The sequence below is a fragment of the Amblyomma maculatum genome, chromosome 6 (genome assembly GCF_055883805.1).
Source record: "Amblyomma maculatum isolate TAMU_Amacu chromosome 6, ASM5588380v1, whole genome shotgun sequence".
Lineage (NCBI taxonomy): Eukaryota > Metazoa > Arthropoda > Arachnida > Ixodida > Ixodidae > Amblyomma > Amblyomma maculatum.
In genome coordinates, this window is record NC_139349.1 from 30,590,718 (window position 1) to 30,651,665 (window position 60,948).

Genomic DNA, 60,948 nt, shown 5'->3' on the forward strand with positions numbered 1-60,948 from the left:
GCGCCGGTGGTTGTTTTGGTCAGCGGTACATTATAGCACAAAACTATTTCGGGGGGCGGAGGGGGGAGGAGGGGGGCTGAAGCCTCATAAGCCTCCCCCCCCCTTCCCAGCTACACCCTGTTGGTCACTCTGTTAGACCACTGCTCCATGTAGGGTAAGCGGTTTCTCACGTGCTCAGCACTCAGTGTTTCGCACCACGTTACTGAATATTTTTAAGACGTCTTGAAAAGGATTTTAAGCCGTATTGCAGAATGCTTGCAAGAAATTTTTAGACATCTTAAAACGTCTTGTAGTCATCTCGTTCAGTTCATGCTGTAGCTTTTTAAGCAACAATATGTTTTGCAAGCCTTAATGAATATCGCAAAGACAATTTTATATCCCTAAAACGGGCCTTTGCCAGGAAGCATCCATGACAATCAGAATTCTCGTTAGGGCTGGAACCGAATGTGCCGCCTGCTCGGTGAGCAAAGTGCGTCTGAGAGACCCGAAAATCTGAAGAAACCTCAAATATTTAAAGCTGTACGAAACATCGAAAAGCACGGTCGACAAAATACAATACACAGCCCACATAGTGGCGCTGACTCTAACGAGCTTGGGCGAATTTTCGCTCGCAGACAGTGGCCTCCAGTGAGAGACAGAGAACTACAGCGAGAGAGAGGTCGTCCCTGGTTTTTTGCGGCGTTCTCAACGCGGCGCTACCTGTTCGCGGCTAGTCAGCCGAAACAACTGACAGCGCCACCTGGCGGTCTAGTCAGTAATGTTTCCTCTGCAATGCTGGAAAGGGGCAAAGGGAAGACACTCGCAAAAGCTCGCAAGAGAGAAGAAACAGGAGCGGAGAAGGTATCTGGGGAGAAGAGAAAATTTGGGACGGCCAAGCGCAACGTTTGCCACATCAAGCTCGTCAGTATGGCGCGAACTTTCGATTCCCGCGGTTGACAGCGAGGGCGGAGTGAAGGAGGTCCGAGTGATGGAGCAGCAGGAAATGGGTGACCAGGTCAGCGGCTGCCAGTATGGGTACAGGGCGCACATCACTCGGCATTGGAGTACGGAAGCGTTGGCCGACGCTGCTGGCGACTTTGCGTGGGTCACTCAGCTTCGGCCGAGTCGTCGCCGCTGCGCCGGCGAAGTAGGAGGGCGCGTTCCAAAGGTGGTCCCACCTTCCTTTTTATAGCCGCTCGCTGCCGGCTTGCCGCGCGCATCAGGGCACGCACAGACAAAGTGCGGCGCTGTTTGTGTCTGATCAAGACCTCCGGCGCCCGCAGGCCGTCTTGAAATAGAAAATCGGGACGACCGAACGTACGGGCAGTGGGACGACCACCGAAACCGGCGCGCTGGGGAGAAGGGAGCGCTCGGATGCGAAACGCGAAAGTGTCAGTCAATAATACCCGACGCGCCGGGCGGGCACGGCCGACTTTGACCGAGTTACGTGCGGCGACCCCTTTCTGAAAGCATGGGGTAGTCTGTGCCGCGGAAGTGAGCGGGGAAGGGTGGCGCGGCTGGGAAGGAAAGGCCGCACCAACGCCCGTGGCTGGCCCCAGGGCGTCCACAAAAATGATGTGACGTGCATGCTGAGGTCTGCGCGTGCGTGATGCTGACGGATTCTCTGACCGCACCTAATTGAATGCCGCAAAACAAAATGCACCTCGATGCCACTACTACTACGTCGTTCCGACCCCCTTACGCAGCAGCTGGCTGTCTCCCCTCTCGCTCTCAGGGTTGTTGTTTTTTCAACAGAGGAGAAATGCAACGCACGAACGCGCCATTTCCGCGTACTATTTTGTGACCACGACCTATAGTCGCTGCAGCTGCTGCTGCAAACTTGGTTTCCTTTCCGGCTGCGCGGCGACCCGTGAAGGCACTCGGTTCGATCGATTCCGAGGATGCCGCACTGTGTTCCTTGTCGTATGTACGTAGTCGCCTGCATTGAACTGACGTTTAAACGCGGCCACACTAACCTCTGGTGGTGCTACCAGCGTGCAACTCATTAAGGCGTTTTGTCGTTGCTTCCTTGACCGCAAGATGGGTGCACTCTTTCCAAACTGCTTCAAGTCCCATCACAGCAGTTGACCTAGAAACGTATAGAGTTGAAAATGGTTTTATCAACAGCTATACGTGACAGAATTTCAGTAAGAAAAAAACACGAAGCATTCACAACCAGGCTCGCTCGCATAGTGTGATCAGTTATACAAAGCATTAATACATAAGCGCATTGTGTAAGTGTAAAACCAGGACTGAGCGAATCATTCAAGCTCGCTTACTGGAGCAAGACTGTTTTCTTTGAAACAGCTGCTTTGAATAATTTGTCGCAAAATTACGCCAGTCTAACAAACACGTGTGCTCAATACAGCTGCTTTGAATAATTTGTCGCAAAACTACGCCAGTCTAACAAACATGTGTGCTCAATATAGTCCGCGATGAGGAGCATCTAGCCGCTATTCACTGATCCTAACGTGTTCTGTTATTACGTAAAAAGAAAACGAAACGAGTAGCGAACATGACGGTCTCAGCATAAAGGCCAGATGTGCCGTTACAAGTATGGATGTTGAACTTCCTTACATGACTTAGGATGAATGCACAAAGGGACAGCGAAAAAAAAGGCCTATGCAAAGGTGCTGGGAAAAATAGATATGGGCTTCACACCGACTGTTGTAACTCACAGCGAAAAGGATAAATTCCCAATAAAGAAAGATGTAAGGAAGGGAAAGATAATCTCTCCGCTACTGGCCTCTTGTTCAGAAGATATATTCAGAATAAGCTTGATTTGGATGACTTCCGGGGAAAAATTGAAAAAAGAAAAAGAGGTGCCTTAAGAATCTTACAATACTGATTATGTACTGCCCTCGCGAACTGGAACCAGCAAAAGCGGATTGCTGCTCAGCTGTACTGGCGAGCCCTGAAGCCATTTCTTAAGTCAAAAAGGTGTCGGAGGGCGAAGACAAGCGCTCTTGTTACCTTACAAAGGTTCAGAGCTTAATTAAGACCTTCGCTGCACGGTCGAGAGTAAACTACGCAGCAGGTACTTTTGGCAAAGACGGGGATCTATTATCGAGTACCTATACCTGTACATCAGAATGGAGGTCGTAAAATTAATATAAATAAACTTGAGATAATGTTCAAGATGGTCAATTCGCGCTTCTGATGTTCAAGGGTCTGAAGGGAACACCACTTTACAATAACAATAGCCAACGAAGAGTTGAAATGGTACCGGTTTGCATCTATTTAAGGCAGGTTGACAGCGCAGATCCGGACATGCTCTCGCGTCACGGATGACCATTTGTATACTGCCGCTATCACTTATGGGCAGAAACGTGGAATCTTACGAAATGATCAGAAAATGTTTTGAAGACTTCGCAGCGAGCCGTGCAAAAAAAGTCAATCGGCTAACGTTAATAGTCAGGAAGAGAGCAGAATAGCTTAGCAAACCAGACAGGGGCAATGATATCTTACCTGAAAGATATAGAGTTGGGTAAGGCATGTGATGCTGAACACGAGTAATTGATATGGTGCCTTAGGGTATTGGACTGTATTCCAAGAGGAAATGAATACACAAGCCGGCGGTGGTCGATTAAGACGGGAAGATGCGACTTGTAGGGCGTTTGCGGTGATATATGATGAACCCATATGACACAGAACAGGATTAAATAAGGATTAATGGAGAAAGCCTCTGCTGAGTAGAGAACGCGTATATGCTTACATAATGATGGTAGAGGAATGACAACGTCATCAAATTTAAGGCTGCTACTGCTGGTAACGTTGGATTCACACGTTCCGTGGAAACTATATGGCCTCACAACGAGACCGATAAAACAAAGAAGTAAGAAAAATGGGCGCATACTTAAGATCCGAATTTAAGGGCACGACACGACAGCGCTATTGGCTTCCATTGCGGATCCTCGTTCTTGTACGTGCCTGTTGCAACTCACTTAATCAATAATATTTTATAATGTGCCTTTGTTATCCTACGCATATTCATTAGCATACAGTCATAAGCTACCACAAATGCGAAAGACCAGCTGATACGTGTGTTAAGCTCCCACCATTCACGAAGCTGTACAAACGTGCTGCGAGGCCTAAGGGTCGCGTGTCTGACCAGGGATCCTAAGATCCCGGAGGATTCGATCCCTATCTCATCCTCCCGACTCAAAGGAGAAGCCCTAGTTAACAGGAGCTGCCAACTCGCCTATCTCACGTTCTCTCGTGACGTCATTCAACTCGCCGAACAATCACTACCAGGACAGGTCACCTGCCAACTTACATCTGCCAAGGTATGTTCGCGATTCTATTGCGAAAGCAATACTACTCTAGGTTTCGAGCCTTCAGCGTAGTCACGTCATACCCACGTGACGCTGTGACGTCGCACCCCACGTGACACAAGGGTAAGAGCTGGGCTACCAACTGAAGCGGCCGGTTGGCCTAGCGCGGCGGTAGCCACGTCTTACCCACGTGACGCTGTGACGTCACACCCCACGTGACACAAAAGCGAGAGATGGGCTCCCAACTCAAGCGGTCGGCGTGGCGCGGTCAGAGCCGCGACTCAGTTGGCAGGAGCTGCCAACTTGGGTCTCTCGTTTCGCATGGGATGGTTATGTCAGGTTATGTCAGAATCAGCCTGCTAGGACCCTGGCATTCACATTACCTCTATAGGCCACTAAGGCACGTTCATACGCGTCTTGGTAAAATCGGGGCTTTATATGTGGGCTGAGAAAGAAGAAAAAGAGAAGGAGAAGAACGCTCGGTCACCCGCAGCTAATTAGTTCGCTAAATATTTGGTTCAGCAGCGTTGAACTATTGTAATTTTATTTCGTTCGCAACGTCAATGCCAACGAGAGTGCCGGATTTTCTGGAGAAGAATGCTTTTAAAAAGCGTTAAATGTCGCAGGAGATTACCTCTGTATCGCTCGAGGTATAGATACAGCTTTTGCACTATATAAACTGTATAATAGAGAGGTGTACACTATATATACTCTTACGACGTTGCTACAATACAGCAGTTATTAAAGGCGATAGCCTTTAATGGCTCATGCTCGCGGATGGTGCCCGTCCGTCCGTAACGCTTTCGTTACTAGAGAGGCGGTAGTTGGCAACTGACATGACCGACCCTATACTGGACGTAGGGCTTCCTGACATTACGTTTGACAGGCGCTGCCAACTCGGGCCTCTCCTATCATATGGGAGGCATGATATCGCAATTAGCCTGCCAAGACCCTTGCATTCATGCTATCCCTAGGCCACGCAGGCACGTTCATACGGCTCGGCTAAAGCGGGGCTTATATATTTTGGCTGGTAGCTTACGCTATCGCTTCATAACGAAGGTTTGTGTGAAAACAGAAAAAGAGGTGCCGTAATGGATGCTTTCGGATCACCGCGCGATAGAGGTTTTCGCCCCATCACACTCTAGTGGTCAAAAGTACCCCCTAGAATGTTTTCGACATGCTGATGCATATTTCACGACATATTGATGCGTGGCGCACTCTGCTCAGCCGGCGATTTTTGCAGCAGCAGCCGCAGTCAGGCCGTGCTACACTCCTCCGCTCTCGCCACACTCTTCCTCCTGCATCCATGGAAGCCATTATCGGGATGGTTCTTGTGAAGATAAAGCCTTCTTACGCTCTCGCCTAACCACTCTACTTTTTCGGTAAAACGCCTCTAGAAGATTGTTTGAGAGGTAACCACTCATCGGTTGCGCATTCTTCTACACTCTCGTCATACGCTCCTTCTTCCACAACAATCATCCTGCAAATGCATCTACGGAAACCACACTTTGGTTACTTAGACTACTGTTATTACCACTACACCGACGTGAAATCCAAGAACAGGCGCTCAACAGCTGTCGCTTATAAAGAGACGGAAAATATGTTTGCATTATAGTACCTATATATGCTACCGACGCCCCTCTCCCCTTCCTTCGTGATAAAAAAAAAAGAGGTAAGGAAAACAGCAGAACTCTTTGCAGTGACGGTACGCTACAAAATCACTAGCATGAACCACAATGTGATGTAGCATTCCTTGTTAGCGTCTGTCCAGAAACAATTGCAGAGGAATAACGCTTATAACAAGTGATACGGATATTTTACTCAAACTGTTGCGAAACTCTGCGACATATGTACGAGCGTTGTGACTCATTCACACTGCATTCTGCTTTCTTGCGGCGGGTTACTACTTTTCCCAGCTATGGCTTGTAGTCAAGAAATAAGCGCTGTCAGTTATGCATTAAGGGAAAAAATACGTTATCCCATTGCACCACATGAAATTGTACCATATCAAAATCAAAAGGCCGATCCGGCTCTGTGGTGTGGCCTATAATGCGAGCTCGAATCAATGCACGGCAAAGCGCATTGCCCGGATTTTCTGCGTTGGCGAGATACTGCATCGAGTATTTTGCCCTTAAGGCGACGCAACACAAAGTCGAAAAGCCGCAGCCATGGTCGCCGCCACAACATATTCAACGTTTCATCACCGACAATCTATATTACGCAAGGCACATGTTTTAGGCACCGATTCTTTCAGGTGGCCTTCGAATGAGGCTTCGGCTTAAGACTATGCGGAGACTCGGTACGGCAATTTCGAAATAACTCCTCCTTCTTCGCTGAACGTAAAGTACAGTGTTAATTTAAACTCGCTTTCTTCCTATTTCCCCTCTCCCAGCATGAGTTCACATGAACAGAAACCACTGGCCATGCAGCAAACATACGCCAAGAGGACATGGCGAAGGCCGGGCAAAGTGGCAACACGAAGCTGGGCAACGAAGCTGGGCTGCCTTTCGTATTCTGTAGATTCGAACACGAGATTATACGAGAATGCTCTGGATAAGAAAAAGAGAGTTGTTCTTGCTTTGTTCTTTCTGGTGAGCAGCCCTGGAGGCACTCCCCGTCGGAAACTGGAACGTGTCGAGGTTTCGAAGTCGAACGAACGAGAGATCTCCAGCACGGCTTTACGCAGGCGCTCCGACATTCCAGTGCGCTTTGATATCGACATCTTCGCGACCGGGTCGGAAGGCCGGGGGGACGCGTAATTCGCGCACAGCGGGACTGCTGCGCGCCCAGTGAGGTGCCCTGCTTTAAATGCGCATTGGAGGCGAGTTTCAATACAGATAGGCAGGGATTGGTAGCAGTGATAGTTGCGATGATATTGCATTGCTAGGCACTAGGAGAGGGGTCTATGCTGTTGAATGAGATGACTGAAATGAAGAAATTTAAATCCTAAATGCACAGAAGGAGTTCCATATATCTCGCCAGGAGAGTGTGTTATCAGTTATGCGAATCAATATTATATAAACGTAATCTGCAACCAAAACATTTCGAAGTGACATTACAGAGAATTATACATGAGGTAAAGTCTTAAAGGTAAAGGCCAGAGGATTTTTATATAAGCTGCAAAATGTAGCCGTCACACGTCACATCATCACTAAAGGTCAAAGGGCATTTCATATGCAACGAAATGATTTCTTATCACAGCAAGAAACTTTCTTATATCATTTCGCGGCCCTTAGTCTTTCATGGCGCCGTGATGGCTACATTTTGCGGCTAAGACAAAAACCTTTTGGAACCAGGACTTTTGACCAAGGCTGTACATCTTTGTTAGACAGCATTCAGAATGTAAATGTCTGTAAAATATGAAGTAACTGCCGTTTTCATGTCCAGAAGTGAGCCCTTTGAGGATTGATAATATAGATTATGCTTCGTTAACAGCGATCCCATCATAAACAGGTTTATATCACGAGGCTACTGTCATATTCATATTTAAAAGTTGCTATAACGTTATGCATATAGCACAAAACACTTTTTCCTCAACCGCATTCACATTTTATTATTTACTATCATGTCTTGGCGTGACAAAAAAAAAAACGATGTAACTAAAATTTACATTTTTAGAAGTGACCGCTCAAAGGTGAAAATTTCCAGTTGGAAATCAGCTGGTTCGTGCTGGTTTTAGTTAGTCCCAGCAGAAACCTGGCTAATCTCAACATCAACGAATGCTGTTTTTGTTTATCCTAGAATGGATTACGCATGTGGTGTAAAGCATCTCTGCTCAACTACCTTCCTCTGCAACAAGGTGTTTTTACAGGCTTCATAATCTAGACGTAAATTCTTATAGAATTACACGTGCTGTTCAAAACATAACATTTACGTTACAAACGGCTGTGTTACACAAAGCTGACTGTGCATTTAAAAAGCCAAAGTTTTCTGTCCATGGTAACCCATTTCTTTATTCATTTCTCGTACGCACGACCTGAAAATTCCGAGAGCGCTGTTGAATCTAAACTGCAGAAATGCAAAAGCCTGAGCATTGCTGCTACACAGAGTGCATCACATTTATTCACATTATCATTATCAACTAGATTCACCATCATTATCATCGCTACTGTCATCGTTGTCATTGTCACTGATTGCAGCGTCATTGTCATAGCTACTTCATCCTCACGGTAGACGAGCAGACGTATTTCATTTCATTTATTCTACCCTCAGGGCTTCCGCATTACAAAGGGGGTAGGAGTAGTAAAACAAAACAAAATCAAGAACAAGAGGAAGCGTGATACAAAACGATTCTTTTGAAAAGAGGTCAAAACGAAATTCAACAAAAAGGAATATAGTATACATAGGTCAACGAAAAACAACGAAACAAAAACATCCAAAATAAATTCGTGCAACAACTTGGGATTAATCAGATTCCAACAGTGCGATTAATGCGGCTCTGAAACGCGCAGGGTCGCTGATGCAAGTAACTTCCTGTGGAAGATGGTTTCAGCCATTGCATGTTTTAGGAAGGAATTAAAGCAGGTCATTGTCCTACAGTGGTGAACAGCAACTTTTTGAATGTGGTGGATGCGAGGCGAGATGAAAGATGGCTCTTTTATACAGGTAGCCTTCAATGGTATGCTTTTCACGATCCCAGGCTTCGGTTAAAGCACTTAGCTGGGGATCCGAAAGATGGAAGTTCGATTCCCGGTGGAGACAGAATTTTCATTTTATTTTCGAGCCTTCAGCGTAGCGTGGCGGTAGCCACGTACGTCTTACCCACGTGACGCTGCGACGTCACATCCCATGTGACACTAGGGTGAGAGCTGGGCTACCAACTCAAGCGGTAGGCTTAGCGCGGTAGTAGCCACGTCTTACCCACATGACACAAAAGCGAGAGATGGGCTCCCAACTCAAGCGGTCGGCGCGGCGCGGTCGGAGCCGCGGCTCAGTTTGCAGGAGTTGCCAACTTGGCTCTCTCGTTTCACATGGAACGGTTATGTCAGAATCGGCCTGCTATGGCCCTGGCATTCACGTTACCCCTATAGGCCACTAAGGCACGTTCATACGGCTTGGTAAAATCGGGGCTTTATATGTGGGCTGATGAAGAAGGAAAAGAGAAGAACGCTCGGTAACCCCCAGCTCAGGCTTTCGCTCAAAATTTGGTTCAGCAGCGTTGAACTCTTTTTTCGGATGAAGTCATGATGACGTCATTTGATTGACAGCCATAGTGTGACCGGACAGATACCGACAGTATGAGCCATTGAAGGCATTCGCCTTAATATTACTGCCGCGCCAGTATCTTTCACGTGCAGGCAGGCAAATTGAAACGTGACCAGCACCCTCCTCCCCCCCCCCCCCCCCAAAAAAAAAAAAAAAAAAACAACGACAGCAAAAACAACAGCAAACAAACAAGACTTCAACCTGTGCACTTTCAGTCGCAGTACAAAATAATTAGCTTGAGTCACGTTTCGGAGCAAAAGTGTTCTTAAATGAGCTCTAAAGGAACACCTCTCTGCAAATGAGAAATGTACGGCATATACCTGATTGCATGTTATTCCGGGCCCCGCAGCGGTGGTGCAGTGGTTAAGATGCACCGACTACTGTGCCGGAGTATCCGGGTTCGATCCCGACCGCCGGCGGCTGCGTTTAGGTGGAGGCGAAACGGAGAGACGTCCGTGTGCTGCGCGATGTGTTGTTGTTGCTGTGGCTTTAGGAAGAAGGAAAAGAAAATGCACGGGCCTGCTACTGGCTCTGTAGCTGAGCCACCTCCGCTGCCTCGTGTGGACAGAAGAGAGAAAAAAAAAGCCGGAAGAAAAAGAAGAGGGAGAGAAGGACGCGCGCTGCCACAACAGCCGTCGTCCACCACCGAAGCAGTGGCGGGTGCGCCACCCGCCGCAAGCGGTGGTGACCTACCTGTCCCAGCCTCATCAGGGCCAGGATCAGCCACCCTTCACCACCCCCTCGCTGTGCGATGTGAGTTCACGTTAAAGACCGCCAGGTGGTCAAAATTACTCCGTAGACCTCCACTACCACCTCCTCTTTCTCTCTTTCTACCTTCACTCCCGCTTTCCTCCCTTCCCTTACGGCACGGTTCAGGTGTCCACGCAGCAAGTGTTGCAGAAACCGCACCTTTTCTTTTCCGTGACCCGACCGCGGCGGCTGCGTTTCGATGGAGGCGAAACGAAGTGGCGTCTGTGTGCTGTGCGATGTCAGCGCACGTTAAAGATCCCCAGGTGGTCGAAATTACTCCGTAGCCCTCCACTACGGCTCCTCTTTCTCTCTTTCCACTTTCATTCCCACCTTCCTCCCTTCCCTTACGGCGCGGTTCGAGTGTCCACAGAGCAAGTGTGACAGTTACCGCGCCTTTCCCTTCCTGTGAACCAATTTATTTATTATTATTATTATTCTTTTCCGTGACCTCTGTTTCGGTTTGGTTTGGTTTGTAGGGTTTAACGTCCCAAAGCGACTCGGACTATGAGAGACGCCGTAGTGGAGGACTCCGGAAATTTCGACCACCTGGGGTTCTTTAACGTGCACTGACATTGCACAGCACACGGGCTCCTTGCTTTTCGCCTCCATCGAAAAGCTGCCGCCGAGGTCTGTTTCACTATACTCGGTGTGAAACGAGTGCACCAATGCACAGAGTAAGCACAGTTGTGCAGCAGGGGCAAATTAACGTTTTAGTTCTACCCCATTTCACCTCGTGCCTCCCTAATCAAGCTCCACGACCGCACCCGCAACGATGCTGTAAATCCGCAGCGGCTCACAAATCGATCGTGCGATGTACTGTAAGCGTGCCGAAAAAAAACCGAGTAGCACTTTGTTACAATACGAGTGAACCGAAGCGAGCCTCGAGCGCTGAAACTGCCAGCATCTTCGATGGTGGTGTAGTCATTTTTTGTGTGATCGGTATTCGTTTAAATGAATTAGTACAGCCAAATTTAGTGTCGTTATAGCCGAACCATCATCGTACAATAGTGTTCTGGATTGACTGAGGCAGTTGCCGCAATACTCGTCTTTGATCAACTTTTCCAAAAAGCATGCTGTCACCGGTATGCTTGCGGTACCGATGGTGTAATATACACTGTGTTAAAGCTGCTAATTACTTTTGTGGAATAAAATAAAACGCGGTATTTTAATATTTTTATCGCTCTCAAGAAGATTTATTCCCCTCTGTCCGTGCCTAGAATTGGCATTAAAAACATCCTGCCCTGACCGCTGCATATATACAACAGTACATACGACCATAGTATCGGTCATTTACGCTATGTCGTAAGATGAGGAACCAGCGACATCATTGGTCGCGACCAGAAGCGACTGATGAAACGACTTTGTCGCGCCATGCTCCTGATAAAATGCTAGTGGCAGAGTAATGACGAGAGGTAAAAAATTTCTAGAGGGCACTTAACTATGAGCCGTCCAGTAGGCCCGTGAGGCGACGACCAGGCAACACCTCGACGTCCCCACGTGGGCGACCTAAGACCCCGTTGGCGAAAGCTCTGCAGGACTATCAATCAAATTGTTACCAACCAACCACCTCTGGACCACGAAAATGCGATGAGGCGAAAGCCATTATAGAGCGGTGGATCGCAGCCCTCCACTACGGCACCTCTATTTCCCTCTCTTCTTTCACTCACACCTTGCTCCCTTCCTTTACGGCGTGGTACATGTGTCCGCGGAGAATTTAGGACATATACTGCGGCTTTTCTGACTTGTAAATCAATTTCAAACCGCCGCTGATGCCTACATCTGGGTCTCTTCTGTGTGGTGCGGCGTTCGAGAGAGCGGCATATGAAAGGCGCCGCACGGACGCCTGGATGGGACACAAGGCGGGGTCAGCTTCGTCTATGCATGAATCGCCTGGTGACGTTATGACCAGTCGTGACGGTACATGGCGCACCCCTTGTCGAACACAACCAGCATTCCATTTAATGCATCAAAGTTCACCGGCGTTCTATAATTCGTTTACAGGAAATTAAAAGCGCAGTATCTGTCACTCGCGGAATCCCTCTATCCTCACGATAGACAAAGGGAATTACGATGAACGTTTCACAATCAGGGGCTTGGCACAGTTGATAAAGCGCTCGGCTGGGGATCCAAGGAATGGAGGTTCGATTTCCGGCGGAGTCAAGGTTTATTTGTTTAATTTTAGCTATCTCCCTCGAAAGTGGGACAGCCTCTGCCGACAGCTCCTGCTTACAACAATGAGGCAGTGAAGGTTCACGCATTAATATTTGGCTTGGTGGGCAAGCACAGTTGGAATGTTTGGGTGAGACCGGGTTGTATTGGCAAGAGACTGCGGAGCTAAAGAAAGACAAGTGGTAGACAGACACCTTTGATACACTTACGGACTTGCGTTGAATCGAAAGGTGATTTTACTGTTTTCGCCCGCGAAGAACACATGCCTGTAGATTTGGACAGACGTTCAATCCTGCAGTTCCTTCCTGCAGTCATAAACGCGGTTTGTTTTCCAAGGCGCCACTGGAGCCGACTGCCACTGCCGAGAAGACAAAATTAGAATGCACAGGACTCAATGCCACAACTGCTATTGGACTTGCGTCGCCATATATTTACGTCTCTCAGACAACACATTTGTCTCGCATTTTTTTCGCATTCAGCTAAATCCGAAGTTGTCAGACACAGGGAAAACACACCATCCATGGATGCGAGGCGTCCGCGGGTGGACGAAGATATTTACGCAGTCACGGCGTGTGCAAAGTGTGGGATACCAGTAGAGATTTTCATGAAGCCAATAAGATATGCATTTGTGCAGCAGAGCAATTCTTTGTTTTTATTCGGCGAGAAAGATAGAGGCCCAGATGAAGAAAGCGATCGCATCGAGGTCATCGGACGTGTGCCGCTGTTGTCACGATAAAGTTTCGCGCGCTGTACTGCAAGCCCCATAGCCACGTGGCCCTGTGCTCCGCTGTGACTGCACTGCTGCCACTGGCCTCGTCTCTGAGTTTTACATTTCAGGATCTCATTAAGAATGATGAAAAAGGAACAAATACTTTTCGGCGTGCCCGCAATTGCACATTCTGAGCAACTTCTCTGTAGTCCGTGTTCCTTTTACAGCAGCACCAGAAGCCTTGAGTTCGACGACACAAGCGTATATATGACCCCCCCCCCCCCCCCCCCCCCCTATCCCCCGGGCTTTCTCCGTACTCTTGCATTCAGGGGCACTATCTGTAAATTTGACTCTAGAACGTTGGTGAAGGAAGTAAAGGGCACAGTGAAAGAGGAGGGAGGAAACAACTTTATTCAACGCATTACTAAGTGTCAAGAATGTCCTGGGCCAGGGTCACCAAGGCCAACTGATCACTGAGCTGGTCAGATGCTAACCAAGCCGGCCACGTTGGGGGAGGAGGGTGTGTAAAGTGGGGTGATTGAATTGCGACAGGGCATGAAAACATGCAATGTTCCAAGTTTGCATAGTGTTCGGAACAATTTGGACATGCGGAATAATGTCTGAATCGGTATAGAAACGATCTGGCAGGAATAATCACTGTATTTAGTTGTATGCGTCCAAGAATGCGTATTTGCGTGGTAGTGAGTGATTTATCAGGAAGAGGAAGAGTACGAAGAGTTTCTCTATGTTGTCATAGTGAATGTTGATTTTATTTTGTAGTGAAGAGTAGTGTCCCACGTGAATGAATAAGGCCTGGGAATCCCAGGCGCCCGGTGTTGAAATTCGCGGGCGAGGCGATGCACTACCTCATTGCCTGGGATTCCACAGTGTTGGGACGTAGTTTGGTGAGAGCTCTGTGCAGATTATCCCGCAGTTCTTCAGAAATGCGACCCGTATGAACAGCGCGTATAGCCTGTATTGAATCAGTGTATGTCAGGCACAGTGAATGTCGCACTTCTCGGTGGGCACCTCAACCATGCTGGGAGTGAAAGAAGGATAGGAAACAGGCGCTCTAGCAAAGCGCGCTCAGAATAATTTCGACTAACGTGCGGCATACGGGCGCCTTTTGAATTTCACCTTCCACACAGGCACGCTAAATATTTGAGATAACGTTGCGCAGCCACGCACGTCCCATATCATATATGTGATACGCACCCTACCGGTATTGTTTCCACAGGTACAGGTGTCAATTGAAGCTGATAACTTACCGCGTCCTTGCCTTTTCTACAGCTTAAGTCAGTGAACCTCTTCATATTGGTAACGTCACGATTTCCTCCCAGTTTGTTTTCAGTCGTATAGAGTTCAACTCGGAGCATTTGTCCTTGCTAATTATTGTGCCTTAATACGAGTGCAACAGCCTGTTCTTAACTGGAGCATTGTACTATGTTAGTCAAGGAACGCCAAGAATGAGGCGAGGTAGACTAAGTTCGTAGAGAATCTCCGCAACACGTGTGGAAACTGGAACGCACCTTAAAGTATTACAGCGTTGTAGTGACATTTTGTTTTTTGTGTGAGCTTCGACGGGCTGATTGCACGTCAATATCATGACAACTGCATTGCATTTCTGCGGAAAATATTTTATTATTTTATTGTGCTTTTGTGCGTTGGTGAAACCTCGAGCAGCACTATTTTTCACTTGTAGAGCAGGTTACTGTAAAGACAAATAATCTCTTTGTGACATTTTCCTCCCCATCCATTACCACGCTAATGTTCTCTGCAAAACCTCCTTGGATTTTTTTTTTTTTGTCCAGTCTTCCCTGCTCTCTTTGTTTGTAGTTTGTCCATTCCGAAAACGCCCATCCAGCATCACAGCGATCATTCGAAACATACAAAAGCCTTGGAGGAGACTGTTCATGGCCTGAGTAGAGTTTAATAGGACACTAAAATGTTTGGCTGGTACCTGTGTTTCGTTCTTTCACTCCTGAAAAGTAATTTTTCAGCTCATTCTCAATTTAGACTAAAAAATGACGATAAGCATTAAAAAAATACATTGCTTGAGATAACTTACAACGCGGGAAAAGAAGCTTTCTCTAGAAAATGCACTTTCGAGCAGAAATCGGTTTGAACACGATTTTTATGAAATATTTTCAAGAGGTATGAACCGCATAAAATGGAGTTTTACCAGTTAACGCACGACTCTGTAAATGCGTAGCACCGAAAGCCTCGAGGGCAGGAGAAAGAGCGTTCAGAAGACTGCACGCGACGCCCGCGTGTGTTGTGAGTTAACCAACGCCGGCGGCACGGTTGGTTACCACGGTAACCCTTTCGAGGCTAATAACTGTGAGGCTGGATGCTTCTAAATCACAAAGTATTCCGATGTCTTCGCTTAATGGTGAATGGTGGGTCTTACACTTCATTCATACTCGCCTGCCTCGAACTCTGTCTTCACGCTGACAGTTTTCTTTTTTTTCGCAACCACCGGAAGCTTCGCAGTCGCCAATGCGCGCTAAATAGGACGTTAAATAATTCAGCCTTTTTACGCTGAAGCGGCGATCCACAGCCGATAATCTGGAGTGAAATTTTACGCCGTCTCTCTCTCGCATTTGACAAAAAGGCCAGTAGCGGCATCCGGTGACCCCGAGCTGTCCCTGCGCCGTCAGAATGGGGACATTATCCGCACTCGCTTTAATCTTGCCTCATGCAGATCTCGTGCATGCTGTAGCTGCTCACGCGGTGTTATTAGCACATGGAGGTTTAGCGTGAGCGACGAAAGTGACAAGTAAGCATGCAAAGTGGTTGAGTTGCCAGGGTTCGTTTCCTTTTCTCATTTATTCTAGCTTCACACTCATCGAGGCCGCGATTATCGGATCTGTACTGCAAGAACAGGGCCGCGCTCTGTATTCCTCGCCCTTCTTTGGTTTCCCAGGTCAGAAGAATCTTAGACGTGCTACAGTGCCGAGATAGTGATGGTGTATAGCCTCTCTTCCTTACTGTTTCATCGCTGCTTGAAAGAAAAGGCTGGCTTAGATGGTACGCGATTTTATCGCTGTTGTGGCATAGGTGTTCGCAAACTTGAACCTTAGTGAAGTGACATTTGAAGCCCTCTCTTGCATGCTCATCAGTATCATTCTGCATAATGATTTTGATTTTCTTTGTCTCCTCCTTTCATTCACAATGATACTTTCTTTTTGTAGCAAGTACGCAAGCGTCATTTGGTCTCAACTATTCTCCTTCATAAGTGAAAACGTGTGGAAATAAAGGGTAAAAGTAGTTTAACCCACCCACGCAATGGAAAGCCCTTGAGACAGCTGAAGCTATAACTGATATTTGAAACACTAACGCTAACTTGACGTGGCAGTAATAAGTCGCGAGACGAGCATCAACAGAATTCAAGAAGTTTGCAAACACGAACGATAGCTACGTAACAAAGATCGCTGGATGCAGAGTATAGTGTACCGCGCATTAAATAATCTGGTTTATCTTGGGCGGTGAAAATGAGAATTGCCGATCAGCAGGATAACAGTCAAGTGCGCGCTCGGAAAATCGGGCAGTCGCATTTTTACCACAGCGGTCTCTTCCATGCGTAATGAACGGGCCGCACGAGTGTCCTTTGTGCTGGCCGAAACGTGACTTGCGGCTTCACGTTGCCGAGGTCGGACTTGCACAACGCGTCGTATGCAGACTCTAGCCGAGCTCGAAAAACAGTCCGGAGAAAATGAATTTCCGGCTCCGTGGCGGAGAACGGCCTCTCGGTGTTAAGTACATACGGGCGTACGCGCAGCTCTGCATTTCGGACTCGCGGTGGGAATTTACATTCTTGAAATGTGCCCAGGCACGCCCGCAAGTGTAGCCCGCTTCGTTTCCAAGGGCGTCGGTACACTGAGTTACGGAAAAAAAGCAAAGGCAGGAGTTAAGCGACGCCTAAATCGTGATGCATGTATTGGCGGTCACTGTGTATACAGTAAGGCGAGATAGAGTGCGTACTTAGCTTTCTTTTGACCAAGCTCATTCATAAATATTAATCGAGTGTTTTAACAAGAACAGTCAGATGACAAGGACAAGAACGAAGCGGGAGCTAAGACTTGGCATTGAAATTACTCCTAGGTGCCGGAGTTGTCAAATATATAGCTAGAAGAAGCAACGTCCGCCGTTCCCGTGCGATAATAATAACCGATTCGAGTGCGTAAATTCAGATAGGGTGGGTAGCAGTCACTTCGTTTTAATCCCGTTAGCAACGGAATTGAAATCTCTTACATATTATAGCAGATGTCTCCGTGATTATAGTCGTAAAAATCTGTTCAAAAATAGGGTTGTCCAAGAAGAAGGCATATACCTGTCCGGGAGCGAACTGTCAGCAAAGGCAGACGTCAGCAATTTTGAAACAAAACTTAATTATGATTATGACTATGGCTTGTCTGTATTCACGGAGACAGTTTGTCGAACCACGTTTTTCGAGAGACAAAAATATGTAAACGTCGCAAAAACAATCTGGAAAGAGCTGCTTCACGATAAAATAGAAAATGTTTTTATAAAAAAAAAAAATGAAACTAAATACGCGGGATAAACAGTAAGTTGAGTGCAAATGCAACATCCCTTGTTGATGAGCTGGAGCCACATTCAAACAGTATATAGGCTGTTCTACAGCGGAATGCACTTTCTTTTGTTTCTTCGTTTGCGCTGCAAGAAAAAAAAAAGAAGAAGATAGTCCTCGTCAACTATGTCACCATCAGTCAATGTGCTAGTTAAAAAGCTAGCGCGTAAGGCATAACTTTAGTTATGTAGCAGGGAATTAGCATGTTTTTTTTTATTACTGATGTTTAACAATTTATTGCCTAAAGAGTTGCTTTCTTTTTCAACCCCATCTCCAGAAATGTATGAAACCGTTTTAGCTGAAGCACTATAGGTACAGTATGCATGAAGCATACACAGAATGAAGCTTCCATGAGTCACGGATTTGAGACAGCCGACTATTGTACGGGTAGTTAGCTAGCTAAGATGAAAATAGGATTTCTATTAACATATGAGCGCAATATTTCCTAACTGCGAGTTCTGAGCGCTCTGCGGCACGATCTTCTCATATGTATGCATGCACCTTTTAATGCGGTAGTAATAAAACTCTAATTGAAGAAAAACCAAGCGGTATCCGGCGTTGTATGTTATAAACGTCGCTGATTGGTCGACGGAATGCGTGACATCATGAGATCGCGTAAGATGGGTCAGCACTGATTCGTCAGTGAGGTGTGTGACATCACAGGACTACGTAACATGAGCGAGCTGGCAGTTGGCAGGTGCATTGATCCTGTAACATGGTCGAGCGCGGTGGCGGGGCGAAAATTGAAGAAGACGATGATATCCCACGCTCTCTTTGCCTTTGCCATTAAATTATTTCAGGATCTGTGGTCGACGGAATGTGTGTAAAGAGAACACACGATAAGGTAGAACGCGTTGCAGGCTAGGCATCAGTTGGCAGCTGCGTGTGGTTGTGTACCGATGTGTCTATCGAGTCAGTTCGAACGGAGCCGAAATCAGCGCCGTGTGTATCTATCATTGTGAAATCCCTACTAATTATATAGGGCCACCACTGAAGAAGGATGTCACAGAATATAGAGTATAGGCCGCTGCACAGAGCTCAGCCTACGGTTCTACCTATGCGGAGTAGGTAGAGATTGATTCACATTTTAATGCTTTTGCATTCTCAATTACACGTACTGTAACTAAGTGCTTCCTCTATTTATTTTTTAAAGCGTTACTCGAACATTTTGCGTCCACCATATGTCGTGCAAAAGGCCAGCATCCTACAACACTTCTTGAAGTATACCTGCTCTAATGAAGAGCGGATATCAAGCACGACTGAAAAATCATGGCTTCATGGCACAACTCACTGGCTTAGCTAAAAAGTCAATGAGCGGCATGAGTCAAACCGTTAAAATTTACTGACCACCGATCCATGTTGCAGAAAAGCAAACAATAAGTGCTTATCTTAAGTTCTCGCTTTCCTCAGCGATTTACCAAAGAACTGTTATTTCACTGTATATTTTATTCAGAAGGCCAGAAGTGTCAATATTTACGAAGTTTAACTAGTACTCATGCATAAAGTGACCAATCAACCATTTTCATTTTAGGCGGCTAACCGGCAAGAAAGCCTGTACTAGGCGCAATGTGAGGGCCTGTGGAAGCGAATAACTGAAGTCACGCAGTATCAGAGAAACTGCCTTGCAAAGGACAACGCTAACTCACCAAAATGAAATGCGTACCACCTCGATGGTGCACACGCAGCTCGACAGACTATGCCGCCCTGAAATGACGCGAAAATTTCACTTCCTGAAGCTTTGGCTAGCGGAGTGAGGCTCCGCCTCAGCCCTTGTTCGGTTTCCTTTTACTTTGTGCACCCATCGTCTACATCTAGTTCGACCCACAACATCAGCCAGCTATTCAAACGCAGAGGTGCAAGCGGTCTGTATAGAGCATAACAGTAAAGTAAATTGAAGGGTTACTGGGCACAGCAATTTTGTTGCGGTAGCATATATCTGCGAAACGTGCAGCACTTTAGTGCATGACGTTGAATGTGACACTTCCTACACCCTCAAAAAGTGATTGCAAGAAGTATTGCGACCTGAAAATGCAGCAAACTCTTGTGTGGTTCCTAATCCAACCAAAACTTCACTAATGTGCTTGCTTTAACGTGCATTTCCATTAAGACTGGAGAGTAAACGAAAGCCGATTTCAGACAAGCACCTCGCTATACGTCCTTCTTGGCTGTTTATAGCGTTTTGTTTCCCTGTGGGGCTTAATTAACAATCAAGGTGAGACGGCGGAATGCACATGCAGTCATTAAATCTTCGAAATCGCCGACGAATCTTCGTTGGGGGGACAAAGCGAGCCGATTTCGCGTCCTTGCCGCGAGAGCACTGGCGGTGTGCCGCTCGAGGCAGGGGGGATCCCATCACACCCATATCTGCGCACTTCGAAGGTCTTCAGCCGGAGACGTGCCTCCCGGCGACTGTGGGGGCGAGGACCGAACAGATGCGAGCCCGCTCGTGCCCACGCGTTCCTCGACGAACAGTTCATACGCGAGCTATAGGGCCTTTGTCCTCCCCGCTCCTTATTACTATCGTACTTCTTTCGTGCCGTTCGCCATCCGCCGCAAACGGAAGAAAGTGGGCAATCCTTGGCACGATCGCTGCCGGCGATACGCTTGTGCTCGCCGCTCTTATTGACTTTGCTGTTCTTTTTTGTGTGTCCGTGTATGTTCACTGCTGTAGTCGATGGCGCTCAGTGGAGCGATGAGGGGGCTGTTTCGTTCTGCTACCTTTGCTACAGCCGGATGGCATTGACCCCAATAAGAGAAATTCGACAGAAACGGCGGGGGCAACCTGTGGCACTCTATTGCCTCTCTCGAGAACCGAGGTGGTCTTGCCTGTGTGTATGTGTGTGACACTGTTGTGCGCGCTTTGCGAACCGTATCAGCAGACTTAGAAAAAAAAAGCAATTCAAAGCATAAAGAATAAATGTTACTGCTTTCTCTTTCCAATCCTTCTCGTCTATTTCGCTCCTGCACAAGCTTTCGCACTGCGAAACGCTTTTATTGATTTTTTTCGTCCTTATATCTATATCATTATATGCTAAGCAGCAAGTGGCTTAGCAGGGCTCTAGTTAAGCCAACCAGCTGAAGAGATTCAAGGCAAGACCTCAATGCATGCAGCGCCAGACTCGCATTAGTGGGAGCGAAGTGATCTATTAAGGGAAGGTTGCTACTTTATCAACTAGGTTTGGCAGTAATAGGTAAGAAAAACAAAACAGTGTTTCCACTCAACTCCCGAACACTCACTGGACGTATAGAGCACCCACTACCGAACCTCTCGGATAGTTCGGTTATCTCAGCACCCAAAAGCAATCCGTAATCTTACACGAGGCTTTCGAATTATTCAGAACCGGGCTCACTGAGGAGGTTCAGCCGAGTCAGTTAATCATTGAAGGAAGGGAGCATACTTTCCGACTGGAACAAAAAATAACACCCTTACTACGCGTGCGCACCATGCTAATCGCGTATGCAGTGCACGTACGTCATAGATTCGTTAGTATGGAAGAGCATGTCGCCCTGGCTGTAAAGAAGCCTAATAAGATATAGTCTTTATATTCAGAACAGCTGACATCTTTAGCGCGACCTTCGTCAAAACATAAACAACATCCGCAAACGCAAACGCGATTAAGCTCGCAAGTGGAACATTCCCTAAATGAAGACAAGCGTATCATACGCATTGCTTTCTTCAACAGTCATGGAACGTCCAAATCACGCCTGAATTAAACTACAACAGGTAGCCCGGGATGCTGTCAACTGCGTATATACTAATTGCCAGAGCTATGTGAATGATTTCTACGATACACGAACTCGCATGAAAGCTGGTTCTGGGCGGGTTTAGACACAACTGATCACAAAATACCGGGACTTCTTCTTTAAAAGCTGGATTATAGAGCCGCTTCCTACCCAATAAAGTGTCAACGAGGCCTGTCTGCTACATATGGCGCAGGAAGCGATACAACAAATGGGTTATCCTTTCTAGGGAACAACCGCAGGAAAATTAAGACGCCCATCAAGTGCTCTGATAGCATTTGAAAAACACACTATATACGTTCTCCGCTCAACACAGGGCCCTCTTACCTCTTATATAAAACCACACTCAATGAAGAAAGAAAAGAAGCTGTGCCCATCGAAATTCGATTTTTTTTTTTTCCTTTTTACACCGTCTGCACAAAGACTGCACATCACGCAAACAATTCAGGCCATCACGTATTTCCATGCTATGAACCCTATGCCAGTGTTCTGAACATGCGTGTCACAGACATACGCGTAAGAGCACCGGTTGTTTCGGGCCGCTCTCGCATGCTATAGGACAATCGAATGTTTTCCGGTCCTTTAGACTGGCATAATATGATAGAGAAACGGTAAGGGCCGCTCAGGACTTTCTATACAAAGATCTTGTGGACTCGTGACTCTGAGAAGGGCCTCCTTCTTGTATGCTATGTTCATTATCTTTGCATTCAGTGTCATCTCTGTAAGGTTCTTTTTACCTTCATTTCTTCATTCTCCTCTTACCGGTCCACGATAACCAGCAAACAGAAGATTTCCTTTTTCTAGCCCAATTTTAGCGGTGTTTTTGCATAAGGATATAAAGAAGAAACGGTGATGCGAATGAAACAATGCAGGTGGTGCGATTAATAACATAAAAAAGGATGATAATCAGATGATGTCTAGGGTAGACCGACGGTGCGGTTTCTGCATCCAAGCATCATCAGTTCAGTTCAGTCGCTCAGTCGTGTCCGACTCTTCGTGACCCTATGGACCATGTCACGCCACGCTTTCCGGTCTCTCACTATCTTCCTAACATCACATAACTTCATCTGCAGTGCCTCGAGGATGCCATCTAACCATCGCGTTCGCTGCCTACCCCTTCCCCGGCGACCCTCAACCTTTCCCAACATCAAATCTTTCTCCAGCGACTCCTCTCTTCTCATCAGATGACCAAAGTAGCTGAGCTTTAACTTTAGAATTTGACCCTCCAATGAGCAGTCAGGGTTTATGGTCGACAATATCGACTGATTTGATCTTCTGGCAGTCCAAGGAACTCTCAAGAGTCTTCGCCAGCACCACAATTCAAACGCGTCAATTCTTCGGCGGTCAGCCTTTTTCACAGTCCAACTCTCACATCCATACTTCACAACTGGAAATACCATAGCACTAGTTATAGGGATCTTGGTTGGCAGACTAATGTCTCTGCTCTTTACCAAGCATCATACACAGGATGCAAAATTGTCCAGCGGAGGATCATTTGTATCTAGAGGTCGGACGCTCGTCGGTTTTAAAATTAAACAGACTCACAGTAGATGATGAAAGTAGGATCCCACTTCCTGGGATTGCTATATAACGAATAACCGTGGAGTGGGAAGCAGTCCCTCGAAGTGGAACTAGCTCTGAGTGACGGCGGAATGGGGCGGAATGAGGGATACGCCGAATCGGGTCCTCCTCGGTGCGGGTGAGATATCGGTAAATGGCTACCGCACAGGGAGAGAGGGTGCAGGTGCGGCGCCGGAGGTAGTCCTTCCTCGTCAAAAGTATAGGATGGCGGCATCCAGAATGAGGCTTTGAGGCGGTTTCGAGAAGGGGGTGAGGGGCGGGGGAGGAAAGTGAGTCGCAGAATCGGCATGACTGTGAATCCGGAAGATCATGTGGAAAGCATTCAATACGCATTGCCTCAGAAATGACAGTTGCCAAAGGATTGATATTTTGTTAGGTAAATCACTGAGCAGCGACTGAGGCATCATAATACTCATAATGTCTGAATGGCATCGGGGTAGGCGACAATAATGGTAGTAGGACGCAAGGAAAAGACGGCTACAGACGAAAACACCTCCTGGACCAGCTCTGCACGAAAGAAGGTAGGCGTTTCCTCAAGTGAGACCTTGACGCCGCATAAGGACAGGCCTCCAATGGCAGGGGATTCATGTTGTTATTTTGGGGGGCTCTGAATGCTGTCATCCACATGGACAACCACAGAGCAAGGTGGACGGTGCGAATCTCGCTCTAAAGTGCAGTCACGTAGAGACGCCGCGGAATGATTTGGCGCTGGGCGACGAATATTGGTTGGCTTTTTGCCGCATAGTAGTTTTAAATTGCAGGGATGCCTACCGTGGCAATGAGGGTTGCGATGAAGCGCAAGTCCTGAGTGCTAAAAACTGGCCTTGAGACTAACATCCTTAATATACTGGAGTGAAAGTTTGTCTCGTATGTTGAACTGTACACGCTCCTGCAAAGTCACGATAAGGGTGACGAACGTGATAAAGCTTGATAAGTAGCTTGAGTTAGAGAACGGTGTGTCTGAAGATAGTTGTTGAAATTAATTTCAACAAGAAAGAGGCCTCGTTCTTTCCAACAGATGAGCGGCTGATCGCCAAAGCTGCATACATGACGAAATAGCCAATCAACCTTTACACAACAAAACCAATTTTTTCGTGACAAAACGCATTCTTTACGGGAGTTTAAGAGCCCAGCAGCTGAATAAAGTTTGTACTCAACAGGGAGTCGAGCAGCACTCTCATCGTTTCGGCACAATCTTCATAATGAGAGGGGGATGTTGAACGATGAAAGAATAAGAGAAGCAGGCACGTAAAACTCGCTCTTATGTATTTTTGCTTCATGGTGCCTTTTTTTTTTTTTTTGCTGATTAGCTGTAAGAAACACAAATTACTGATCACGTCACCGTGCTGTGGCCATAGGAAGAGCCGTGTAATTAACTTTAACTCTTTTTTTTTTTTCATGCCGACATCTGCACAACTGCGTTTGTGACAGCACAGCCAGAAATAGTGACGTGTGATCTGTGGAATGGAAGACACCTCTCAATTACAAGTCAAAACGACGGGGTCAACTATTCTTGAACAGAAACAATGCGCGAATCACCTACCAGCCCAAAATTTCTAACCTCGCTGAGTATAGTAACGAGTTCGGATGCTCAGCGCAAAAAGCTAGTTCGATTACCATTTGCGCCCGGCGCGTTTTTACTCAGGCGAAATGCGGGAACATTCTGGCGCTGAAAATTTGATGCACGTAAGGCAGCGTGGGCTCCGGGTTCGAAAATTATTCTAAAGACTTGCAAACGCAACGTGTATACTTTTGACATAGAAAGGTATTTGAACAACTTCTCAATCATTGGGAGCTCAGCCCGTTGACGCTAAAGGATGTGGCAACCTTTCTATCAGAGCTTCAGGTCCATAGACATCAAACTACCACGTATCATCAACGTCCGTGGGCCAGGTCATCGCCTCTTACTGTTGATCAGTGATGCTGACATAAGCGGACAACTCTGCACGATCGCGCTGTCAAACCGGTAAGTGAAGCAGCGACAGGAGAGCGACGTCGCCGTCGCTGCCGCCGCAGCCATGTAGGATACAGTGTGCGCGAAGACGGCTCTTCTACTCTGTCCACAATGTGCCACTCACTTGCTGTCCCGCGCACACGACATGCGATTTACTGCACACTGCGGACGGCCACACGGAAGCCGAAGCATGCACGGGTTGCGGCTAAACGTCACGCTTTTGTCGAGTCGACAGGCGTGAGAAAGAGAACTCTTTTATGAAAAGCAGATAATTTAGCCGGCGTTGAGGATTCAATCACATGCTACTCTGTGTAGTAGAAAGTCTGGACCACGCTGGACACAGGCTCGTCAATTGCAGAAAAATCCGTCCCGCTCTTTCTTTCTTACGGCTTAACCGACGATGGATCCCACGCCAGTGCCCCTTGTAAGTGTATCCAATACAATAGGTTTTCCAAGTACCAGGAATTTCCCTAGGAATTGGAAATCGCGGGATTATCTGAATTTCAAGAGGGAGAGGTTAGGTTAGAGGGATTAGGTTAGAGGAGAAGCGGTAGTCATTTTTGTGGACATCAGCGAAAAAAGAAAAACAAAATGTCCAGCGGTTATAATACTCGATAATGCGAAAATTGTCGTGGAATGCCTGGCGTCTAAGCGGCGTGGGGAAATTACTGCCTAAAAATACTGGCACTGCTATGTCTCGTAGGCAACAGATGGCCCATCCTTCGGAGGGTCGTAAACATCCCTGACGATAACAGCGACACATCACACGATACTGTGAGCTGGCTTGAGGACTAGCAACCTGCTCCACTCTGTGTCTGCTTCCTTTTTTTTTTTGTTCTTTCCGTTGCAAATGCTTGCGTTGTCGCAAACATTGTTTCTCCAGACGAGATTCTCATTCTTCATCAATGTCCGTAGCAATTCGAGCCCGCTTTCTAGCCTTTTTCTTAGCCTACTCAGCGCAGTGAAATTGTCTTCTATACTTGTCGTCAGATGCGACGCGACGACGTCATGCGCATTAGACGTACTCGGTTCGTCGCGTGACTCTCCCTTCATAGTTGTGTCTGCTAACTAAGCAGCGCCCGCGTTTAACAGAGCTTATTCACGGGACGTCATTTCAGCTCTACTGGCAACTATGGCACGAAACATGAAGCATCAGAGAGAGAGAAGGAGAGAGGGAGAGCGCGTACGTCTACCGTGTTTCTTGACGCCGGCATCGGTGAAATCCAAGTTCTGCTGCATGGCTGGACGGGCTATCGTGTTCGCCATAGCCGAAATAGGATGGACGTTGACATTTTCTACACAGGACGACACAGCTTTCCCTACCACCACTGCCATACCTGGGGCACCCCTTCCACGTCTCCCTAACTCGCCTTGGGGTCAGGAGCAAGCGCAACACCCCACCAGAGAGCTTCTGGGGCGACGTCTCTACCATCCTGGAGGAGGAGGAACGGGCTGAATATCCCCACCTCTACACTGGCCTCTACAATTCTACTCTGGCCCTGACCTTCTACCTCTGCAGCTTCTCTGGCTCCATCTCTTGCGACCAGCGGGCAGGCCAAGCTTCCTTTCGCTGCCAACTCTATCACAGTTCAATTGTTCACCTGGCGGCCGGTCTCATCGACAATAATGCTACTCTACGAGCTGCTGCCATTCTTACGGACTCCAAGCCCGCCCCCCAGCTCTTCTAGAACCGGCGGTTGCGCCTACCTACGTCCGTAAACACGCTGCTAGATTGGACCAGCTATCTTCCCGAGGCTGTCGACTCTGTCTAAGGTAGATTCTTGATCACGCCGAAATTGCTGGAAACGAGATTGCTGATACCTTGTCTACGGCAGCAGATGGGGACCCAAACGAATACTCTGCCGCCTTTTATAATAAGACTTTTAATAAGCAGAAAGCACCAGTTTCAGTTACCATCTTTTGCTCCTAACTAGACGTCGCGAATAACGTTTCGTTGCTACAAAACATTAAAAAGGTTGTGTCTTACACCCCCCTGGCCTATAATGAACTGCGCAAATGCTCTCTTTAACACGCCAGCAATGCTAGCTGTCTGAAATTTCCTTGTGTATGTGTATGTGTATGCGCGCATTATAAAACTCCGTCAGTGACTATTGCATATTTAAATATTAATTAGTTCACCGACGTTTCTTTTGTCATCCTGATCGTGACTGTGTTACTTGTGAATACGTATGCCCTTTTGATCCTACGTTGAAACTCTATTGCTTCCAAAGTATACATTTCTCAAATCATCGCAGCTAAAAAATAACGTCTTGATTCAGAGGTACTGCGCAGAACAACACGATAATATAGATAGCATCTTTCTTACCTGCCTCTAGCTATCTCTTCAGACGCTAAACCAGCTGATAATTCCGACTAGTGTATGGGAGTGTGAGACCGAATTGACCAACGACTTGGAGAGGGAGCGACATTTGTCCTATTCCACTTAAATTCAAAACACGTTATACTAAAATGAAACGCTCCCGTTTTATTATTCGCAATTTAAATGTTTTTAATATGAAAGACATTCGGTTAGAATATGCAGCAGGCCATGAGGACACTGCGACAGGCTTCAGTTCACTGCACACAACTCGAGCGTATATCGTACGCACCGCGATCGTGAGGCAGCGAGCTAGTGGCACGCGTGTTCTGTTATTTTAACGCGGTGCGCTTGAGACCGGCCAGAGTCAATGGAGCAATCGCAGGTGTTGTCATCGCGGGCGTGATTGAGTCCACAGCCACACGCGTGCTTCACAGCGTGTGTGCCGCGGCGTTGTCTCCTCGTCGCCAAACCGCTAGGCGTACGCCTTAGGAAAAAGCAGAGGGGGCAAGGAGGGGGAGGGGGTATTGACAGCGGCTGGATGGCGGCGTCCTTTTCACCGATTCTTGCGTCACAAGCGTTGCCCGCGGCGCGCTAGAGACAAAAAGACGGTTGGCCCTTTAGAGGCAGCTGCGACGGTGAATGTGGCGCAGTCAATAGCAACCGCGCGGGCATTGATAAAGGCAAATGCACGTCGACATTGTGAGTCGATTTTCTGCAGGCACCGTTCCGCACGAAGCTGCATTCGGTCAGAACACTGCGCTGCATACGAGCGTCAGAACTCACAGCATCAGCCTGGCAATTAGAGATACTGAAGAAGAGCATTGACTCGCTTCTTTAGCCCTGTTTGGAAAGCACTGCCAAAAGTAGAAGCCACGAGAGGTGGTTCCGGATGACAAGGGTCAGGATATTACTTTTGTCGTAACAGCGAAAAAAAAAAAAAAAAAAAGACTCCTAATGCGTTGTGCGGAAGTTTTATGGCAATGTCGATACCCCGAAGGATTCTGCCATTAGGATCTATCACGACATAAAAAAAAAAGAAACATGTATGCAAGTTTTGTTCCCTTACCACTGGGCTGAAGAAGTGACGACGGCAGCCTCCTACACCGCAATCGGGCTCATTGCGGCTCAATGCTGTCCAGGTCCACCTGGACGGCATTGAAATAATTATTGTTATTATTATTACAAAACAGCAGTTTACTTTTGCTAGAAGAAAATGTTTATGTGTTGATCTCACGGTTCTAGAGAAGTGGCACATCAAACAAGCAAAATAAAAAAAGCAAGCAAGCCCTTACGAACGAAACGCCCTTAAAATAAGCTGCTTAATAAAGGTGCAATAATTCATTCACTTGCTTGCGTGACATCAAGATGCTAGATCGCTGTATTCGGATTATTTCCTTAGCGTTCGAAAGAATGCACTAGCAAAGTGTATGAAATGCTAGCAATTACTGCTGCAACTCCTCCACTGCGTCATCAGATCACCTGTACTATGAGTTAGGTATATAGCTTTCGTCTTTTAATTCCATTACGTTTAGAGAGTGAACCAACTCTGAGTAGCCAGCAGAGGGTTGCAGTTCAGGAACCTAATAACAGTTGGCCAATCAACTCGTGTTTACACTCATTAATTGTTTAATAGACATGCATGATATGAGGTCAAGAACAAAAGGTTTCTGTTTGCATGGTAAAAATAAACATGGTGCCTTCTTTTGTTCAATATATTTTTTTAATTGGTTCACAGGAAAGGAAAGGCGCAGTATCTGCCGCACACGTTCTGTGGACACCTGCACTGAGTCGTAAAAGTAGGGAGGAAGGTGTGAGTAAAAGCGTAAAGAGAGAAAGGGGTGCCATAGTGGAGGGCTCCGGAGTAATTTCGACCACCTGGGGATGTTTAACGTGCACTGACATCGGATGTAAAACTGCACACACCACTATTCACATTCAAAGCTCGCAACAAGTGTTCATATTTCTTATTTGAACAGCATATATACCACACATAACACGATAATTACCTCCAAGTTTCTGACGCTGCCGGACTTTTCACCGCAATTCCAAATTTCTGTGGCTAATTGTGTTTATTAATGCCCTTATTATTGTTACTACAGCACCTTTAATTCCAAGCAAACAATTGTATACAACAGTGAACAGTAAGTCTTAAAAGTGAAGACGAAGTAATTTCTATTACGAGCGAAAACACAAAATAGAAACACTGCTTTGCCGTTCACCCTCAATTGGATTTCCAGTCGTTATGGTTGAGTTAAGGGATGACTAGGACAAGATCCCCCCTCCCAATCCACTCTAGAAAACAAATTTATGATATATATTATTATGACTCGAAAGATAATGCTGCCATAAACACATAAAGGGTGAAGCACGTTTAGAGCGATCATTGCGGAACAATTGTTATTATGTTATCTGAGACTGTATAGAGTAATTTCTAGAACGACTGGCTTTATGTGACAATGTCAGCTTGGACCTCATTCGAATCTAAACATTTTTGTCATCCCGCGCTACTCTGGCCTTTTGTGAACTGCTGCTATTTTATATGCGTGGGGACATCTGGGAAAATGTTTCAAACAATATACTTTAGAGGCCTTTAGTGCTTCAAGAAAAAGTAGCGCACAGCTTCTATTACCGCTCTCATTACGAAACTATTCCCTAATGAAATGCTGAGTGATTCGGATGACTGGCTATCTTATTCTTGTGATCACATCTTCTGCAGTGCCCATTCTACGCTGAAAAAGGAAAAAGAGGCTTTAAAAAGTTTCTGTTCAATAGAGTTCAATTTGAGAAGTTTCCCGCAGGAGCAACAAGCAATGCATTGCGTTAGTTCTTGGTGCCAGGCAGGTTTAACATGCAACTTTGAGAAATATCTTCGGTTTAATATGTCTCAAACGTGTTTCTACACAGCCGAATGGCACCTTGAGCAACTCATGCAGTGCCCTCAGACTCCAAAAAAGGCCATACGTTAACGCTTCTGGTCTGCTTCTACTGACATTATAGGTGTTAAAAATGACCCCGCGAAACAGCGCATTTCACTGTTCTTACACGGAATAGCTATAGTCATTTACGCTCGCCTTTTCCGTGTTTTCTTCTTTCTTTCTGGTGGGAAACTAGACGAGATCCAATCTTTTGATTATCGTCATAAAATCCGCAATGTCATGTGGTTCTTACCGACACCATAATCTTTAAACGCTTACAAGACGCTATGGACATTTTTCGCTTTTACAGTCGAAAGTGTGCTTTGCAAGGCTCATTATACCAGAATGATGGAGGTGAACACGTACAGAACGCCTATCTCTCCGCTGTCCATCCAGTGCGAGCCATCCACGAGAGCCATCCGCTCATGCAGATTCTAATGATTGATTACTTCCTTAATTGAAATATACTTCTTTTCGGAGAAGCCCCTGAACCCATGGGCTAAAATAGGCTTCCCATTTATTCATTCAAATTGTCCCTGTAAACTAGGCACTTCCTTGCGGGTCTAAAGAAACATCCGTGCGACGCATCGCAGACCACTAGAAGCGTCGAAAAGCTTCAGTTATTTCCATCGCTGAAGTGGTATATGAAAGCATCGCGCCACCTCCGCATCTTCCCTCGATTTGCGCATCTTTGGGGAACATCCTTTCGCGCATCGCACCCCGAAGCCAGCAAGCGGGGCAGTCTGTCCGCCACCAAAATAAACAAAGCAGCAAGGCACATGGGGCTCATCAACAAGCATGGTAGAGCAGCCTTCACCGGCGCTTTCTATGGGCGAGTTACAGTATAATCCGGCGCAGTCGGGCGCACGCATTCGCGGTCGGCGGCGGAGTGACGTCAGGCGAAACGAATCGTCATGGGCCCGTAACGCCAGGAGCTGTCTAGCCGGCAAACGCGACACGCGTCCCGTGCCATCATCACGCCGACGGTGCTCCTGGAGAAGGAGGGGGAGGCAGCAACAGTGACCTGCTAACCGTGATTGCATGCTGCGGATGCTCCGAGCGCCGGCGGCAGGGGGTGCAAAACGGGCGCAAGTTCCTTCCTGGCTTGTTCGCTTTCGCGGCACGATACGGAACGAAGGCGCGTGGTCCACCCTCGCCGTCTCTGGCGGCGACCACCGCGTGTCTTGCCGCCGTCGCGAGGGGTGTGCGTGTAGTAGGAGTGGGAAGGGAAGGGCTGCCGGTGGGTCGCCCGCGGATGCCCGCAACGGCAGCGTGAGCCTTTCACTCTCCCTGGCCGCGCCGGCCGAACCGCACGCGTGCTTCCTGAGCTTCCTCCGGAGACGCTGCCCAAATAATATCCTCGACTCTCTCGTACGAACTCTTCCGTCCGCATCACCACCGATCTGCTGCTCTGCCAAGCTCGCCAACGCGTGTCAGAGTGTTTATGTGCAATACGACGCCCTCTGCTTCGCCTTCTTGCGCTGTGGCATTATCGCCGCTGACGTCCACAACAATCTTGAGGACCTTTAGAGCGACGACGGCTTCATCGGTGGCATCGTCGTCAAGCGGGCACACGGAACGTCCTCCGCTGTGACGCCCTCGAGCGACCGACTGTCGGAGTGCCTTCACTCCACGCGTCTTCACCTCTGCACGAGTGTGTTATCCTCAGGTTGAGTGAATTTTCCGCGCGAAGAGAATTCAGGAGAAGAGCCAAGAATGGGCAGAGATTGATGTTCCTGTGTGCCCCTGTGTGGCAGTGAAAGAAGAGGCTGTTCATTGGATGCTGGTGCCGTAAGAGAGGATAGTAATGGGGCTCTTTGTGGTAAGTCTTTTTGCGGCAGCACTATTTGTCATCATTATTCACCTACTCTAGACTGATCTTTAGTATTTCAATTCGAACTCGAAAGGAGTCCGCCTGCTTTGCTGAAATTTATTCATTTTATCTTGATACTCTTGCATTGTGTTTACTTGTCGAATTTGTTCAGAACATTGAAAGTGTGGACGTGGCGCTGGAAGAAAAGACTACGCAGGCTATAGGGAGACGAGCGCTGACGAAGAACAGAGGACGCAGAAGACCGCGGTTATCGCGCTGAGTTAATCGCTCTTCGCCTTCCCCGCACATTTGGTGTTTATATGCGCTTAGATGGTCCTCGCCGAAAGGAGGTAAGTCCGGTCAGAAAATTTATACTTCACAAAAAGCGAGGCTGCAGTTGAAATTATTGGGATATTATCCTTTTAGCGTGTCTTAATAGAGGCCAATAGCAAGTAGCACAGTTGACACCAAGCAGCAATATGCTCGCTTGGGTTTGCATATCTATGCAAGGTGCACCCTTCAATTATACGATATTACTAGGATTGCAGAATAGTGCTCGATCTAGCTATGTCTTTCAAGTTCCGGTGAAGGCAGCTAAAGAATGGATGGCGTAGAGGGTTTTATTAGCTCCGTTTACTGCTGACAGTAAAACAATGCTTTCACACTACCATTTCCTTGACGCGAAACCTGAGTGGTCAGACCGCTCGACATCTGAACAGGAGGACGCGGGTTTGATCCAGGCCGTGGCGGTAGCATTTTGGTGGAAACCAACCAAAGGGCTTCCTTGATGATTAAAGAACGCTGTACTCAAACTTATCGAAGGCTGTTACTACGGCGTCTCTGACAGCCGACGTCACTTTGGGATGTAAGCTCTGTATACCACACCGCACTACTACTACTTTGTTAAAAGGGCATCTGTTTGGATAAAGGTAACTGCAAGCTCACTCGCAACAAGAAAAATGAAAGATATTTCCTAAATCGAGCTTAGGGTTACGAAAAGGACTGGGAAAGCTGCAATGGAGGGATGTTGGCTAAACGGGCTATGAAGACGCGGCTTCGTGCTGTAATGGGATATACACAGGGCCTTCCTGGCAAGCGCTAAGCCGATTCCTAATAAGCGATTGAAAGTATCGAATTGAAGACCTCTTTCTTAATACCAGCTTCATTTTTCCAAATACAGGACCAACGCTAACTGTTCTAGAGGCACAGGCTCGCTGATTCACGCAGAGGCACTGTATCTAAGCTGCCTGCAGTGATTGTCTCCTCTGTTGCGGTAAGGCTATTTCACAGTAAATGCACCATCCGGTTTCAGAGTTTTCTTTACGAGCGCGTTAGTTATTTCATGCTTAATATGTAGCGCAGCGCTGTTGTTCGCATTGAAGTGTGCCGAAGCTAATAGTAAAACGTCATTCCACGCAGACAACTTCATACACGCATGGTTAATTTCCAGGCAAGCCCCACTCAGGCACAAGGTCGGTCCACAATGTGAAAAACTTGAGTGGCATGAAAGACCCCTGAAGCTTTTGCTTTGTGGGCCGGAGCCTGCTTGTTCCTCCTACTCATGTGCCACCTTCGACGTGACATGCAAGCTAATGAATTTCTCATTTGCACTTTTTTCTTACACCATCTAGCGTTAAAGGAATTATCGTAGTCGTCATCCAGCGTGGAAGGAACCTATATTCAGCACAAACTGACAAAATCTTACCCACCCTACTGCTGTCTGTCTGCACACCGTTGGCATCCTCTGTATACGGTAGAGGTGTGCTGCTAAAGCCATGTGCAGAGCAGAAAACCTGCAGCGCTACGTCCAGCGAATATCTCAAAATTGGAAGAATAATGCAGTGTTGCATTTTTTGTACTATTTGAACATGACGCTTGTTACGCCACTTTTCTGTCGGAAGTGCTCATATAAGAATGCTGTGCATATTTCTGAACCTTTTACTTTGTCGCCAAGTAAGAAGGTGTATTCTCAGGCGTTCTTTAGGCAATCAATTTCTTTTACCAGGCTACCTGAGAAGTAAAAAAAAAAAAAAATGGGGAGGACTCGCTTTGGTCTTATAAGCGCGCACTTCGGGGGTAAAATTGATGAAGGCTTTCAGTATAAATATGTTTAATTGCGTAGTTGGCCGAAAAAAACTGCGATGACTGATTTCTCAATACCGTTGTCTCTCTAACAAGCTACAACTTTACTGCCTTCAGTTTCTTTATCTCTACTGTTCAGCACCTTAAGGGCAGCTATAAACTTAGAATGTAGTCGTGAGAGCAACAACACTATAAATACGAGACAACTACAAGGGCAACATACCAGACGAGACATAAGTAGGTTAAGGCCAGCAAGAACTGTATCAGAGCCTCGCTTAGTTGAGCCCTCAAAGATGACAGGCTTTGCTGGGCCCACTGCAGTAACATATCGCTGAAAGCCCTCTCTTCACCTGCCACACGCGAAGACACGGCGGGCGTTGTAACGCGGCGAAAGCGCACAAGGACGTTAGGCCGCTGTCTCGTGCGCTCATCACTTCCTCAAGCTTCGTAGTAAAAGCAGGCGTAAACGTGCGCGGCTCGTCTGTTCTCCACTCTAGAGACTATTTTTATTGCATTCTTCCGCCTGCGGAGTGCGCGCGTCGTGCATAGCACTTCCCGCTATTAAACACGTTCTTCTTTTATTTCTCCTATTTTCTACCTTCCGCTACAGAGGAATGCGATCCCTGCGGTTCTGCTTTGGGCGACGCTCGCCTCGTTGCGAGTCCAGCGCGCGGAAAGCATTCGTCCCAAGGACGAGCCGGTAGTGTCCACCAGGTCGGGCTACGTCATGGGCCGCACAAACGTGTTCTTCAACAAACCCATTGACACGTTCCTGGGAATTCCGTTTGCCGAGCCTCCCCTCCGAGATCTTCGCTTCCGAAAACCAATGCCCACGAAGCCTTGGGAGGGCATCTACAACGCCGTCCAGATGCCCTTCCCCTGTCTGCAGTACGACACGTTCGTCACCAAGAACATCACAATAGATGCCTCTAACAGCACCGAAGACTGCCTGTACCTAAACGTGTGGACACCTGCTTTGCACTGCAATTCCATCGAGCGCTGCGGACCAAAGAGCGTAATGGTGTTCTTTCACGGTGGAGGTTTTGACACTGGAGGAAACAGCTACTTCTTCTATGATGGTACTCAGCTGGCTGCGCTCGGAGATGTCGTGGTCGTGGTGCCAAACTATCGGCTAGGTGTATTCGGCTTTCTGAGTGCGGGTCACCCAGATGCGCCTGGAAACATGGGTCTTCTAGACCAGCTGGCCGCGTTGAGGTGGGTCCGAGACAACATCGCCCACTTCGGTGGCCGCCCCGACTCGGTGACCATTATGGGCCAGAGTGCCGGAGCCATGTCCGTGGGGTTCCACATGCTTTCCCCACTCAGCCGCGGTCTGTTCAAGCGAGCCATCCTCCAGAGCGGAAGCCCGTATCTCCTCCAGCCGGCGAGCCTCAAAGCAGGAGCGGAGCGCGTCCAGCAGCTCGCTGACGCTGTAGGATGCGGCAACGAGAACATAACCCTGTCGAGCCACAGACACCACGTCCTAGACTGTTTGCGTTGGGCGAACGCCTCGGCTCTGATGGCAGCTAATAGAGAGCTTAACATACTTAATCCGGCCAGCTACTTCCCTTCATATGGAGATGAGTTTCTACCCGACGATCCTCGCGTCCTGGTCGAGCGCGGCCAGGTTGCAGACGTGGAGGTTCTCATTGGAACCAATACCAATGAAGGAAGCCCTTTCGTCAACTACTTCATGGTCAAGGTCAGTGAAGGATCTCTTTCTATTGCTCTAATATAGTAAACCGCAGTTATTAGTGCCTTGTGTGGAGTCTGACCGTGCTATCCTTGTAATGACGAAGCTCCCTCAGATCACATATTCAATGGCTGCTTGTGCCACTGCGGCATGGAGTTTGAAAATGTGAACAGTTTTGCTCACTACGTCACCTAGAGATAAATGAAATAATATCGCTAGCTAGCATGCCTAATTGTTCAAAAATGATCACATTAGAAAGCTTTTGGCAGGCTCTTCGTATGTGCGTTATGTTCTTAATTTACGATGCACCATTATAGAGCGACGAAACCTGATTTGGTGACTGCGTAACGTGCAACCTTTCTAAGATTTTGCAAATCAAAAAAGGAGAAAAATATTTTTATTGGCAGCCCTAATTTAGACGCCCAAGATGATACACAGCCAGACCGCGAATCGCTGTAAGCTTTCGTTTTGGGCCACCAACACCATATGTCTCAGGTAAGATAAATGTTTGAATAGCGGTGAGAGGTGCGACATAGCTCGACAAGAGGCGAGGCAGTGTTCCGAGTTGGCGTGGAAGAAAAGGTGGCTTATGGCATAAAGGTAGCGATACAAGTTTTTGTTGGTGCTGCCTGGCAGGAGTTAAGAGTATACCGCAGAATTCACTTCCTCAGAATGTAAGGGACAAATTCAACGGAGTAAGATTATCTATGTGTGACCACATGCGTGTGTAGTGCAGCTTAATTAATATAGCCTTCTTGGTGAATACCCCTTCATCAACAATCGCTGGGCTCGGCCACTGAGTTTAATTTGTGGTCATGCAGAAGTGCTCTCAGAATCCCTGGAATTGATGGCGAGAGATCCGAGTATCGATGAAAACGAGCATACTTCTAAGCCCAGGTGCAAACCATGTGGTCTGTACTTTTTTGAAAAGGCTATATTTACTTTCGGTTATCGTTTAGGATTTCAAAGGTTATGCTATGACGTATGAATTAAGCGTTTTGGAACCTAGTAAAGCTGTCTTCATATTACGGAGAGCATGAAGCAGAGTGGATGCAAGAGCTGGTGTCAGCAAAGCAAAGACACTGTTCTTAATACTTCTTGCACGTTAGTGCTGCACGTTACCAGTCGTACGCTTCATACATCATAACAGAAGGCTTGCAAATTGAGAGCTGCCCGCAAACTTTAATTCGCTTTTTTTTTTAAATTGGTCTCATGAATGATTTGCTAGCTCCTTTCCGACGCAGTCTTTTGCCTCTGCTTCCGCAGCCTGTTCGATACCACTGGCCTGTAAACTTAACACACTTTCTTTTTCGACCCCAGGTGCTGCGGCAAGAGGATCCGCGACTGCTCACTCGGGATGAAGTCGGCTTCTATCTCATTCTGCTCTTTCACCACGTGTTGGGCGAAAGTCCGCGAGAGGTGACTTCGCACTACCTGCGCGATGTGAGACCCGAAGACGGCCGCGGAGCATTGGCAGCCGCGGGAGACGCCATCGGAGACTTCCTGTTCCAGTGTCCTGTGAATTACTTTGCCGAGAGCTTGGCAGCCAGGAACAGCACAGTGTACATGTACTATTTCGACCACCGGCCTTCGTTCAGCTGGTGGGAAGACTGGCTTGGGGTGGCGCATTTTGACGAGTTCTTCTTCGTCTTCGGGACTCTGTTCAGGGACATGCATATGTCCACCGTCGAAGAACTGGAGTTCAGCTCAAAGCTGATTCAAATATGGACTACCTTCGCCAGGAAGGGGTAAGTGGCAATGCATCTCTGCGTGCCGCTTAAACTGCCCGGTTGGAGCTGCGAATGAAACATTTTGCCACTGACTACGCGGTCGCGCCTGTGGCTTAGGTAACTTGGTTTGAATTTCTTGAAGCTGCAGAGTGCCTTTTAGCTACAGAGGAGCCTGGCTTGATTTCGAAATTTTTGATGTAGCAGCTAGATAACCATTCAGAGTACATTCCATGTTTTTCGGTTCAGCTTGAAAAGCGAAATCTCGTTCAACGTACACAATTGGGAGCAAGATTGCGAAATCTTTCAGAATCCGAAGCAGGAAAACTCATGAACGGAGCATTCCAGAGGCACGCCTATGTCAGTTGTTTACTTGTTGCGTGGCATGCATAACGCGTACGAGTAACCCTTAAGTTATCGCTTTGATCAGGTGTTTTACGGCTCCTGAGGCATATTTCAGGGCTGATAGCTCTTGCTTCCCTCGACTCAAGACCTCTATACCGTGACATGCTGCACAACGGCTCGCAAAAAGCGCACTTTTCGTCTGCGCGCACGAACGCGAATGCAAATTTCGCGCGGAATTCTAGGCCAGGCGCAACGCATGCACTCGGCGCCAGCCAGCAGCGGCGGTTGCATCGCAGGGCGAATTTCGACCCTCTTATTCGCGGGAGATCGCTAACGCGTACTCGCATGCGGAGATGCAAAGAGGAAATATCTCTCCACGCTCCAAAAAATGAGGGGCTAGGCAACCTTGAACGGGCACGCCTCGCCGCTTCTGACGATCGGCATTCAGCACCGCCAGCCGCCACCGTGCGAAGCGGCTTCCCGCAGAGCCCACAACACGCGTCGCTTAGCCGACGCCGAGTGGCGTAAAATAAAAAAGGAAAGAGTCTCGTCAGATCAAGGACGCATTACTTGGCTGGCGAAACAACCATTACCGTAGCTTGTTTACGCCTTTCCGTATTTCAATTGATTTGAGACACAATTAGTAAACGGCGCCTGTTGTGGCACAATAATGAGAGCAGGCGTAAACCTGGACGAGCCGTGCACTGACGCCTCCACCCGTTCTTTTATGCTTTTTACCTTATTTATATTGTTTTAGTCACCCGAGTTAAACGCCAGAGCGATGTATGAAGGAGGCGATAAACGTGCAATAACATCTTCATTCCTTGCTGCCTGATTTCATTACTATCGTACGCCAGGAAAAGAAAACAATGGATCATTCCACGGTGTGGCGAGGAAACTGGAACCGTGGACGAGGGAGAACATTTTGGAAGAATTCAAGCGGAGAGAAATCGGTTATAAAATTAGCGCTCCGTGCTGGGAGTAGAATTTGCGATGCTAATTCATTCTCGGGCAGTGGCTTTGCCCTGAGAAGCCTCGTACAGAGCCATATCGCAAATGTACGGCATATGCCTTCACAAAAAGAGCTCCTTGCGTCTCGCCAGTTTGCTCGCGGGACCATATGGCGCGCATGCTACAAGTGCGGGGCAAGGGCAAACAGTGACAGCATTATGAACGTGCTAGCAAAAAAAAAAAAAAAAAAGCAACGAAGTGTTTTTGAATTTTTATTTATTTGATGATTGTGCTATTAAGAAGAAATTTCAAAGCGAGATATGAAAACCCATAGATATAAAGCCGTAACAAGCATATTCTAGGTTATTTTGACGACGGACGAAGAAACAGCTTATAACCGCTGCATAGAAAAGATAAAGACGTCTGTGGCCCACGCTGCGAGCTGCTTGACGGCAGCATTATATATTTGCTTGCGCAATTTCTTCTATCGTCAGTACGCATGCGCCAGCTCTTTGCATCTGTCCCCTTCCTCGGCTTTCTCGGTGCGTATCGGGCGGTGACAGATTAACTGGCGCGCATATGCATGCTCGTCACCAGAACACGCACAGCACATCAGAGTCGCTGTCACGAGACGTGGAAATTGGCACGCCGTGCATGCATCAGGCAATTTGCCCTCTGTCATTGGCGGTTTTTTGCGAAATGCTCCGCTTGACAGTGCTATCGGACATCCCCGGGAAGATTTGGTTCGACTCTGCATGGGCATTAAGCAAATCTCTGAAGGGAGGCGGCTGAATATTGAGCAGGCGCTAGCTGGCAGTGGGTGGGTCTGGAATGAGGAAGTGCTTCGCCAGTTTTGAATGCAAACGAGCCGCGCTCGAGGCGTATCAAACTTAATTTTCCTTCGACCGACGTGGCCTCCAAAAACGAAAAGCTCATTACGCGCTGATTGGCAGCCAGCCAACGAGGTGCCCGCTTGTTTTTTAATCCTGTGCAGCGAAAGACTGGCAGGCTGCTGCGCAAGGCGCTTGAAGCTTGAGAGATCATATCCACCAAGCGGCATCGCAATAACGAGAACTAAACTACAAAAGAAACTAATGCACAGCAAGGTTAAGCAAGGTCGATATTTTCGGTAAACGCTTCAGTACAGCGCGATTTCCACTCGCGCTTTCTTTCCTACTCTAAGAGTGGAAAATAACTGACTTTTCCTTGTAGCGTCCTAAATTTCGATACGCGGAATTCTTATAAATGATTCAGAGTGAACAAAAAATTCTTCGCGCCTGTGTACGCCAATACCTGTGGTGAGGAATTATACGACTTGAAGGTTACCGCTCAGCGTAGTGCTTACCTATTGATGAGGGCAGAGACATCCTTATAAGTACCACCTATTGCAAGTTTGATTACTTCTATTTTTTCCTTCTTCCTTACCACACAGGGGAAGCCCATGATGAACAGCTGCTGCAGCGTATACACAGGTGGTTGGATTTAACTGTGAAGCAAAGTTCGCTGAAGTATGGAAACCATGGTTGCATAAATAATGTCATCTTAAGAACTGTTTCTCACTCCAATTTTCCACATAATGCTACCACATAACTGCTACTAACGTCAGTGGACATCTCCAGGCAGCAGGTAATGATTTCGTACGAATATTAGAAATCTAATTTTCTCACTTTACCCAGTTGTGTCTGCACCGCCCTATCAACACAGGGGGCCCTATATTGCGCAGCCATTGGTCAGCACCTCGTTTCATATGATAGTTTACACATGCCGTCACAATGATGATAATGACGATAGTGGTGGTCGTGACGTTCTACTTGTCGGCAACTGGTCACCACCACCACCATTATACCAGAACTGGCGGTATCATATATTGCCTACCTCTCCTCATTTGTCAGCCTCTCGTTTCGCACCATAGCCAGCAATATGTATAGCATGATATCAGTTCTTGCTTTACAGGTTGTAGCAGCCAAAGGTAGCGAAAAAAAAAGCGGGAAAAACAAGGGGTACGAAAACGCGGTTCCTGGCCTCTTATATGGTCTCCCCTGCTATTTTTCTCATTTCGCGCACAGGTATACTTAAAGTTTAGAAAACTGGGAGTAAACTTGGTAGGTCTCAACAAGAAAACGAGGAAGCCAGAAAAACGAGCCTTCAGTGAAAGACTATACCTACAGTTCGCGGCCAGGACAGAGCGGAACAGCTGTCATTGCTAATGGGTGTGTGCCAAGACTATCGTTAACTGGTCGCTCTTCCTCAGTGTTCTTATTGCTCTACAGTCTGTTTTTTGTCTATTATTACGTTATTTATACCAAAAAGCGCTTTAAATATAAAGCTCTGATGCAACAGAAACACTAACACACGAACTACAAACACCAAGCATTGGCTAGCACACCATCGTGATTATAAGCAAATATATTCTGAAGGAAAGTAATAGAGGCGTAGCGTAGGCTAAGATACAGGAAGAAATTAAAGTGGGACCTGAAACAAACGCGTGTTATGAAATTCTAGCCGAAATCAAGAAGAAATGGGAATGGGCAGGGCACGTATTGGGATAGAAAATAGCCGAATTCCAGAGCAAGAAATCATGGCATGGGCAGCACAAAGTCAACCGACAGGGTTAGTTTCGGAAGTTTGATTATGTGGATGCAGCTGGCACATGACCAGGTTAATTACGAGGATATGGGAGAGGAGATATTTTGTCGTGGACCTGTTGCTATTGCTGCTGCTAGGTGGTGGCGGCAGTAATGATCACCGTATGCAGACAAAGAGAAATGTGAGCAGAGTTTGCAGGGGTTCACGATATCTGTTATAAATACCGGCAATTATAACAAACGCTATTTTACAAAGCATAATAATTAAATATGATTTCTACAGTATGAAATAGAAACGCATAAGGGAATTGTTTTCACATTGCCCTTTATATATTGCCATAAATTAGCGAACAGTACAGAGAACAATAATCGCTTCATGAAAGTCGACTACATTTCTTTTTATAACTTAAGCATGCATACCCCCATCTCTCTTATCCAGCAAGACATAATAGCACAGTTGCTAAAAAAAAAAAAAAGAACAGGCTTCTGATTCTTCGTCCTAATTTCATAGAGCTTCAGGGTTCTTATTCTCTAGGCTTCGAATACATGATTCCTACATGTATCGTTATTTATAAGCAATTCTGGGGGGAGCTATACACTGATAAGATGGCAAAATGCACCTGACACAGAGTATAAATGTCGACTTCAGATGTAGATAAAAGTATGAATGTGAAAACATTGCTTGCGTCTTTAATGGCGCGGACAGCGCCTTGTCATCGGAGCGCGGGGACAGAGCCTGTCAGCACGTAATGTCGATCATCAATTCCATGGATAATAAATATAACAGTTGATTAATGACATGTTAATAGTAGATATAATTAAGTCAGTCAAACGTTTAAATAAGTGGTCAATAAACTGAACGAATTAAGCTGTGGACAAAGCGTACCTCTAGGAATTGTTATCCGAGTGTGTCCTCCAGACAAACAAGATATTTTCACCAAATTCGGTATCTAATCTAATTCAGTATGGTTAACTCGATGGTGACCTACAAATCTGGATGGGGTGGATATTTGGCCCTAGGGGTACCTAAAGTTCGATTTCGTCAAAATTCGAATAAAATTTACGTTTAACCAATTTCGATCGATGGTAGAACAAGAGAAACCAGGTGGCTGCACAGTATGAAAGAGCACTGAACAAGGATAGAGGGGGATCCTCAGTTTGCAAGCCGAGCCGCCAACGTTTCGACAACTAGACTTGTATTCATCTGGTCATCGAGTAATGCTAATTCAATGGTGACCTACGAACTAACATGGCCCATCCCCAAAATTTGGCCACCCTGGACCCTCGAAATTTGACTTCGCCCGAATTTGACCAAAATTGCCGTCAAACCTAATTTGGGTGTAACCAACTGAAATGTGAATCCCAAATTTAGGCCGGCCTCCCCCCAAGCGAGGTGCATCATGACAAAAGAAGTGCTTGTACGAGCTATAAAACAAACATCGAGGCATCGGTGCTCAAGAAAACGCGCCGCAGACAATATTTATACTTGTCCCTGGCTCGACGAACAAAACGGCAGGAAGCGCCCTGTTTGATCACACTTAACGTTAACTATATAGTAACTTCTTTCTTCTCTTGCGTTAATGCGACAGCGTTAAAGGTCAAGTTTTCCAGTGCATACTGCGTCGGCATTGTGAACGAAAAACCACTTGCACAGCTCTCGAAGTTGACATGGCCGTACGCTGACCGGTCGTCGGTGTGTGCGACGCGACGAGACCATTTGACATTGTCCAGTTGGTTTGGCTGGCGCTTCCAACTGCGTGATGTCACTAGACCACGTAACATGATCCAGTTAGCTTGTCAGGCGCTGCCAATTCGGGCTTTGCCTTGAGATGGGAGGGTGAGATCAGATTCCAGCCATCCGGTATACCCTCGGAGGTCGAAGTTCGACAAGTTGTTCCTATAGGCCACGTGGCACGTTAGTATACGGCTTGGTTGAAGGGGCATTTATATTTGTGTCGGGTGGAATTTCATATAACATGACGTATATTACAACTGTATGCTAATGAGTACGAGTGAGCTAATAAAGAGACGGGTTAAAAGGTTATTGACCAAGCGAGTAGCAAAGTGAACGGACGCGATCGAGGATCCGCAGGGAGAGCATCAGACGGGAGTCATTACCGTTGTCGCATAATACCCTTCAAGGTGGAGCTTAAGTGTCCCGCCACATTTGTTTATACAAGAAAGTATTTGAACCAATCGGTGCATTGCGATGAATTTTTAGACATTCGCTACCAGTCGTGTCTAGGCATAGGCAATGAAATAGCTAGTTACTGCTTAATGGTGTTAACGCTTCGCTTTTATATTACAGTGATGGGAAGTTTTGGGGTGTCGTAATTTTTCCGCACTTTCATAGGTCTTGAGCGCGAAGTAAATATGGGCGGATGGCCATGAGGCTGAAGTCTCAGTCAATGAACACGGTGCACCGAGAGCATGCAACATGCATTTAACGCCATGTAATCGACTTGTTAAATGTATAGTTTCAACAAATAGTTTTGGCCACTTGTGCTTTATGACGCAAATAATTTAATGAAGAGGAAGTGTTCGCTTTTGCGTTATTTCTTTTACGACTTTACAGCAATGAACAAAAGTTTGCGAAATGCAAATTACCGTCAAAAAACAGTATTTATTCGCGGTCATGCAAAATAAGTCGAAAAAGAGCAGGTATACGTAGGAGACCTGCATGCTCCACCCCCTAGAATGAATCTCTCTGCCTATCAAGTAAATATAGAAAAAATAGCAGCTACACATGAGTAGCAGCTCATGGGTGCACTTTTTGAAACAACCGCTACAAGCTTCTTGGTGGCGCCCCTATAGGCGGATTACGGGGACTATACCAGGGATTACGGGGATTATACTATACTCTTGAGAGTTCCTTGGACTGCCAGAAGATCAAATCAGTCGATATTGTCGACCATAAACCCTGACTGCTCATTGGAGGGTCAAATTCTAAAGTTAAAGCTCAGCTACTTTGGTCATCTGATGAGAAGAGAGGAGTCGCTGGAGAAAGATTTGATGTTGGGAAAGGTTGCGGGTCGCCGGAGAAGGGGTAGGCAGCGAACGCGATGGTTAGATGGCATTCTCGAGGCATTGCAGATGAAGTTATGTGATGTTAGGAAGATAGTGAGAGACCGGAAACTGTGGCGTGACATGGTCCATAGGGTCACAAAGAGTCGGACACGACTGAACGACTGAACTGAACTGAACTGAACTAGGTTGGGTGACTCTGGATCAATGCCAGCTGTGGATTCCGCGTTTCGTGCGATGTGCGTTGCCAGTGCACGATAAAGAACCTCACGTTGTCGAAATTATCCGCAGCCCTCTAATACGGCGTCCCTCAAGGTCTCAGTCACCTTGGAATGTTGAACTTTTCAAACAAAACTAACTGTGAACATGACAGTGATGATACTGAATTAAAAATTCGTTATTCTTTAACTATCCTTCCATTAGCTCTACTTTGCCATCTTGCACTATAGTGTCCTGCATCGACCAATAGTTCTGCATATCGAAATGTACAGAGCGCACGCTAGTCCACCTGGCGTTCTGCAAAGCTTCACGTTGTCCGCTCCGTACTACGTTGCAGTGAAACCTTGCGAGCGCTTTGATCAGCCTTTCAGCTCTCTGATAGCATGCGTTCTACTTTACCACGAACGGCAGCACGCGACAGGGCACGTGCAAGCCTGCCGGCGACGCGTACCGCCCGAGGTGACCAGAGCGGAACGCGGGCTCGCTCTTCAGAACACTAGCCGGGTTCATGTGTCGCAAACCTTTGTGCAATCCAACCGTAGCCACGCCCTTCGATTCCGCGACTCCATGACCAGTAGCCGCGTTCGCTTATTCGTGCGCGTAACATGGCCAATTACGTGTTAATCGCTTTTCAGCTCCAAACTGGATTCTTGTACAAGCTTTCACGAGAGCGACGACGCGTGCCGAGGGGCACAGAGATAGGCTAGATGGCAGAAGCTTGACGTTAGGCTCCGTGCGCTCGAATTCCGAATACAACCTTTACTCCAAACAGCACCACGTGAGTGCACGTGCTTCTTGTATCAGCACTCGTTTTGCTGTGAGCTCTGACTGTCGGCAACTAGCGCTTGGTAGGTATATCGCTGCGTGCCCTCGCAGTGCCACAATTGAGCTGCCCTGCAAAATGCCTACAGCTGATGAAGAAGTTCTCTATCCTCAAAATTTGCCTGTTGCAGCCTCGGCATGTGTTGCGTTGTGCGTGTCCGTGAACTACTGTCCACACCACCGCTTGGTCTCCATACATTATTCTGGCTTATTCCCTCAGTCCAAAGTTTTCATATCACAGGGTCTGCTTAACAGCGCAGCGACTAAAAAACTATCGAAATTTTTAGGGGACATGATAACAATCCATGTCTTTCAAAATTTTAAAACGTGCTGCCTACGGCACTCTAAGGTGTCGTATGCTCCACTACAGGCCCCAGAAGTAGATTACGTTGCATGTACGATCACAAATATGACTGTGCAAGCTAAATATAAGTAGGTGTTTTAAATCCCAAGGCATCATACCCTTTCCTGCTGCCTCGTTATGTGACGAGAAGCGATCACCATATGAAAATACATGCACTACATGCACTATTCTCGCTTATTTGCATTTCCTGATGTAAACGCAGGAAGGTACCCAAGATTCGAGGAAACCGGTGGCCCAAGTTCACCCCCGAGTGGCCGCTGCTCTTGAACCTGAGGCCCAAGAACTTCACAGTGGGCTGGGAGCCGCACACCGACAACTGCCGGGCCTGGGGGCGATACGTCAAGCTGTCGCCAGACAACGCGGTGGCCCGATGACCGGCCACGGCGACGACCGACGCATGTGACGCGCGCCACCAAGGCAAGAGCGGGCCTCGTAAACCAGCGATCCGGCAACTGCTGTGTCACACCAGTTCTGTTGACGACGAACAGTAGGACGTCGTGGTGCCTTTCATTGCGAAATGCTAACGCGTTCAGCACAGCGCTGCTCGAACCAGGCATCTCGGGCCGCTTCAGCTCGCTTGACGCGAGCTAAAGCTGCGGACTCTTTAAACAATGGTGTCAACTGCGGATACGTGTGTTGTACATAATTCGCGAACACAGCGCTGCCAGTCACGGTCGATGTAGCATGGAGTTGGAATGAAAGCCACGATAGTGCACCCCTTTGTTCGAGGTACGTGTACCAGGTGGCCATCCACTAATTAATGAAGCTGTTGAACTAGATCTGGTCATTTGAAAAAACAACAAAATCGACAAAGCCCCAATGTGCTTTTCATGAGTGTTTCTGATAACAGTTATCTGATAACAGAAGTTATAACTGCTAACGGTTATCGGTAGTTTTTAAAGTATTTTGGTCAGTTCAAATGACAGAAATTGCAGCTACAATTGGAAAGATTAAATCAATTAACGCATGAGTTTACTGCTCGCTTTACTTTCTAACCCCCCCCCCCCCCCCCCTTCCTTTACACCAATATCCAATCTCGTGAACTGTACAACTGATTTGGACTCCGGCGCACAGTGGCGTTCCCTGCCATGGCTCTAAGGCTCTACCACCGAGTCGGCGGCAAAGGAGGGGGGGGGGGGGGGGAGCGTAGAGTGTGTCAAATCTTACACCGAAATTCTACAGCACTATCGACTGAGTAGGCAGGTGGCTGCTCCGCCAGCCCCTAACCTTAATTGCAGGCAGGCCGTCTCCTGGCGTCGCCTTCGGACTGGGACATTTCCACACCCGCTTCTGATGAGTCATATTCTCCCAGGAGAACGATCCAAATACTATATAAACTGTGACTCGAGAGCGACCCTCGAATACATCATATGGGACTGTTCTCCCGGGAGGGGCCTAAGTCTGACGCCGCAACTCCGGGAGACCATGCTGCGCAGCTCGGACCCTGGGCTCCAGCTAGCCGCCATCCAGCTGGCCTGGGAAGCCGCCGGCCAACAACGTCTGCCGACCTGCATCTGAGGCGGGGCCCGCCATCCATCCCAAGCGACGGAGGGCCGGAGCTCCTTCCGCTGGTGTAAATAAAATGTTCTACTCTCTCTCTCTCTCTCTTGACAAATGTCCTTGGGAAGTTCCCAAATTAGTGAGGTGAAAAATTTCTCATTTAAACAGAAGCCTGGTAGTAGGGCCGTTTTATTGTTTTATGTAAAAAAATGATAATTTCAGAACTTGAGAGCTTTACAACAAAGCTTAGTGAAAATTGGGGTCATATATGACTCACCTAGCTATGACAAAGGCAGCGCCCAACGGCAGGCACCGCTGTTCGAAACGCGACGACGCACTTTAACGGATCATGAAATTGATCGCTGAGGAAAGGCACCGGCATTATCGTCTTGATGCGTATATTTCCCTGCGTCAGATTACGCTTTTTTTCTTTATTGCAAATGACGATTACGATGCGTGATGTCTAAGTGAAAGCAGAAATTATTCAATAAAATATGATGATCGGTTGTTTCAGATTCTGACATGCATGTGTCGGCCTCATTTGCACGGATGCGCAGAGAAGGTTTATTGTACGGGAATTATCGGAAATAATTACTCATAGATGCTAACCAAAAAGAAACTGACGTTGTCAAGCGGCATCATGGGTATTTTGATAGAAGCCAGATAAGCGAACGGCACTGTCACAATGGCAAGCTAAAATATTGAACAGGTGCTTGAAAACGTACAATCCCCACTTAAGAATTACGTACGAGATTTCGGAAATGGTTTTGAAAAGCTGGTTGCAGAACAGTGTTAATATGACACATGACAATACAATGTTCTTGCAACCTTCTAAATAAATGCATTGCTGCTCAACATTATGCTAAAATTTTGCCTGTAGTATTATTTTTTAATTGGTGCATGCTTAGACAACAGGACAAAAATACAGAAATATAGTTCAATGTGTGCAATGCACCATCATCATACAAGATCATATGGGTACACTAAAATTTCCTCATACGAACGTGCCCTGACTGTAATTGTATGTTTTAATAACGCTGGATGGCTTTGACGGCAAGGGAAAAAAAATAATACTGATAATAAATGTAACGCAAGTACGTAAGTAATGAAAGTAGAAAAAAATTAATACCGCAGATAAGTAGAATAAAAGCAAGCTTAAACACGCCGGAAAAGCCATAAAACGCCGATAAAGCTCATAATGAAACTGTAGAATCGGAATTAGCTATGGTTTCGCTTTTCTACACGTAAAGAGCCTTAAGCCCCCCTTTGTAATTTCTTGACCGCTTGTCCATTCCCACGTCCACAAGCGGCTGTCCTTACGAACCTTTATAAAGTGTGCGTTGCGAATAAAATATTTGGAATAAGTGATAGTTCTATGACATATCGTCCCGATACTTTAGCGCAGTTGCTTTATTAGGAATGTGCTCTTAAAGTTTGTCAGCTGAGGTTTGCGGACACAAAAGTGAGATACAGTTAAATGCAACCTCTATAGAACGACCTTTCGTGTTAAAAAAAAAAAAAAAAGAAAAAAAAAACATGTAGACTAAAATCAACAGTAGAGGCACGCGTACTCAGCGCGTTTATTGATTGAAGATAGCCCTGGACACCTTGTCGCAGTCGTCCTCCCTGTACCTGCCGGCCAGCGTCGGTTCGGGGCCGATGTTGAGATAGACGCCCTCACTCTTCGTGAACTGCGGCCACGTGACGTTCCGCAGTGATCCGGGCTCCCTGTGGGGACGCGTTCGCTTTTTGTTATTCCATCGAAGCCATCAACAGCAGTAGCCCCTGGCCATGCCGCTGGCGCTTTTTCGTGCCGATAAGGGGCCGCACGCGCGCCTCCGCCACAGGTCGCTCCAATTCTTGTGTGCAATGAGAATTGCGCTCAGGAAAAGAAAATAATAAGGTGGAAATGCGATTCGCCTATTTCGACATAGTGCGCAAGAAAAAAAAAAAAAGCCATAGCTCAGAGTGGCTTAAGGCATTCTGTGGTTCTGGGTACATGCATGCTGGCAAGACGGCTAAAGTGTTTTGGCGAGCAACTATTGAATTCCCGATACATTTCGCTTCTCTGCAGTTAAGGGCCATGTGCTGCGACTTGTGTCCATACAAACTGACCTCTTCTGAAAGGCACGGCCGGTGACTGGAGATTGCCACCATAAGCCTGACTACACACACTGTAGGGCAAAGGTCTCTGTGATATCCCTCCAGTTAACCCTGTCCTGTACCAGCTGCTGCCACGTAACCTCTTCAAACTTACTAAACTCCTCCAATCCACTTTACTTCCTGCCCATCTGTGATATACGCTTGCCTTCCTTGGAATCGATCAGTCGCCTTTGGAGACCCTCAGTTATCATGCATTCGCATTACGTGACCTGAACCTGTCTTTCGACTGGAACTTTACTAATTCGCACTTTCTTCCTGCCCAATTCTGCGCGAGTTGTTTTTTGTTCCATACCTCTCTCAGTGGTCCTCAATTCAATTTGAACCGTTTTCGTTAGCCTCCACGTCTCTGCTCTGCAGATGAATATTGGCAATGAACAGCTGTTATGCACGTTCCAAATACGAGGTATTGGTACCTTACCATTAATTCCATGAGAGTACTTGCCAAGCGCGCTCCGTCCCATCTGAACCTTCTAGTTATTTCGCGTTCGTGGTTCAGATTCACGGTTACTACCGGTCCCATGTATATGTACTCATTACCACTTCGAGCGCTTTGCTACCCAACGGGAATTGCTGTTCCTTTCTGAGGCTGTTGAACATTATTTTAAGTATCTATATAATAGCTTTAGGCTACTGTTTTGTTCTTTTCTCTTTCTGGTGCTTCAATCATGTTTTACAATTTTCCCCTGAGTTACTTAGAAACGCATTATCATCAGAGAATCGAAGCCTAATAGCAGATTTGCGGCGTATTCACCAGTAACCCTCATTCCTCACTGTTACCAATCGAGGAGCCGGAATACTTCCTCTAAGCAGGCGGTGATTAGTACTGACAAAGCATGTCTCTTTGTCTAAAGTGTTCTCTTGTGTGGATTTGATTACTTTTTTTCGAAGAATATGGTTGGTGGGTAGCAACTCTAGATATGTTTCGGTACTATCTCATTTGGCACCAGCGTCTACACAATGATCGAAATCTCTGCATGACTGCTGAGGTTCCGACTCAACTAATCCATGAAAGCGCAAAAAAGCAATACAGCAGAAGTGAGCTTCACTCTCAAACCCTGGAACAAAATTAATATTGCTAAACTTCACCCGACATCTCTAACATCGTGCGCGGGAAAGCTGGTGGAGAAACCAGCACAACTCTTCCCTACTCGCTAGCTAAAAGACAGCCTCATTCCACAACATGTTCGGGTTCCGAAGCCACTTAAAAACCCAAGATGCTTTTCTGAAACTCAAGCTTAGGGTCATCTATTCCACTCGTAAACGAGGCTTGCGCACCATACTGGAGCTTGAAGGAGTCCTTCGATAACGTCAGGCACTTTAAAATTCCGGACAACCTCCAAAGCAAGCACTGCGGAGTCCACACCCATACCTACACCAAGGAATCCCAGAACCCGCAAATGCACCTCACAGTGGGCGATGGGCAGTAAGCGGAAAGCTATAAGAGGAGAAACTTTGTCCTCTCCTCTTTATCCTGGGTCTATTCATTTCGGTAACAATAAAAAACGTAGGACCGACTGAGGACGCACTCAATAAGATCACAAACACGGTAACTTCCTTGCGTGCGCATGGTTGGGGACGTAGTTCTGCACCAACAAAGTGCAGGACTAGGTCTATAGGTCTAGTTTTTCTACCAAGTTAAAACTTCTCGTCTTGCGCCTCCGCGGCCGCAAAGAACCGACCAAATTTAAGATCCACGATACGCCCACTCCCGAAACGAACACCACGCGCTTCATAGCGCTAGACATCAATAACAAAGGGGTCAACACGACAGCTGCCATAAGCTCCGCGCGACGTGCGAACACGTCAGCAGAATACCCCCACGCAGTACGAACAAGAGTGGTTTGAGAAAGTATATCATCCAGTAAATTCAAGATTATCAGCCGCATTGCCTCCGCGCCCCGTATTTCAATCTACGGAAGAGTGATCTAAAGCATCTCGACAGCACACTTCGCAGGGCCAATCAGCGAAAGATAGGGATACCGGGCGTCCATAACAACAGTGGTGAACTCATACAGGGTAACCAATTAAAGCGAACTTCCCGCCCTATCTATCACTGCCACCGAACGCCATGACATACCACAATAATAGGGGGCAAACTCCATACTACACCTCTCCAGCCATCCCCCCCCCCCCCCCCACACACACACACACTCCGCACAATGCACCCCGAATACTATTAGGTCCGAGGCAAGGCACAAATCCAATGACATAGGAGCCATCTTCGTGAACTCTGCAGGCCACTGGGAGGGCATCAGAACCGCAGCCGTCAGTCGAATAGGCTATACTATATGGTAGTGGCTAATGATCAGATATTCAGACACCATAGACATTGAGGAGGCAATGACATACATGCATCCACATGAATACATATGCCTCAATTAAAGTGTTAAATTGGGCGTGTTAGTACATCTTGAACAAATATATAACAGCGCAAAGAGACAAGGACGAGGCGAGATGACAAGGACGGCGCTGAAATTCCAACTTTTATTGCGAACGAATCGCGTGAACATATATACTCTGAAACAATCAGGCGTCACTGTCAATGCATGCGCAAATAAGAGCGTTGTTTTTCAGAAAGAATGATAGAGGCAGAACTAACACATGCTTCTCCCCGATTACATATCAGTTGAGATTCTAGGATTTCTCGTGTTGCACGTTGTTTGCTTATTTTTTTTTTATAACAGTGTCAGCAAGATCAGGAGAACAGTCCTTACAAGTAAGGCAATGGGTGGCCAGAAAACCTTCAATAAAAGTTGGAAGTTCAGCGCCGTCCTTGTCGTCTCGCCTCGTCCTTGTCTCTTATATATTTGTCCATATGCCTCGTTTTTGACTCCCTAACTGCTTACAGAAAGCACATGTGGGGCAGGGTGTTTCCCTTGCCCGTAAAATTTGAACCCTAGCCAGGCACATGGACTCACACAGAGAAGTCGTACTGGTACTTCGTCATCAAGGCGTAACGCGAAACGAGAATGTACACGCCGCAAAGCGATTAATCCCCTCCCGGGATCGCTCATCCCACCTCTGGCGTGACCACACCCCATGCCTCAGAGCATATCGTGACATAATCCAACACGTGCGCTTAGTGAGACAAACATAAATCAAACGATTGTCATATCAGGCACTTACAAACCTGGTCCTATAACAACCAGCTATACTACAAGCTATTCACTCAAATTCCTCACTGCAAGCTTTGAGTTTAAAAATATCAACCTTTATCACATGGTATGGGTTTAACAAAACCACCAAGCCATATTCCATTAAATGCGGGGGCGCATTGGGAGGCTGCCCAGTCCAGCTCCGACCTCACGGACAGTAGAGAGAGTTTGGGCAGCAGCTACAGCTAACGCCGGCCCGGACTGAACACCTGGGAGGCAGGTCTTCAGACTTCAGTCAACCCCACCCTTACAACGTATGTCCTTTTCCTTCAATAAACGTTTTCTACTTTATACTACTACTGTGTATAGAGGTTGGATGTATACGGAGAGAAGTTTTCTATCCGATGGTTGCAAGCGAGGAAAAAAATGTACCGCAGAGTAGCCTTTGCGAAAGCCTGCCTGGTTTGAACTCTAGGAGTATCCTGATTTTATTACGACTGCCGTAGTAAATACCTTCCACGTAATGTATAGCAGGTTTCCTGGTATAAGTTTTCAAGTTCTTGGATTAAGATAACTAGCATTCTGCATCCCTTCACGTTCCGGTATGCTCGAGGTCATAAGGCATTGCGTGTACAGAGTAGCCAGTTTCTCTAGCGTGATCTCTCCACGGTCCTTCAGCAAACCTGAAGTTACCTAATCATCCCCAACTGCTTCTGCTCGTTTAGATTGCTTACAAGGTTTTTTCATACTTCGTTCTTCGTTAGCGGTGGCATGTCTGATTGCCCTGCACTGCTATCGTCCTGTAGATAGTAGCCACATAAGTGCCGATGGTTGCGTGGGTTTCTTGCATAGTTACTACGACGATACAGCGACGGGTAGCCCTACAAAATGAGTAAGCTTGAGATGCCACTTCATCAGTGGCTGGACTCACCCCTCCGTAGCGAAGCGAGCCCACATCCTGAGTAAGTCCTTGCTCAGCGCTTTCTCAGCCTCAGTGGCGTTCACGAACGCTTCGTCGATGGCATAACCCAGTGACAAAAAGATGTCTTCCATGTGAGCGGCTCCCTTCAGACGGCTGGTCGAGTAAGAGGGCTTGTGCTTGAACACGTACATGAACACCTTTGTGTTCACGTTAGAGGTGTCCTGGGCGAACTGCTTCATGGGACAATTCACCACTATGTCGCCTACGGCCTTCGCAAACAGGGCCTCAGGAGTATCGTCCTTGTACTTCTGGTCATAATAAGTGACCAGGTCGTTGTACCCCTGAAAGCCTAGGCCCACCGTCACGTTCTGAAGGTACATAAGGGCCTCGTTTCGGGTAAGTTTGGACGCATCGTACTTCGAGAACAACTCGAGAAACAAGTTGGCATAGTAGGATCCCTCGTTTTCAGTAGTGCCTATGATGACATTCTTCGGCACAGCCGTGCTCTTCAAATCGACGCTGGCGTCATCCTGAATGTCCTCGTACTCGTTCGGTATGTACAAGGTCTTCCAGCTGTTCAACTTGGTGGCAAAGTCCAGGATGCTCTCGGGAGTCCTGCTTTTTAGGCAGTCGAGCACCGTTTTTGGATCCCCCTTGCAGCCGAGCTTTCTCAGAAGCTCTTCGTGCTCATGCGCTTTTGCCTTGCTGTCTCCCTTCCAGTGACGCATATAAGGCGAGCCGCTCATCATGACTACCTGATGGAAGAGGTCCGATGCTCCAGTTACCGAGTGAAGGAGTCCAATCAGGGCTGCTCCAACCTGATGCCCCATAATGGTGATACTTTGAACGTTGCCGCCGAAGGCTGCGGCATTTTTCTTAACCCATCGTAGTGCCGCATACACGTCCATGAGGCCCTGGTTACCTTTCACTCCCAGTATAGATGAACGGAAAAAGCCGAAGACTCCTAGTCTGTAGTTTGGCACTACGACCATGGCGTTGCCGTAAGCGGCTAGATACTTACCGCTGTAGAAAGGGAAAGAGTTCCCGCCTGAGTAGTAACCGCCGCCGTAGATAAATACGATTATGGGATGCTTCGGCACGTTGTCAGTAGACTTTCGTGCCGGCACGTAGATGTTAAGGTACAGGCAGTCCTCGCTGCTATTCCTGTTGTCCAGAGTCATCCTGCCTACGTTTAAAGATGGCTGCGGGCAGGGGCTAGATTGATTTCTGGCATCTAGGAGGAACGTCCACGGCCTCTCCAGGTTTGGGAGCTTCTGGAACCGGTTGTGAAGCAGGGCGGGCCGCATGAACGGCACGCCGTAGTAGACGTGCAGCCGCCGCTCGTCGAAGGTCTCCTCGACGCCCTGGAGTGGCCCACAGTGCGGATACGACACGGGGGGAGTGTACTGCTTCTCCGAAGAGAATGTGACGACGGCCGTGACAGCAATCCAGATGACAGCAAAAAGGGCTCGGACAGCGATGATAGCTGCGCATGTGCGCGTCGCATGACAAAAAAAAAAGAAATATACGAAGGCATGTTAGAGGAAGGAAACCCTGGTAAATATTAATAACTCAGCTATAGACAATCTATGAGGCCCAGTAACACGGCATATAACTATGAAGCGGTCCATGTAAAGAAGTGAACAAGTGCGTTACACAGGGACAGGAAAAAGCACCGACTTACAACAATGTCGCCATGTCCTGCGCTTTCATTGCTACATGGGACACCAACAAGCTGCAAGCTGCTATTTTGACCCTTATAGAGCCTGCCGATCAGCTTCAACACTAGGAACAACTATGTTCAATGATTGTTATTAATCATTATAAATCGTCTGGACCTTCTGGCTACGGTGTTTTTCCGGTAGCAAAAAACGCGTTTATATCAGTTGATTGCGGGAAATCCTTTAACATGCCGAGTACTTTGTAATGCATTCCCATCCATCACAGCCCAGCTGCATACAACAAAAAATGCAACACAGTTTTCGTCTGTCACCCTTACAGCTACATTCATTCATGCTTGTTACACAACACAACACCACACTGACATGACGACAAACCTAAGGCTTGATGTATGATAAGTCGTCTAAGGCACGTGCAATAAACTTCAGTCTGGCATATTAAACGAGACCGAACGTCTGTCTAAATACGGTGACACATTGAGCAGGCAAAATATGTCAAGGTAGCACACTGCAAATAACGTACACAGTGCGAAGTATGCCCTATCACATTTCTAATAAAAGCTGTTCCATCTGTTGCGTGCTTTCAAAGAGAAGCTGCGACTCATAAGCAGCGGTGACAACACGGTTGCCATGGGCAATGGCAGCCAAGTGAAGTTTGGACAGAGGAGGTGGCACTCCCAGAAGTGCTAGCCGAAGAATGGTGAGAACACATGATTGAGGAAACATGTAATGACCGAATACTCCGTTTTCAATTGTTCTACTTTTATTTTGTACTTAAGTAGTTATCCTATACTTATGTAATATATATATATATATATATATATATATATATATATATATATATATATATATATATATATATATATATATATATATATACACACAGAAAGAAAGGCAGAACCAAGAACAATGATTGTTACAAAAATATTCTGCTATTCATATATATATATATATATATATATATATATATATATATATATATATATATATATACATACTTATATACTTCGGGCGAATGGAACCACTTTCCCGCTGAAATCGTAGGCATCAATGATAACGCATTGGCTACCGTTGTATGAATAGCAGAATATTTTTGTAACAATCATTGTTCTTGGTTCTGCCTTTCTTTCTGTGTAACCCCTCCCTTTTTAATGTATGCGGCACTGAAGGTTCAAAAATAAGTAAGGTGCAGTATTGAATAAGGGTCTGATTGGCTAAGAGCAAAACTTAATCGCTCATCAACCACAAGGTATTGCTTAATCAGCCTCATAGTAGTTCATAACTGCCTCCTTCCTAAACTCATGAGACATATCTGTGCCATTAAACGTGTTGCAAGCTTTTTATGTACCACAAGAAAAAGTTTTTCCTTTTTTTTTGGGGGGGGGGGGGAGGGGGGGGGGAGGAAGGGGCTACAATTCCAGATTACAAAATAGGCTTTCCATATTATGACAACGCTCTGTTCAAATGGGAGATTATCTTTTAACGAGCTTAGAGGTAAAGCATCGTAGCTGCCGTGAGAAAATCATAATGAAGCTAGGACGGCTAATTGGGCTGGTTGATAGGGATTCATACTATAGGAACAACGCAAAACAGCGCCTTATGTGTCCTTCTTGTCCATTGTCTTTTTTTTTTTTTTTGCGCTGCTCCTATAGCATGATTAAGCATTAAAGCGACTCTGAACCACCACATATAATCGGCCTGCGTTAGCATTTGCAAACCCCTGTGGCATAATATGCTGTCGACAAGGTCACTTAAGCCGAGGAGAACGGGTCCAAAAGACAATGTTGTACCGTAGTACTGATATGCTTGGGAGGAGGGGGTGAATAGAAACGCTGCACTGCACTCTGCGTTGTTACTCTGTTACTCGTGCAGGTATTGGGACTGCTGTGCCCTAATATTTACACGGCAGCTTTTCCGGGATAGAATACAAAACTCCACACCGAAGGCCGACATGTTGCTAAAGGCATGTTTAGAGCTCTCCCCAAGAGAAGAATATTCTACGAGTATTTGCACTTGAAGGCAGTCTGTCCTCATGATAACGTGCCAGCCAGTGTAGGTGTGCTCAATAATACAGTCCCCAGCCCGTAACTGACATGTAACGGGCTGCTGCGTCTCTATTGGGCAACGAAAGCCATTTGTTCGCTGCAATGGGAAGCAACAAAAGCCAGCGTACGAGGCTCAACAGGCATTCTTGCTTTCTCCTTTTTATCGCTTCGTGGCGGATATAAAGAGCCCTGGAACAAAAGGTGCACTGCCCACATGGTCACACCAATCGACCTAGCGATTTTGTGAGCACTTTAGACTTGTAAGACATATAACTTCGACGACAGCCTACGTGCGAGAGGTAAGCAATTCCATACCTGATCACCTATAGGCTGACGCGCCGCTTGTTGTGATGTATGACTGGAAGTTTTCAAAGCTTAAATTATGCGTTCGTGTTCTAAACCGTTGCAACTCCAACGGTATTGTCTTTTGACCCTATACCTGGCCTTCAAAGCCCGGAAAGGCTGAAATTCAAAATTTTTAGCTTTTACTGCAAGCATTTTAAGGTCAATGAACCTCACCTTATTGCTCGAACTTGCTTAGAAAAATACAAAACAATATGAAGGAGGGTCGCTATCGAAATAAAAACGGCATCGTTTTCCTTTGACAGGTTCACGGGCTTGGGTTTGACATCGATTTGAATACAGGTGAAATTAGCCTTGCGCAATGATGCTAGCAGTTGTAATATCATAAAGAGATCGCGATACTGGATTCGGGCCAGACATTTGGGGGCAAGACGCTGCATCGCAGCAGTACTGAGTCGCAACTCGTACAAGCAGCTGGGGGTTCATCTATCTGCTCCACGAGGTAGGGATATGTTGAAATTTATCTTGCATAAGGCGCCTGATCGTCTCAAATTTGCGACTTTATCGGTCTTATTGTGTGCCAGGCGGTAGGGCAACGCGGCAGGCTGCGACCACATTCATTTGATGGCGGCTTGAGCGTGACACGGTGGCGGGTAACAATGAAGACGACGCGCAATGCGTTGAACATTCGGTGAAAACTAATAAGCCTTAGCTTGGTAGAAAGCTCACTCGGGTCCCATCTTCACGCACGGTGCACCATAGAAGGCTTCTAGAACGCGCCGCGGCTGACAGTAATGAACGATTTACTCACAGAACTCCGGGATGTCATCGATAGACCTCTCTTCCTCCATGGTTCGTCTTATCTCAAACGCTGCGCCGCTGAACGCGTCGTTCCGCTGCCTGTGGTCTTCTCAGCTCGCGTCGCGTTCGGCGCGCGGGCTCGTGGATTGAGCATTTTTTTTTGTTTTTGTTTCGGAGAAACGCATGCAGTAATGATGATGGTGAAATTAGTGACTTGGTTTCCGCGATGTAAAGTCTAATGCGACGGGCGTTAGTTGCGGCTTGATTTGTCACGTAGAACTGAATGTATACGCTCAGCGCGATCACATTTATAGGTAGAAGTGGTACACTGCAAGTACGTTCCTGCGCAGTATACGTTATGCAAGAACGATATGAAAGCCGAATGAGAGTTTTTCTTTCCTTTTGTGAACAGGAAAAAAATGGCCCCTAGATAAAACGGCGAGCTTCATTTCGTCTATGCAGTTAAAACTACTCCATCGCGCAGAATTGTTAATGGCGGCTAAGATCTGCTCTCCTGTTATGCGATGACATAAAGGCGCCATTGGAGCGAAAGGACGATGCCGACGGGGTGACACATATGCGGCGTAATTGTGACCCGCCAAGGCAGTTGTCAGCTTGCCAACTGCCACAACTTCCAAGTGGCAAAGTGGAGAGAAAGAAAAATCTCCATCTACACTTCTAAGAGAGAGGAGGAAGAAGCATAAAGGTGGCTACCACGGGAAGCTGAAAAATTATAACCAGTTTAAAAGAAATTATTAGGTTGTTTTCACTCAGAGTATTTTAGAAAACCCACCTGTCGACATCGGTTCAATATGTCCAATTGGTTACACAACGTCTATTGTAGATATCAATTTTGGTTTCCATTCAACGTGAAGCGGCAGACTTCTTGGCTAAATCACCTTTTGGTGCACCTGTTCGAATTTCATCCCTAATATCAACATTTTTGAATGCCTCGTTTTTAGCGCTACCAATACATAGCCACTACGTGCAATGATTCCTTGTTATCTACAGCGGAATATCAACATCTCATATGCTCATAGAAAGTTCGTTCATGTAAATCATGGCAGTGTGAGGTAACACTGACCTATGCGATGCAGGATCCTCCACCTAAATATTTCCTTATGTAGATGCGGATTCAGCCCTACACACATTGTGAGGCTTACTGGGAGATTGAAACTATTGAGCATTTCCTTCTCGCTTGCCGAATGTTTCCACTTCAGATAAGGGTACATTTCAATATATCAATAGCACAATTGGGATTTACTTTTTCGGTCCCGATTTTTTTTCTCTCGTTTCGTGCGAGTGCATAACGATTTTGCGTTGCCTCAAATTTGTCAATATTTACATAACTAGGTCACAGCTACAGACAGATTCCCTTGCTAATTGTACTCCAAATGTATAAACTTAAACTTTGCTCAGTATTCTTTTTTGTGCTTTTTCTTAAGTCTATGATCTTAAATTCTAGGCTCTTTGTTTATTCGATAATTGATTTATTGCACTAATTCAGTATCTGCAGTACATTTGGCCGTCTACGTTGAACCCTGACCAATCCCCACTTCTGGGTATGTGCCAATTATCAAGGTAGAAAAAAGAATTTTGAAAGATTCATACGAAGGTGCATAGTTTGTCAAGTCCTGTTCTGTATGTGTGACAGTACACAGTATTTTTAGTATGTGTGTTATATATGGCGAGTGAGAACGCATGCTCAGCGCACGACAAGGCTTTTATGTGACCGCATTGCCACTGCTGATGACAATTATGTACCCTGTGAATTTCTTGCGTATGGCTAGCACCTTAGTCATGACCTTTCTTTCCGCTTCCCCTACAGTCCGCTTTCAGCCAGCTCGCCCATTCAATATATCCCACAAGCGAAAAACGCTTCTTAAATTGATCACTTTGTATCTACCAGAAAGCATTTAAATGTTCATCTTTAGCATGTCCGACTACAAAGACCAGAGCGCGAAGCTGGAGACCACTTTCGACTGTAAAGTATGATATCTGAGACAAGCTATACCCTTCGATTAACCAGAGTATGTAGCCACGAAGAATAAAAAAATTACAAAATTTTAATTCGAACAAAGGTGGGCATGCATACATGCATTTGTTGTGACATGTGAAAATTACACTGAAACGAAAAGGAAGTCAGGAGAGGCAGAGAGGCAGGACAAAGACATGAAGTCTGCTTTAATGATTCATCGCCGCAATTTATCAGTGTTACAAACACTGTCTCATATAAAGAAAATTAGCACAGCAAAGGGTCGTTGTACACGGTTCAGACGAATGCTGCATTTATAACAGAACCCTTTTTCGCCTATCTTTAGAAACCGTAGGTCTTTGGTCTCGTGTCACAGCGCAGCGCTCTCGTAATTTTGTTGGAGCTCTTGTACACATAGTCACACCTAGTGATTTTTAGTTTAATGGATGGCTTTCTGCCATAGTTCGCAGAACTCGGCGGGAGTTTTTTGGACGAAAACAATAGCAAATCGTTCAGCGTACACCCAGGCTAGCAGACGCCACAGCGTGCCTGGTTTTCTATATAATGTTCGCACAGTCTCCCATTCAGACATCTCCTCCCATTTACTTGTCTATTGTGATGCCCTTTGCACAATGAAGGTGCACAATACGCG

The 60,948-nt window shown here is 46.8% G+C and overlaps 2 protein-coding genes across 2 annotated transcripts; one reads left to right on the plus strand and one right to left on the minus strand.

The window, feature by feature from the left end:
- The first annotated feature begins 31,389 nt into the window (after window positions 1-31,389).
- On the plus strand, window positions 31,390-46,927 carry LOC146185386 (acetylcholinesterase-1-like). The gene is made up of 4 exons (XM_084606332.1): window positions 31,390-32,010; window positions 34,694-35,785; window positions 37,097-37,524; window positions 46,016-46,927. Exons 1-4 carry the CDS (start codon window positions 31,996-31,998, stop codon window positions 46,185-46,187), a joined length of 1,707 nt encoding a protein of 568 aa, XP_084462458.1. The 5' UTR covers window positions 31,390-31,995; the 3' UTR covers window positions 46,188-46,927.
- A 1,966-nt stretch (window positions 46,928-48,893) lies between these two features.
- Window positions 48,894-58,371, minus strand: LOC146185387 (acetylcholinesterase-like). The gene is made up of 3 exons (XM_084607810.1): window positions 58,332-58,371; window positions 53,503-54,979; window positions 48,894-49,041 (listed from the first exon to the last, which is right to left on the minus strand). Exons 1-3 carry the CDS (start codon window positions 58,369-58,371, stop codon window positions 48,894-48,896), a joined length of 1,665 nt encoding a protein of 554 aa, XP_084463936.1.
- Between the last annotated feature and the right edge of the window lie 2,577 nt (window positions 58,372-60,948).

Coding starts and splice junctions, on each gene's coding strand:
- LOC146185386 (XM_084606332.1), top strand. Junction 35,786..37,096: donor TCAACTACTTCATGGTCAAG/GTCAGTGAAGGA, acceptor TTTCGACCCCAG/GTGCTGCGGCAAGAGGATCC. Junction 37,525..46,015: donor ACTACCTTCGCCAGGAAGGG/GTAAGTGGCAAT, acceptor ATGTAAACGCAG/GAAGGTACCCAAGATTCGAG.
- LOC146185387 (XM_084607810.1), bottom strand. CDS start 58,371: ATGGAGGAAGAGAGGTCTATCGATGACATCCCGGAGTTCT. Junction 54,980..58,331: donor CGATGACATCCCGGAGTTCT/GTGAGTAAATCG, acceptor GCACATGCGCAG/CTATCATCGCTGTCCGAGCC. Junction 49,042..53,502: donor GCTCGCTTCGCTACGGAGGG/GTGAGTCCAGCC, acceptor GCGTCCCCACAG/GGAGCCCGGATCACTGCGGA.